The following is a 72,089-nucleotide window of genomic DNA, read 5'->3' as shown; positions in this document are numbered from 1 at the left end:
AAGGACTGCCCCAATAGCATAGTTAGAGGCATCTGTCTCGACCTCAAATGGTTGTTGCAAGTCTGATAATGCGAGCATAGGTGCTGTGCAAAGACAATCTTTCAACTCTATGAATGCCCTCTGTTGAGATTCATACCAAAAGAATTTTGCTTTTGCTCTTCCCTTGGTGACTTGACTCAAGGGCCAAGTGATATGAGAAAATCCCAACACGAACCTGCGGTAGAAGTTGGCAAGACCTAGAAAGTTGTGAAGCTCTGTCAGAGTGGTTGGAGATGGCCAATCTCGAATGAATTGGATCTTGGATGGATCCACATGAACCCCCTATTCATCAATAATGTATCTTAGATATTGAACCTGTGTCATGCCAAAAGTGCATTTCTCCAAATTGGCACATAACTTGTGTTGCTGCAATGTTTGGAGAACCTGTCGGATATGGTGGAGGTTCTCTTCCCAACTCTGGCTGAATATCAGGATGTCATCCAAGTATACCACTACAAATGAGTTGGTGAATGGCCACAAGATGTCATCCATTAGCCTCATGAAGGTTGCAGGAGCATTCGTCAATTTGAAAGGCATCACTAGCCATTCGAACAGGCCCTCCTTGGCTTTGAAGGCAGTCTTCCACACATCGAAGGGTTCGATTGGTACCTGGTGATATCCTGACTTCAAATCGATCTTCCTGAAATATTTTTCCCCATTCAATTGGTCCAAGAGGTCATCAATCCGTGGGATTGGGTACCTATTACAGACAGTGATCTTGTTCAGCACCCGATAGTCAATACAAAGTCTCCAAGTCCCATCCTTCTTCTGTACCAACATGATCGGGCTCCCACAGGGCGATGAACTTGGACAGATGTGACCCTTCTGCAACAACTCCTAAATCTGCCTCTTGATTTCATCATTTTCTAGAACGGAGTGCCAATAGATTTTTCCATTGGGTAGCAACGCACCTAGGGTCAGATCGATGGAGTGCTTGACTTGACAGTGCAGAGGAACCTCTGCGGGGGAGGTGAAGATGTCCTCGTACTCCTCCACAACATTGTCCATCAGTAGTTGTCGTGCAGAGGGGCCCTGTTTGCAGGTCGTGGCTACCGTCTTCTTCTTTACTTGAGGGTGTATCATCAGGAAAACAAATTTCTCGGTTTTGGAAATGAGCTTACTACATTGTTTTGCAGTAATCAAAGAGATGGCGGTAGGTGGTGCTACCTCTGGTATCCTATACAACTTAGTTCCCAAAGTAACAATAACAGCACGGGGCCTTGATTCATACACATCATGTCGCTTCCACAAGTATGGTTGTCCTAGTAATACATCACAAACTTCAAGGGGAGTAATGTCACATAATACCTCATCCATGAAGGGCTTGATGTTGTATGGAAGGTGACACTGCTGGCTCATGCGAAGATCCCGTCCTTGGTGAAGCCACCCGATGGTGTATGGTTGTGGATGTGCTGTGGTCAGAAAGTCCAGCTGCTTCACGAACTTTGCCGAAATGAGGTTCTTTTGGCTCCCGCTGTCGACAATGAACTGTAGCGGGGAGCCCTTTACCCACATCTGGGAGTGGAAGAGATGCTCCTCCTCTTTTGGATCTTTGGGTTCCCCCTTCTAGATCTTCGTGGTGGCAACGGTGGCATTGGGCTCTGCATTGATAATCGGCTTCCCTTTGTCATTCCCCTTGTCAGGTTCTGACTCAGAGTCGAAACCTGCATCCGATTTTGAAACCTTTAGCTTAGCCACCAGTGATTGCTTGGCCTAACACTCACTTGTGTTGTGAGTGGAGCTCTTATGGAACTCACAGCACTTTCCCGTGTCCTTTTTCAGCTTTGCGGCACTGTTCTTTGCTTGCAGCTTTGGCAGGTTGTCTTGGGCCACCCTCCCTTGGCTTTGTCCTTTGTTCTGCGGTTTGGGGGCACCTTTCCATTGCTTCGGATTCACAGATCCAAAGTCTCGCTTCTTCTGTTTAAAATTTTGCTCAACCTTGATGGCATATTGGTATGCAGTGCCGAGCGAGGAGATGTTCAGGAATTCTATTTCTTCCTAGATGTACATGTGTAGGTAGCCGCAGTATTTGAGTACAAAATGCTGCTCCGAATCCTTGATACCGACCTTTGTGCGAAGGGTATGGAAAATATTGGTGAACTCTGGCACGTCTTGATCCCTTCCCTACCGCAGTGTGGTCCACTTTATGTATTGATCCTCATAGCTTCCGACAGGGTAGTACTACTCCTTGATGGCATCCCGGAATGAAATCCAAGTGGGTGCGGCCAAAAATAGTGATCCTGTACTTTCATCCTTATGCTCGCAGTAGGTTTCCCACTAGTCCTTGACGTGGGGGGCTACTTTGAGAAGAGCGAAAATAATCTTTTCTCGACTGGAAAAATAATGAACAGAAAAATCACCCTCTAGCAGATTTAACCATATTAATGTCATTTGCGTCTATTTGACCCTTGAATATGGGGATTTCAAAATTAACTTGTACCTTAAATGGTGTGGCATTTCCAGAGTAGCTATTGGAAGCCGATGCGTTGCCCCTGGGTAGCCGCTAAAGGATCTGGGCAAAGTTGTCCATCATCGCACGCCTTTGCCGCTTGAGGGCTTCTTCAAGCAAGATTTTGATAGGATCTACCATCCCCTCGTCTTTCTTTTCATCCGCCATGGGAGGCTCTCAGGATTTGTGAGGCTGGTCTTGCAAACGTTCAACCAGTTCAAGCCCTAACTCCTTATATCCTGACCTCGTTGGGGACATGAAAAGAAAAACAGAGAAAAAAGCAGACCGCTCTGATACCACTGATCTAGATTTAAACAGGAATGCAACAAAATATAGAGATAACCATATAAACAAAGATGCAGTAGAAATAATACTTTATTTCATTAATGTAAAATACTGAAATATGCTTACAAACAGAAATGGAAATAAACCAGCTAGGGCGATGGTAGCTTATCTCTGAGAAGAGATGTGGCGGCTACATGCCTTTGAACTTTGTTACAATGAGGCTCAAAGGCCTATTTATTGTTGAGAAGCAATGGAAAACCCTAAACATCCAAAAACCTAACCCTGGAAGATGAAACGCCAAACTATGGGCCCCATTTGGGTAAATTGGTACATCAACTTCCCGAGGTCGTAACTTTGGCATACGATCTCTGTTTGACACACATAGTATCTCGTTAGAAAGACCTATCCGAGAACTACAACTTTGGGAAGAGAAAAATTAGTTCTTGGACCCATTTTGCTCCCATTTTTACCAAAAAACGTTGTTTAGGGCCTCGAAATGGCTCTCGAAGTTCAAGACCTGAAAAACTGCTAAAAATAGTAAATTGTGCTACAATTAAGGAAACTGAAAAGCTGAAAGAAACAATGGTGGGGGTCCAAGTGGACTTGGCAGGTGGCCACCAATATCCACCTAGATCATAGATGCTCACATCAGGCAGGTTTTTGAACCAACTCTTGACTTTTCCTTGCAAAGAAAGAGCGAATAGCCTGATACTGACATCCTCTTCATCGACTTCAAAAAGGTTGAGGAAAGTCTCAAAATTCTGCATATGTCTCTCAGTAGTGATATTATCATATTCACCATCAAACCTTTGCAGGTATAGGTAATTATTTTCAGGGAAAGCATGGAGTATAGGAGGTAAGATGAGTGGTTTGTATTGATCTGGAATTTTACAAGGTGTAGGAGTATGTACAGAAGTTGTAGAATTAGTCTTGGTCTCTTTAGGCTCATCAGTTTGAAGATGGTCATCATAAGATTCAGAATAAGGGTCTTGATCAAGATCAAAGGTGTACGAAGAATTTGTTTTCACAATATTTAAAGGGAAGGAATTAGATGCGGTTCTAGGATATTTTCTCAAATATAGTATACTTTGTGAAACATTTTTGACATTCTCGGGAAAAGAGAAAAAATAATTGATGACAAAGAACATAATGTCTTGGATGAAATTCCAACTTGAATACTTGATCTTTCCATATTTTCCTTTCATGTTTCTGTTGGTCGGGTTCATCCTCTAGTGGAGTCTTTGGATATGATCTCGAAACTGATTTGGAGTCACTAGGTGAATGATTTCAACCTTCCTATGTCTGATCGTTTTCCACCATCAACAATCACATCTAGATCTGAACTTTGATGATATTTCCCAGGGAATACAAAACCTTTCACTCGTTCCCCAATATGGTCGCCACTATATTAGCATCTGGATTGAACCTCGGGCTAAAAGAAGGCAATGCCAGGGTAACCAAAAACCATGCTTAGCCAAGTAGCTAGCCCTACTAGGCCAAGAGAGGGCTCTCTCTGTAATGATCTCAGCCGAGACGACTGGATCAAGAAAATGATATTAGGCTAGGTATAGTAGCACAAGGTTTGATTTTGTTTTTGAATGGTTTTACTGCATTAGGAGGAGCCAAACAATTAAGGCAAGGAAATTAGGTCAAAATTGCAAGGTGTTCGATGGGGCAAGGTAGGCACAAGGTTTAGCACTCTAGGGTTTTGATGGGTGAGGTGATTCAAGATAGGTAAGAAGCTAGAAAGAGCATGTGAGCAACATGGATCCTTCCTAAACTAAAGAAAACATAGACTGTGAATATTTTCCCAAAACAAAGCATAAATATTATGGGTTCTGCCTATCAACTTGAAAACATCCACTTAAAAGAAATGAAATGATTGATGAAGTACAAAAAACATTTTAACATATGATCAAAATAGAGAAAACTGAACTGAACATCATACCACATGGATCCCAAAGAAATAGCTGCAATTTTTCATTAATCTCCTGCTAAAATTGATACAAAATGATGTCTACTCAAAGCATAAGCATCCAACTGAGTCCAACCCTTTACAATGAGAATGAAAAGGAGGATATAGACATTGATTCAATCTCCTCCCATCCTTAGGGGTCGAATTCCTAAGATGAGGAACTAATCCATCAAAATCTGAACAAGAAACTGGAATCTAGGCAACCTAACAACTTGCCTCTAAAAGGGATGAAACTGATTCATTTGTCCTCAAGATAACTTTTGATCTAATGAATCTACCCTCCAGTAACTACTATCCATCCTATTTACATTCCTAGTCACCATTTATATCAGTAAAACATCACCTATGAGAGAAAACCCAAAATTACAGTCATGGCACTGTGAAGTGAAAATTCAGCACAAAATTGTCCTATGGGTAGTGCTCAAGCTCTATGCGCAACACGTTTTGCAAGGCCATTTTGGAGCTGTTACCGGTGTCAAAATTGAGCTCATGATAGCTCATTGGAAAGCTTGTCCTATCTACTTTCCAAATTTTTCTTTAGTTTCCAATTTGGAGTTGATTTGACCCCTCAAAAACGGATTCTCCCAAGACTGCTTGTGTGCACAGCGCCATTGTCAAAAATGTCATTTTTGGGGTGTTTTTTGACCTTTTGGTTGACCATTTTTAATCCAAAATCTTAGAAAATGCATCGGGTGCATGTACTCGTCATTGTGAATCCAAAAATTCTGACCTTTTCCTATTTGTATGCCCCTAGGAAAAGTGCAGTGTCACTGCCAATTTTTCTGAGTCAAAATTTTCAAAATTCTTCAAAAAGGAAAAAATTCTCAAAACTTACTCAAAATTTGTGGAGAACACCACCATCAAGTGTTTGGATTAGCTAAGGAAGCTTCAGCAAGAAATCTAAGCCTATCACCCTCCTTTTTTCCTTTAAGTTCTTGTTTTAGTCTTGTCTTCATTTGGTTGACTCTTATGTTACAAATCTTGTTCCGGGTCTTGTAATGGCGAGCCATGTGCCTAATGATTTGATTGTCCCTATTAGACCTTTGTAGCAGCTTCTCCAAATGAAATTGACCATGTCAAGCCATGTTTCTCTATCCTCCTCAATCTCCCTTTCAAGCCTCTGTTCTGTAGTCAAGGTGGCTGGGGTCTTTTCCTCTTGCATTACTGATTTGCCTTTGTCATCTTGCCTCTCTGCCTTGAGAAGTTCTAGCTCCATGACGACCTGTTTGTCACTTAGTTGCTTGTTCTCTTGCTCAAGGTATGAAATGAAATACTTATCTCTCATCCAAGCTGTCCATCAGTGCTTGGATCTATGCATCTTTTTCCTTTATGATTATATTTTCATTTGTCACCTTATATTGAGCCTCTAATTCGACTATCTCAATGCCATGATGAATGTGTGGTTGTTTTGGTTCATCATGTTCCATGAAATCAAATTCTCCTTCCTCTTCATTATTAAGTCTTTCCTCCAGCATCTTTTCCTTCCCTTTTTGCACCTTTGGCACCTGTTTTACCTGTTGTGTTGATGAAGAAGGCAAAGCCGCTTCCAAAGTTTGTGGAGCAAGCATTTGCCTATGAGTTGGTGAAGAAGGCAAGGTCCCTTCCACATCAGGTGGAGTAAACACTTGCCTATCCACTGTAAACAACTTTCTAGCCCCTCTCTGATAATTATACCTCCATTATGTGGTTTTCTCTGATGCTGAGGTTCATCTATGATCCAAAATGGATCTAACATAGACTTCTAAGTCTAAAAATCTTCCTCACAGAGGAAAATGAAAGTCAAAGGATGCTCATGGAAATAGTCTCATTGTGTAGATCTCTTCATTTTGAACCTAATGCAATTTGAATGTGCTAAAATGGACTTCAGATGAAGGAGATAATGTAAAAAGAAAATTTCCCATTGTCCTTTGAAAAGGAGGCATTTTCTTGTTAAATGGGACTTAATGGAGAATATGCATCTCTTAAAGATTATCGCATCGGCAACTTTCATCGGATTGTAAATATGTATTATAGCGGAGCAATGGATATATCGCATCGCAATTATCCAAAGCGGAAGACTTAGTCGAGGCATAAAGGTTTTGTGATAAGCGATCAACGATTGCACGTGGACCTCGAGTGTGCAGATCAATGATCAGAATATGATCAATGATTGACAATCAGAGGAGGTTGAGGACCATGACCCTTGGCATTGCAACTTGCGATTGCGATAAAACAGGTTCGGTGATCGGCATTAGTAATATATAGCATATTGGCGATATATATATTGGCCGGCATAGTCCATTGGGCCGTTGCGATTGCGATATGCGATGCGACAATATCAACGATCAATGATCGGCGATTGGAAATTGCAATCACATAAAGGGCCGTTGACACATGCCTGCAATGATTGTGATTTGCGATCAAAGCACAGACTCGATGGGTTTATAAACGCGATTGAATATAATTTGAAATCTGAAATTACAGATTTTCTATGTATTTCTTGTGTACTGATGTTTTGGCCATTTCGCCATTCGACTTGCAAATGAGATAGGATGACACACTTGATAGGTTTATAGGGGAAATTCTATATCATTTCAGTTCTAGCTAAACACTCCATAATATGTTTTTCATCAGTTTCACCTGTGTATTTCCATTATATGCCTAATTCAGTATTTCTGCACAGGAAGGAAAAACAAGTGGGTTAACCATGCCCGCTGGTTCATTTTCCATTGGAAACAACCATCACACCTGTGCCATGCTATTAGTGGGCATTTCTGTAACAAGGATGTGTTTTGAAGCACGAAAATGCAGAGCCGGGAAAAAGAATGATTCCTCATGATCGAAGGGACAGAGGAATGGCTGTGGAAGTCGTAGAGTTAGAGGATTCCTAAAAATACCAAAGATCCAAGAAAAGAAGCAAGTCTCCCTTCAGGAATCTCCCATTAGAAGTCTCCCTTGAGAATTTTTCCATTCAGGGAGCTCACTGCAAGAGACGAGAGCTAGAAAGCCTAAGAGCTTCAGAGCCAGACAGTCGAGTAGCGGCAGAGCCACCAAAGGTTGGAGGTAGAGCCAGATGAACAGAGCCAGATAACTAAGAGAGCCAGAGCCAGATGAGCCAGAGAGCTGAGAGCTAGAGCCAGTTAGCTAAGAGAGCTAGAGCCGCAGAGCTAGAGAGCTCAAAGTAGGCTTCTAAGAGCCATGGAGGTAATGAAGCTGCAAAACAACAAAGAGATCAAATGATCAAGCTATTGTTGATGTCAAAAATGTGCTGAAGATAGAAGAAGGAATTCAAGAGATAGTAAAAGAATTTTGAGGGAGTTGGTGCAAGCTAGAGCTCAAGATAGCTCAGAGCACTGATTGAAAGAGTCTGGTCCAGAGAAGCCTAGATCTGTCTCCAGTGTATGGACAGCCAGGGATAAGATGGTATTCTAAACCCATAGGTTCAGTTGTAAACCAATGGAGTTGAGTGTGGAACTTGTAAAAGAAAGATTACCATAATCCCAGAGAGCCTAGTTGAGTTGACTAGAGCTCACAGAGACATAGAGCAAGAGGTTTGGGTGAACTCCTAATTATATTGTTGTCTTATGTGTTTGTTGATTCGCTGCTTTATTTACTGTTATGTGTGTTTTACATCAACATAAGCAAATGTACATAAGCATTTGAAAAGTCTAAAAATAAACACAAGCATACACCTATTTCAAGTTCTTTTGATTCCACACATTATCAAGCATAAGCATAGATCTTGGGAATATATAAGCTTTGGAGTGGGAGAGGTTCTTGTAAGCATGACAAGAAGCCTTTAGTGCCCCATTTTAGATAAGGTGGTATCAAAGCTCTAGGATAATTAACCCCACCTTCAAAGAAGGTGATATCAGAGTTAAGTTATACCAGAGCAGGTAGTATCATGGTGTAGGTGATATCAGATCAGGATGCTTGATTGACAAGGCAATCTATTCACTTGCTTGACTTGAAAGGTGTTTGATTGTTTGTAAAATGAATTTTGTTTGAGTTTGCAAAGGTGAAAGGAAAGCTGCTATTAGCTAAGTCCAGGAGATGACAAGAAGGAAGAAGGGCTGGAGGCATTCTTCTTATCCCAAAGGACCTCAAGGAAATCCTTGAAGCACAAGAGGTTTGTTGCAAAAGGTTGCTTGAATAAGCTCTTATTATTCTTATTTGAAGTTCTTTTGTTCATTTTCTTAATGAAAACTTATATAAGTAAGTCCACAAATTCTTCCTTCATCACAAGATTCTATGATACGAACATGAAGCAAGACTTGTTCATCATGATGGATATGGTGAGAGAAATTAGTGTTGGACTTCGAGTGTAGTTGAATTCCATGAAGGAAGAGCAACATTTGCTTTCTGACAAATTGCAGGAAATGGAGAGACAACTTCATATTGCAAATATGAACCTGGAAAGGATGCATGAGTTAGAGACATATCTCTTTGTTGCTAAAGAAGCCTTAGTCAAGTATCAACTTGAAGAATAGGTAAAAAATTCCAGTTTGTCTTCAATTTCCTCCAAGAATGTTTATGTTGGTTCTTTTGAAAAGCATAACAGAGGCATAGGTTCCAAGTTAATGTCCAAGATGGGCTATGAAGGAAAAGGCTTGGGCAAACATGCACAAGGTATTGTTGACCCAATAATGGTTGAGGAAAGGCCTAAGTATTTGGGTCATGGCTATGGATAGTCTTATGGAGAAGGTTCTAAAGCTGCCATGAAGACAATTGAAACAATTCCAAGAAGGAGTTTCATTTTAGGTCTTCTACCTCAAGAGTGTAAAGATTATATTCATGGAGAATGCAATAGATTGAAACATCATTTGCAGGATGCAGGTGTTCATAAGCATGCACTTGAACCAGAGTGTTGTGGAAACTCTGACAGCCTTGAAGAGATTGATGGTGTTCCAGAGGGAGCTACTTCTTCATTCAATTCACCTGCTCATAAAGGCAATAAAGGTGAAAAAGAAAGGTATAAATCTGGTTCTAATCATATTCCTTTTGATTGTGTTAAGCATGATAAATTTCCATATAACCATGGGAAAAGAATTGCTTGTTCCTTTTGTGGTTTGGGTAACCATATTGTTTCTAGATGTTGGAAGAGAATGGCCACATGCAGGAAACTTTTGAAGGAAGAGAAGAAAGAAGCCAAAGGTCCATTGGACAAGGCAAATCATGTTGTCAAGAAGATGCACATGTGTTGCAGTTACTGCCATAGGTAAGGACATATTGCTGCAAAATTTTGGACTCTGAATCCAACAATGCTTCCACGAAACTTGAAGAAGGTGGAAAGAGAAAATGGCAGGAATGGAAAGGAAGTTTCCATAAATGATGTGTATCAAGATGATTCACATGTTTATGCTAATGTGTAGACAAAGGAAGGACCTTTGAAATGGATTGGTAAGAAATGGTCAGATTTCTTATCCAATTAAGGTTGCATGTCTTTTGAAAATGCATCAAATCAATAGAATGAATTTCTTTGTTAATAGAATGCAAGTTGCAGGCTTTTACCAAGAAGGTGAATGGAAACGTTGAGTAGGAGACTCACTTTATTGTTACAACATTATATTCATTTCAGCTTCAAAAGTATAGTGTGCTTAAGTGAAAGTTGAAAGATGAAATGCATGCATAAGCATGATATGCATGAACACAAGGATGTTGATGATTTCCTTGTATTTGAACATGTATGTGTCATTAACTTGAAGGGTTGATTACTTTGTTGTAAACATGCATGTAATGTTAATGTTGACTTGGAAAAAGTTGATTTGGTCTCCAAGAAAGAGATAATGATGAAGTGTTTCATCTTTGAAAAAGAATCCTAAAGTTCTTTTTCTACATGTTTTATTTGAAGGGTCAATTGTTTTAAAGGCATGTTTTGTTGGCTTGTTATCTAGTCAATCATTTGTATGCATATGTAAAGACATGGAGGTGTTCACAAGATGTGAAATCTGTTTCTTTTGTTGAAGCAAGAGTTTAGTCCATCCAGTTGTTGTTTGTAATCTTGTTGTTGTTAATAGTTGTTGTTGACAGTATGTCAAACAGGTACAAATAAAAATTTTGTGAAGCAAATGTAACTTCACATTGGTTTGAGCTACCTTGGATCAATAATCAAGGCAAATAATTTCGAACTACCTTTTGTGACCTTCTCAGTAGGAGTTTTGCAGGAAGTCAAGGAGGAAGACAGTTCTTCCCAAGACGACAAGCACATCCAGGAAGGGAGTGTTCAAAGGCTTTGGTTCAGAGGTACCATGCAAGGCAAGTGTATGGAGGCTAAAAGAAGAGGGTGAGGTACTCTCATTTACTGTTCAAATTAGTATATCAGTCTTTTGGAGTCCAAAAGATTTTTAGTGGGAAGGCGTGATCCAAAATGGATCTAACATAGACTTCTAAGTCTAAAAATCTTCCTCACAGAGGAAAAATGAAAGTCAAAGGATGCTCTTGGAAATAGTCTCATTCTGAATCTAACACAATTTGAATGGGCTAAAATGGACTTCAGATGAAGGAGATAATGTAGAAAGAAAATTTCCCATTGTCCTTTGAAAAGGAGGCATTTTCTTGTTAAATGGGACTTAATGGAGAATATGCATCTCTTAAAGATTATCGCATTGGAAACCTTTCATTGGATCACAGATATGTATTATAGTGGAGCAATGGATATATCGCATTGCAATTATCCAAAGGGGAAGACTTAGTCGAGGCATAAAGGTGTTGCGATAAGAGATCAGCGATTGCACATGAACCGTTGGATCAGGTGCACAGATCAATGGTCAGGATATGATCGCTGATCAGCGATCGGAGGAGGTTGATGACCATGACCCATGGCATTGCAACTTGCGATTGTGATAAAGAGGGGTTGGCGATCGCATCGGCAATATATATCGGATCGATGATATATATCGGTGGCACAGTCCATTGGGTCGTTGCGATTACGATATGCAATGCATCGATATCGGCAATCGACGATTGGAGATCACAACCACATAAAGGGCCATTGACACACGCCTGCAGCGATTGTGATTTTTGATCAAAGCACGGACCCGATGGGTTTATAAATGCGATTAAATATAATTTCAAATCTAGAATTACAGATTTCTATGTATTTCTTGTGTATTGATGTTTTGGCCATTTCGCCATGTGACTTGCAAATGAAATAGGATGACTCACCCAATAGGTTTATAGGGGTGATTCTATATTATTTGAGTTCCGGCTAAATGCTCCATGATGTGTTTTTCGTCAATTTCGCCTATGTATTTCTGTTATATGCCTAATTCGGGATTTCTACACAGGAAGGAAAAATGACCACATTACTTGTGCCTGCCAATTCATTTTCCATTGGAAATAGCCATCACACCTGTGTCATGCTATCAGCAAGCGTTTCTCTAACAGGGATGCATTTTGAAGCGCGAAGAGGCAGAGCTGGGAAGAAGAATGATTCCTCATGATCGATGGGATAGAGGAACGGTTGTGGAAGCCACAAAGTCAGAGGATTCCTTAAAAGACCAAAGATCCAAGCAAAGAAGCAAGTCTCCCTTCAAAAGTCTCCCTTGAGAAGTTTTCCCTTCAGGGAGCTCACTACAAGAGCTGAGAGCCAGAAAGCTATAGAGATTTAGAGCCAGAGGGCTGAACAGAGGCAGAGCCACCAGAGGTTGGAGGCAGAGCCAGATAGCTAAGGGAGGTAGAGCCAGATGAGCTAGAGAGCTAAGAGCCAGAGCCAGTTAGCTAAGAGAGCCAGATCCGCCGAGCTAAAGAGCTCAAGGAAGACTTCTAAGAGCCATAGAGGTAATGAAGCTGAAAAACAGCAAAGAGATCAAATGATCAAGCTATTGTTGATGTCCAAAATGTGCTGAAGATAGAAGAAGGAATTCCAAAGTCAGTAAACGAATTCTAAGGGATTTGGTGCAAGCTAGAGCTTAAGATAGCTTAGAGCGTTGATTGAAGGAGTCTATTCCAAAGAAGCCTAGATCTATCTACAAAGTATGGACAACCAAGGATAAGATGGTATTCTAAACCCATAGGTTCAGTTGTAAACCAATGGAGTTGAGTGTGGAACTTGTAAAAGAAAGATTACCATAATCCCAGAGAGCCTAGTTGAGTTTACTAGAGCTCACGGAGACGTAGCCCAAGAGGTATGGGTGAACTCCTAATTATATTGTTGTCTTATGTGTTTGATGATTTGCTGCTTTATTTACTGTTATGTGTCTTTTACATCAGCATAAGAAAATGTACATACGCACTTAAACAGTCTAAAAACAAACACAAGCATACACCTATTTCAAGTTATTTTAATTCCACAAATTATCAAGCATAAGCATAGTTCTTGGGAATATATAAGCTTTGGATTGGGAGAGGTTCTTGTAAGCATGACAAGAAGCCTTTAGTGCACTATTTCAGATCAATCTCCCATGCTTTCACTGCCACTATTTTCCTCCTCCTCATAATCTCTATCCTCTTTATCGATGTCCTTTGAAACCCTAGAGAAGGTAATCAATAAGTGAGTTATGGTGAATAGGGACAGGGAAAGGGGAGAGGAGTTTGTGTGATGTAGGATGAGATACATACGATGTGAGAGTGAGAAGGAGGATATTTTTTGGTAGGGACTATTTAGTAAATAGGGTTTTAAGGTTTTTGTTTTGGGGATTAGGGTAAAGGGAATAGGTGTAAGGATTTTGTTTAGGGGGATTAGGGTACAGGGGATAGGTGTAAGGAGGGTTTTTAAGAAAACCTAGGGTTTGAAAATTAAAATAGAAAACAAACTTAAAAATTGTGAAACGAGTGCCGGGAGGATGGTTCAAGGAGTGTACTTACTTACTTAGAGGTTCTAGGTAGCAAAAGATCAATTTAGATGTTTGATAGGGTGGTCTTGGTGTTTGTTGGCCCTATGTGCAGCGCCTTGTACAAGTGCGTAGCACTCGAGTTGTATGCATAGTGTCGTGCAAAAATTCATTGGAAAATAGGCTCTATGCATAGGGCTCTGTCTGTATGCACAACGCTCCCTCCTCTATGCACAGCGCACCCTGCTATATGCGTAGCACTCCCTGCTCTATGCACACCGCGTTTTGAAGGACACTTTTGGAGGTTTTCTCAGTGTCCAAATTGATCCCATGATAGCTCGTTGGAAAGGAATCTCTCTTGGATACACAATGGATGTATCAAGAACTGTAAATGATCAATTATAGCCCATGAATTGTCAATTCTCCCAAGACTTGTGAAAAAGTGTAGAATGAGGGTGAAAAAATGAAGAGTTCTCTTGCAGGAATTTTTTGGAGGTCTTCCTCAACCCAAAATCGATATCTTGATAGCTCATTGGAAATATATTTCTCTCGAGCTATCAGTTGACTCATCAAGTAAGTCATTTGGACAATCCAGCTAGAAGAAAAAAATATTTTCCCAAAGTCATTGTAGAAGTGCAACAACTCTCTTGTAGCTAATGTATTTTTGAGATTTCTCTAAAACCATGACACCTGTGTAAAAAGTGAAGGAGTTTTTTCATCATTGGCCTATCATGGACAAAAAAATCTCTCTCTTTTGCCAAATTCATCCCCATTTGGTCTAAAACATAGTTTGAAGAAAAACCGGCCCTATGTGTGGCAAATGATTTATCCCTTGGAATGACTTATTGAAAAATGATGGAGACATGATGTGTATGAGTTGGAATGGCCTCATACTTGCTGAAATGAACTTCCTTATGCCTCATATACTCATATGTCTCTGATTCCATAGCCAACCCTAGCTCAATGGGTGAGGAAATTAGGGTTTAGTGCTTGTGGAAAATGATAATTTGGACACCCTTGGGAAAAGACAACTCCCTTTGGCATGCACTTAAACCCTTGAAAATTTACCCTTTCACTTGACTATTTCCTTTGACAAATTGATCTTTTGATGGTCTGGCATCTTTGGAACATTGAGTTAACAACTTGGAATGGTGAAATTATTACATTTGAAACACATAAAATTACATAATGAAAGAAGCATTTCTCTTTACAAATCATCTTCACATGGTGAAGGGATGTTATTTGATCACCCTTTACGTGTTGGTCTTATGCAATGGAATGGAACCTTGGTAACCCTAATGACCTAATGAAACCTTGAAAACCATAAAAGACCTAATGAGACCTTAAAGGACTGAAATTCAAGATGAAATAATGACCTCATGACTGATACAAATGGCAGGATAAAAATAACTTTATGGATGATGTACACTCAACGAGATATGAAACTATGCCAGCAAGTAATCATATTTAGGGAAGAGTGATGTTTTCGGACTAGGACTACCATCATTGACCAATTTTTTTGCATGACCTAGTGGAATGATAAAAAAATTCTGTGTGGGACACCTAAAATGAATATGAAAAGAGCAATTTTGATCACTAATGGTAGTATGAAAATACTAACTCTAACACCATGGATATCAGTGAGATGACGACTGAAGAGGCCTCACAGGCCATGACAATAGGAGATGCCCCTGAGAGCACCAGGATAGTCTTGGAAATCCCTAAATCACCGTGCACGCTGAGACCTAAGAAAGATAAGCAGCCCATGGTTCTGGTGCGCTTGTCCCCTAGAAACTTGCTACGAACCAAACTGACCATGGAAGAAAAGGGGAAAGCGATTAATGTGGAAATCGATGAGGAGGAGGAAGACCTTGAGGAAATCCTAGTCAAAGAGCGGGAGGACAAAGAAATGGAGGAAGAAATCCAGGGTGCGGACCCTCTAACCAGGCTACCAACATATGTTCCTCTGCGAAAAAGGAAAACAAGGGTACCTAAGGACCTAGATAAGAGCAAGAGCTCTCTACAGACTCCACTACTACCTAACGATATCATTTTTGAAGGAGCGCACTTGGTACAGGTGCAGGGTCTAAAGTTTGAAGACTAGGATCTCGCGGACCATGACAAATTCCCACACTTGGAAACCTCACAGCTCATGAGGCCAAAGAAAAACACTGCAGCGTGAGTCATAGAGTTGGAGCCACACAAGTGATTGCACAGAGTAGAGAAAGAAGGGCTGTTAAACCTGCTCTAGGTGCCGCATTACCATCGCGCCCCATTACCTATTTTTGTCATCAAACAACTGATTTGCCTAGTGCATGATAGGTGCTTGTGGCTAGAGGAGCCCATCCCCATCACGGACAACCTGATTCATAGAATTACCCGACTCCCTTGTAAGGGGGAGGACCCCATAGATATTTCAGAGGGTAAGAGCAACAACTTGGCCATTGTGGAGACCAGGAAGGAAAATTTCAAGCTAAAGAGAAAAAAGAGAGGGTACACAATATCTAGTATCAACAATAAGGTAATAAGAGTTGCCACCCAGATATTGGCTTGCAAGGTTATGCAGAAGTGTCGCACGGATGAGGTGCGGATGCCGGTGATAGCTCTTGGCACGCAATACGTGGAGGGGGTTTAGTTTAACTGGTCTGGGTACTCGTGCAAGGAGTTCCTGGAGAATTGACATGTGGCACAGGAACATGAGAAGGCATTCCACTATATATGGCTTCTGTTGTCCATAGTGTTGGTGACTTGGGAATTACCAGAGGACAGCTAGTTCCCCACAATTACACAGGATCTTCTGGAGGCAGCAAAGTACGCCTCGTTGTGGGCCACTAAAGACACACAAAGGATTCATGACAGTAAGATATTCTAGGTGTTCATGGAGATGAACATCAGAATTGGGATTAACCGAAAGCCGCGGTTATCGCACACTGTCTATAATAGTCTACAAATATTCACAGAGTTCAAGGCATATTTCCATCACGTGTATGTTAGAGCGCGCAAGGACCCCGCAAAGAAGTGGAATGAGATCCTGTACCTAGCCACGGACGATGTCATATTCGTCGTACCTGAGTCGTGGCTACCGGAGTGGTGCGCACCAACCATCTCCGCATTTGAAACAGAGAAGTTGGCTACACAAAAGAAGAAGGAGGAGGTGAAACTGTGGATGGCACAGTTGGAAAAGAAAAGAAGAAAAGAGGTAACAGTAGCAAAGGCGCAGGAGGTTCGAGATGCTACGAAAGCAGTAGCAAAATAGTAGAAGGCAGTCATAGAACATCAACAGGTAGTAGAGAAGGAGTGTGAAGGCCATAAGTCATCATTGACTAAGGAAGAGTCCAAGAGAAAGGAAGGTGGTGCAGACCCATAGACAGCGTCTACACAGTTGAAGCGCCAGCGCCCAAGAGAGCAGGTGGGGTCGCAAAAGAAGTCAAAAGCCTCCAAGAATTCTTTCGACCCGATCACCCTCACTCAGGTGGATCTGCATGGCATAGGGGAGATGGTGCGTGATGTTACTGTGGAGGCCCTCTAGTAGTTCGCGAAGGAAAATCAAATGGCATTCTGGGCCCTCCGGGCATAGATACAGGAGTTGCAGGTGCGCACTCCTCAGGTTGGTACTCTGTCGACCAACTTTGCAGTAGTAATGGCCATAGCTGAGGAAACATTGCGCGCTCACATGACCAATACTATATTATGGACGAAGGGGGCATTGCTTACAGAAAACAAGGCCGACAGGCCTACAGTCAGTGCACTAAAAGGAGTGGGGATCAACATGGCTGCACTCCCTTGGGAGACGCTCTATGCTCTATAGGATGAAGTAACTACAGAACTGTGGGCTAGGGAGGGCCACGCACTCTAGGTAATAAGTAAGCAATGGATTAACATGGAGCAACTGAGCCTGTAGTGCAATGAGTTCATGGCACAAAATTGACAGATTGTATAGGTGGTTGAAGAAGTCTGCCAGATGGTCCTTGAGTTGGCCATCCCATCAGAGGCACCAGCAGAGGTGTGCATCTGGAGGTTAACAGCCAGGGTGCGCAAGGTGTGAGAAGAACGGCTAAGGTTTAGCTGCAGCTGAACCTTCAGATAGCTGAGCTGCAGTTGAAGGCACAACCTTCAAATCCACCAGAGGTGAGGGAATAGTGCGCAAGTGCCATCGCAATGGGAAAAGAGGAGATCAACAGTGCAATGAAGGACTGCACCAAATTTTTGGAAGTGTCATTTGAGGTCCTCACCACTTTATAGGAGCACCCGAACATACAACTCTTGGAAATAGAGGCACATGAGCCAAAGAAAATATATGATGATATAAAAGGGACCTCACACACAGTGGCCCTTACACAGAGGCTTGCGTGGATGCAATAGGCAAAAGTGCTTAAGGAGCAAGTAGATGTGGCACAACATAAGGAAGAGGTTTTGAAGGCGCGTGTCCAACTATGGATCGATGAGGCCTTCATCATTACAACCTCAATCGAAGCCAAGCTCATGCAAATGCAGGGAACACAGGATCAGATGCAAGGAAGTAGTTCAGATACTGCGGTCTCTAAACAACACATGCAGGAGGTACACCAGGCAGTTGCTCAGTGCATTGTCGATCTTGCAGCAGTGCAGGCAAAGTTGGGAGGTCTCCGTGTGAAGATATTCGCACCGACAGAGTGACTCGAGGGCAAGTCACGATGTTTGTGTTGGGGGCGTGTTGGGCGCAGGATCCCCCAAGGGAAGTTTTGGGGCTTAAATCCTAGATTTTGACTAAATCCGATGTAAAGGCTCTGCATTTTGTGGGTGCCGAGTGCGAACTTGTAAATGAGTCATAGGGTTATCCGCCCTCATTTTTGTAAATTTAATGTCGGTTTTAGAGATCTATAGCGAGGCTTTAAGTTGTAAAGGAGGAGAATCAATTGATGGATGGATGAAAAAGAATTAAGTCTTATCTAAGTGTAGAGTCGAGTCTTGGGTCATAGAGTAGGATAAGGCTCTGCAGCTGAGTGCACAGAGGCCTAGTAGTCCGCAACTGAGTGTGCGGACCCCTGCAGCTGAGTGCGCAGGGTGAGTCGAGTCTATAACCTTTGGAGAAGTAATAAAGAGAAGTTTCATATCATTTCTGTGTATCTTTTCCTATTTTATGCATTGAGTATATTGGGTATGAATTGCAATTTTACTGTTTATATGCGTGAACTTATATGATGATGTTAACTAAGAGAATATAAGACAAATTATCTGTTTACATGAATTTAACTAACAGTTATAATAAGATAAGTAAGACCTGTGGTGTAACTTGGGGAATTAGCATAGATCGCTACCTTAGTAGCTCGAAAGCAGCTCAACCCCTGGTTAGGGCTACGCGAAGGCAATTATAACAGATCGCAAAGGCATCGCGGGCCAGGGCAGTGCATGAACTAACCTACACGAAGGTATTCACAGTTGGACTAAATTGACCCCTTAGACATCTCAAGGGTGCGGAAACTTGGTTCCAGCATCCCCCCATACTGCTTCGGGTGAGACCTCGGTCCGCGCTCCACGGGTTGTTGCCGAAAGGGCCAGTGCTGTAGGTATTTGTTTGGATAATTAACTCTGAACCTGGGTCAGGCCCCCTCAAACCAACAAAGTTGAAAGGAGTTATTTTATGTGAACAACCAATTTCCACTTGACTTTTCCATCTGATATCAATCACCAAAGGATTTTCACCCCCACTGCATGATTCATTATCTATGAGTCCTTTATTTCTAGTTCTTTGGGCTCCCCATTTTCTTGATGGTGGTCCAATTCATGGGATAACATTTCTTGATATTGATTTTTCCTTCTTACCAAGGAATTTACAGATGAATTATATTATTTTATTCATTACTCCAATAGAAGTTGGTTGAGCCAATCCTTGAAATAGATAGGATGTTGAGATGAGAGACTTGATTAAATTGGATCTCGCCCGTTGAATTGAACCAATAAAACCCCTATTGCTTCATTCTTTTTTAGATATTCGGGATTGTTTGTTTCCAATCCACTAACATTGCATAGCTGGTGACACGAGCAATTGTAAAATTTAGAATATTCCAAAATTTTGACACATAAGAGCGAAGTAAAATAGTAAGCCCAAATCAAAAGCCAGAATGGTCTGCTAGTTATTGCACAATTTCCCTTTTATTGGTGGATGGATCATTGTATTATTTCCCTTGACACAATACTTTAAGAGGGAAAACCTTGGATCTATATTCATCAGGTCTTTCTTATTACCTCCTTTCTTCCTTACTCTACATCCAAAGACGATTAAACCTGATGAGGGGACCATAGTTCTGAGTTTTTAGGAGAGAGATATACGATTTTGTGTAAACTACTCCAAATGGGGCCATTTTTGATGTGATCTCCAGATTTTCCAACAACAACTCTTTGTTTATATGGAACCAGTCTAATCTTAGTACGAGATGCCCTAATCCTATCCTTTTATTTGTCCAGAAGTATTCTTTTTTTGGGGTTTAACACCCATGGATACCACTTTTGCATCAAATCTTCCAATGTCTCTACAAAATGGCCCCTAACTTCACTTGCCCGCTTTATCCACATCTGCACCTAACACTAGATTGAAGTACCCTGTCAAGACACAACCCTCAAATATGACTGCATCCTTAATGGATTGCCAACAATCCATCTTTTTCCTATGGTTCATTGGCACATATATATTGGATAGTTTGAAATGGTTCCCCCTATCTATATTCTCCATACTTGTATAGATCCAAAGCTGCGAGGTTTTTGATCAACTTAGTTTGTGGGCATATTCCTCAAAAATAGTTACCGATCAAACGAGAACTATTACCTCAAAACGGGTACTCAAGCCCAAAACCCCGAAAAACACATGAAAAAACGACCCAAAAATAAAAAAGTGTTGATTCTGCATCACGATTTTCGTTTTCAGAGTAAATTTTGAATATTTTTAAAAAATAACAGTAAAAAGCAATAAAAGTCATTTTGTTTGGTGCAAAAAACGCCTTGAAATCAAAAAGTGTTGATTTTGGAATAATGCCTTTTTTTTCAGGGTACATTTTCAACATTTTTAAATAATGACCTTAAAAATAAATATCATGACTCTGAAAAACTTTAAATTTCCAACGATTTTCAAGCATGACATGAAAGATAAAATATCATGTCTCTAAAAAGCCTTAAAATTGCAACGATTTTTAAGCATGATATTAAATTTAAAATATCACTTCTTTGAAAAACCTTAAAATTCCAACAATTTTCAGGCATGGTGCTAAGAAAAAATACTTATTACTATTTTCAACCATAACATTAAAGGTCAAATATCATGACTTAGAAAACCATTAAAATCTTGACAATTTTTCAACCATGGAATGAAAACCAAAGATTATGACTACAAAACAATCTTAAGTTTTCAAAATATTTCAAGCATGACATTATAGAAAAAATTTATGACTAAAAAACTTTAAAAATGAACACCTAAATGAAAGAGTTATTATACCAAGAGTAATTTTTTTAAATGCTAAATGTATAGCGATTTTAAAATCTTAGCCTAATATAACTTGATACATTGCAAAAAAAAAAATCAACTATCAAATTGCACATAATGGGGTCGAGTTGCTAGACAAGCATCGACACGAACCTTATATATATATATATATATATATATATATATATATATATAAAGAATTAAAAAATAATAAGTAATAAAACATAAAAAAAAACATGACAAAAAAAAAATCAAATATAAAAAAATATATCAAAATGACATTAAAAAAAAAAATAAAAAAATTAGCCATACCATGTAAAATTAAAAACGAAAAGAAAGAAAAGAGTAAAATAACATAAAAACCGAAGAAAAAAAATACAAAAATAAAAAATAAAAATAAAAAAAGTTACAAAAATAAAATAAAACATTAATTTTTTTTTTAAAACTTAGAAAAAAAATTTCCCCTGGCCACCCCAAGGCCCAACCTGCCAGAGGTGACAAGAGGATGATTCATTTGTTGAATTGAGGCTTCAATGATCCATATCAATTTTATGAGGAATTTTTCGGCGTAAATCACATGAAATTTCATTTCTTGACGCATTTCGAACCAACAAGTGTGGCTCATCGTCAGGACAAGTTGAAGAATCAGATCCAGCCTTGCATATTAAATAGTTAGAGCAGAACATCCAAGTCAAAAAAAAATCAAAATCAATTTGTGAAAATGAAAAATTTAAATAAAAAAATAAATAAGAAAAAAATTAAGTATATATATATATATATATATATATATATATAGATATAATTTAAGAAAAAAGAAACCATTTTTTTAAGTTAAAAATAAAAATAAAAAATAAAAACCTCATTAAAAAAGTTAAATAATAACCAAAAACAAAAATTTTAAATAATAAAAAAAATAACAAGTTAAAAAAAATTTAAAATTCAAACAAAAAAATAAAAATAAAAATTCAAAACAATAAAATTAATAAAAAAAAATGAAATTAAAAAGAAAAAATTAAAAAATATATAAATTAAAAAGTTAAAAAAAAATTTAAATTATAAAAATAAAAAATAAATAAATTAAAAGGCATTAAAAAAATATTAAAAAAAATAAAAACTTAAATTAAATTTTGTTTTATTTTTATTTTTATTTTTCTTTATTTAAATTATTTAATTTAAATATTTTATTTTAATTGATTTTTTTAACTTTAATTTTTTTTTCTAAACTTTTTTTGCTTGTTTAATTTTTTTGGTATTTTTTTTATTGAGGTTTTTTTTAATTTGTTTTTTAAACCTAAGAAATGCTTTTTAGATTTTTTTTTGGGGTTTAATTTGTGTTTGTTTAATTTTTTTTTTTTTGAAAATTTTTCTTTTTTTAATGTATTTTTTATTCATTTTTTTATTTTTACAAGTTAATTTTAGTTGTTTTTTTTTATTTTTTTATAGGTTATATATATATATATATATGTGTTTTATTAACAACATGAAAATCACCAACATTTAAAAAAAAATCCACACTTAATATATTAGAAAATTTAAAGTGTAAAAAATAATCCCTCTAAACAAAAAGGGTTGATACTCATCGCACTTTTCAAAATCAAGATGAAAATCACTAACTAAAGAAAAATGTTCACACTTGATACATAAAAAAATTTAAAATGTCAAAATTAAGCCCTCTAAAAAAATGTGTTGATGTTGTATCAACACTTTTCAAAATCAGCATGAAAATCACTAACATTTAAAAAACTGGTTCACACTTGATACATAAAAAAATTTAAAGTGCCAAAAATATACTCCAAAAAAATGTGTATTCTAAATCACCATTTTTCAAAATCGAGTGATTCTTTGCTACCTCAAAAAAATGGGTACTAGGTAATTTTTTCGTTTGATCGGTAACTATGTTTAGATGCTCCTCTAGAGCTGACCACTTATCCTATAATTTCTTTCTGATTTGTGTTTCCTGGTTTAAGAGCTTCTCACTTAGCTAATTTAATCTCCTAGATTAGTAGTATGGTTGTCTTATCTTCTTTGATTTAATATTTCATTACATCATGTTTGAGTTTTCCACATATATCTCCCTTTTAAGCATTGTTCTTTGCATCTTTTTCTTTTTTCGTGGTTAGCCCTCTTGTCTACATTGATTGCAAGGAATATAGGCATGAAATAGTGCATAGATTCATGGTATAGAGATGCAGTGATAAATGTGAAATCTTATAGTCAATGTGAAGAGTTTTATCTCGGGTAATTTAGTTACTGCAACTCACATAGGGATTTTTTTCCAAAAATTTTGGTAATGAAAAATTTTCAACATTATTTACAATAGGTACCATAAAATTTTTACCAGAAGTGTATGAGAAATTATATCGAACATTCATCCAACTTAAATATTAGCCACTTTGTGACCTATGCCAAAACAATGAATGTAAATTATAAAACAAAAATTGGAAAATGATCCACTCTGTTAACACAAAATCATTTTCTTAATTTCAATTTCACAATTTGGCTTTCAAATCATTAGCCATTAAGTGAAATCCATTGATATTTGTTTCTTAGAACACCATTCCACCTTTTTCTTATAAATGGAAAAACGAGAAAAAAACATGGATTGAAAATTATTGCAGGTATGGAAATCCGTTGCGAGCAGCGATTCATGGTACAAAGATGTAGTGATAAATGTGAAAACTTGCCATCAATGTGAAGAGTTTTATCTAGGGTATTCCAATTACAGCAACTCACACAACAATTTTTTTCCAATAAATTTAGGAAATGAATTGGAAAATGATTCACTATGAGAGAAAAAATATCGAGTTAGAAATGTCATATGGATTGAAAATTATTCAAGGTATCAAAATCCATTGCTTAAGTGCTGCAATAGTTCAACATTGTCCAATATTTAATATATTCAATTCAATGTAATGGATAAGAAGAATACATTTAAACAGAGAACATATGCTACAAAATGTCATGGGTTTTATGACATGATTAAATGTTAAAAATAATCAATGAATAATAAATTAAGGACTAGAGTAAGGGGACAATTCACATCTCATTGTATTCCTTGTAGAAGGAGAATAAGAAATTGCAGCCTAAACAACGATACAAAGATATCAAACGCAACATTGACGCGAGATGCAAGAAGTTTACAAGTGCGACATGTAGCCATCAGTCCTTCTCCAGAGGAAGCACCTTCTTCCTCATTTTTAGGCTTACAAGTGTTATTACTGGACATTGGATGATAATACATGAGTGATTTCTAAGGGAAGTGAGATTGAAACTTGGTAACAATCCTTATAACCACATCCACTTTTTCCATGTATTTCGCCATATGAGACAACAAATTGAGTGTGCTCCTCCAAACCCTTCTCAACGACTTGCGTTGGCCACCGCTCCAGGGTCTCATGATTTGTTGTGAAATTGTAGACAGAGACCTGGAACCCTTTCTCTATGACGTTGGGGGCTAGGTTTCGTCCCATCACTGCCACAACCGCCAACCAAATTCTTGATAGCATCCTCACCTCCATTGATGGAAAAAAAACCACATAACTCGAATTGAAAACCATAAAACCCCAAAATATCTTCCACCGAGTGTAGGAAGCTCTCATAATCAATGTTTTAGTGTGGTGGAAGGAAGGCAGTGGAAAGAAAGGGATTGGCTCACAATTCATGCGATTGAAGGTGGTTGACCGGTGATGCGATCCAATGGCCGAAAATCTTTCAATCGTCTAACAATTGATCAAATGGTGCTCAACATTATAGAGTGGCAGGCTAGAGGATTTTTCCCAAAGAACGCCCTAGGACGTAATCATTAAAATAATAAATAAATAAAAATAATTATATTACAAATATTGAGTTGTTAAGTATGTAACTTAAAATGGAGGATTTGATTCCTCTCGATGCTTGGTACATCTGGAGTTAAGATGGATCTAACTTGATTTTTATTTTGTTTTTATTATTTTATTTTCACCAATTTTATTTTTTTTGTTTTGTTAAGCTTGGAAGGTCCATCCATTTTCTATTATATATTAGGTAAATTTACACTACATAGGTTGACCAAGTGGCCTCAACTTGCCCCAAGGGGAAACCAAGTCTGTTGGCCACCGGTCAGCATTATAAGCCATCCAAAAACAGAATTGTTTTAGTCTTTCTATCCAAGCTAGATAAGTCTCGATCTCATGTCCAGATACTACATAGCTGTAAAAACTAGCATATGCAATAGGAAAATTAAAAGCTAATCGCATAAACAAAAAATATGCATGGGGAGTCTAGTCTTTTGGCTCTTTCTGCTCATCTGAGACAGAAGAAATAGGAGAAAGATCTTCAGCAGTCACCCCTAACATTCCATACAGCTCTAGAATGCAAGGGATGTGGTGGTCAATTCGATCCATCTTGATGTCCTGTTTGTGCAATTGGAAGAGGATTTTCTCCATATCTTTTTTATAGTTTGGCAGGCCCTGCACTGTAACCACCATCCCCACAGAGATTTGTTCCATCGCTTTTCCAAGAAGAATTTTCATTAGGAAATACAGATAAAGGGTGTGTTTAAACTAAGTAATTCTCCCATGGGTATTTCGTGGATCTCAGAACAGTAACCTCCAATTATCTATCTATTCCTTTGATTCACTTTCCTGCTTAATCTCGAATTCCTAATCATCGATTAGCTTCCAAATTCCCGCGTCCGTCCCGTCTTGGTATGTCGTTGCTGCCTTTGATATGAGTTTCTCAACAGGCTTATGACCCCTGCAAGCTTCGGATGCGCTCTGTCCCTTGACTATCTGAGGGGCTGAGCCTCTCTTACCCCACCCATGTCCTCTCGCTACTTGATCCATAAAATGTGTAGTGGAGCCCTGCCAACATTGAAATGAAGTTAGGTTCATCAAACCTTTCTCAGCATCCCATCTTTGCCATTCATACAATGCCCCTCTTCCATACTTCTCTGCCTGAGAGTTAAGGTAGCCTAGAGCCCGCAATTGACCAAGGGAAGTGAGTTTCAGACTCTTCTCCTAGAGCTCCTCATAGTACCTTTCCCCCTTGCTATGGTTGAAATTTCAGTCATCTTGCTACATCTGGAACTAAGCCCATAGGGTAGTCCAGAGCCTAGCAAGACGCTTGTAGTTATACTCGCTTTGTGCACCCTCAGCTAGCAAATGCAAACCATGGCTTTGCTCGCCCCTCTGCCCAGATTACAGCCCAGGATCCCTAGCTTTGCCCTCAATTCCACGCGGGTGCACGATTTCCCAAGGGTTTCTCTACATCCTACTGCCATGGATGAATTCCCATCCCCCTCCGCTCAGCTCTTTCGTGCCTCTCTCTTCATCACCCAGCCCCCTAGGAATGGCAAGCCCACTATCCCTTATTCCCCTGGCCTGAGAAACTAAATATAGGCCCGCGTATCTTCTTGGCCCACATTTTCCAATTCTGCAACCAAGGTTCTGGTTCAAATGGGATAGAATAAAAAAGCATAACTAAGCTATGGCATACCCTTTCCACCCCCAATGCACCCCATACAAATCTACTCCCCATTCCGCCGGCTGCTTGCCCCTCCCTTTCACCCAGCAGAACCCCATCCAGATCATGGAATCAATACAGGAGCAGGGCCAAATTACATACCAGGAATTTGTTTCTTTTCCACAGCCAAGTTTCCTTGCTTGCCTTCGCCCCTCCCCAGCTCTGAGTCACCTCCTGTCTCCATAGATGTTGTCTCCTACTGTGCACGTCGAATGTCTAAACCTTCTCCACCACCCTTCCTTATTCATTCCTCCGCCACCTTGCCCGATCACCATCCATGCATTCATACCGAAGGACACCATACCCCCTGGCTTGAGCGTGTGGGGGGCGGTGGTCATTATGGCCTTCATACTACCCATATCCCATCCCAACCTAGCCTCTCTGACATCAACCTGCATCCCAATCAGGAGATTTTCACCAAATTATTTTATTTTATGATTTGATATTTATTAAACTTATTATTATGATATTTTTAATTTTTAAACGTTATTTATTTTTATGAGTAAAAATATCAATATAAATGATATTTTAATTTAATTGAATATATCTTTATTTTAATTTCATATTTTGAGAGGTATCAATTTTTTTAAAGTGGAAATGTAATTTTAGAATGTAAAGCTTGAAAAAATGTTTACAGATTAAGAAAGTTGTTTTATTTTAATAAATAGTAAATCCATCTAAATTGATTCCAATCATTTCAATCATCTACCATAACATGAAAATTGTAGATGATCCTTAATCTATATTTGAAATTAATTTAATTGATTGAAAATTTTCAAGTATAATTTATAATATAAAAAGCGACCATTCATATATATATATATAAATCTAATAATTCAATCTTTTCTATATATCATTTACAATAATTTACTCACGCTTCTTCCCATCTTTTCATATTATTCAAATGGAAAACATAATTGATTTCTAAAATCATCTAACATTTAAATATATCTTCTACTTTGAAACACTATTAAATTCTTTTATTTTAATGTTTTATGTTCTTAATAACTTTACATTTTATTATATGTTTTGGTTTTAATGCATTCTATATATCTTAACATTCCATATATATTAATATTATAATAGTTTTAATCTGCATATACAAACACAAGAATCACATCCAATTAAATAAAGGATGGACACCAAGTTACTATTGAGAATTTTTTTCATGACATTTTAATATGTATTTTGAAATATGTGTATTTCGTTATTTTTTATTCCATATCATTTGATAAATGGATTATGTATTTTGAAATATGTGTATTTCGTTATTTTTTATTCCATATCATTTGATAAATGGATTATATTAATGTGCATGTTTTTTCAATTAATATATTGAATAATTAATCACTATAATATTGACATTGTTTAATTTATAAATAAATTATTTTTTCACTAAAATTTAACTATATAATTTCAATCAAGATTGTGATTTTTTGTTGTTTAAAATACATTTTTGAATAAATAAATGGATTCAACACCCTAAAACCCTTGGGACACTCAATTTCTACATATTAAACAACTTAAACTCTAGTTTTTAAAAATTTCTACCATATTTTGGTTTAAATTAAGAAGAAAAAATGCATTGAAAAAGTCTATTTATTTTATTAATTAGACTACGAGTATAATATTATCACTAAAATTTTATGCCTTATTACTTTTGAATTATTGCATTATTTGTTTTTTGTAAGTTGGTATTGGATCCTTCTATCTCTTTTCGAAAGGAAGATTGTACATGCAAGTTCAAGAAAGGAAAATATGGACTCAACTTGGCTAGGGGAAACCAGGTCTGTTGACCATCTGGTAGAGTCATATCCTTACCAAAATTTAAAAGTTATGATCATGTCTAATAATGTTAAAAACATGACAATGTCCTGTTGATCTCTAACACTAACTAGACAATGCAGAGAGGCTGCAAACTAAAAATAAAGAGTGATAATCATTAGATGATCCTACTGGGGATGGATCCTTTGTAGTGGATCCCCGCTGGGCCAATAGAGGAATACATGGAATGTGAGTCTCAATTATTTCCAATCACCCTACCACTTAATTCAGGTCAAATTTCATCTGCTACATGTCTTGTGGAAGCAAAGTTATTTCTCCTTGAGACGACCTTGGATCTTCTAGTTCTGTTGTCATTACTTTTACCATCAGGGTCTTCATTTGCTAGTATAGAAACAAACTCTGTGTAAAAATATTTATTCACCCTCTAGTGTGTCCCGAGTCAATAACAATGTCTCCCCAATCTTGAACTAGCTCTTCCTTGCTTGGTTTTGAGACCGAATTCATCATGTCCTCCCATTCTTCCATTCTAACCCATTTTGTCGACGAGGACAAGGCTTTGTATGTTATTTTTGTCTCCACCTTAGAATGAGACCCACTTCTGCATCCCCTCCCTCTATCAGCACGAAGATGACCTCTATCTCCACTTCTTTTGTTTGGTTCACGACTTCGACCTGACGTAGTGGAGACCCAATGTTAAATTCCCACACGACCTATCCATTTCTTTAACTTGTAGCTCCTATGAAACTCATGGTTCTATCTAGAGTAATGGTAGTTAGGTTCCTTGGAATATTCTTCAGCTAAAGCTAGTCTTGTAAACAACACGTTAGTAGGACGACACACAACAGGTTGAGTTAGCATTGAAAATCTATAATGTCATATCCCATGTGCCACAAAATTCCTTCAAATTACTCCACAAATGGTGGGATTTCCAACATGCATGTCACAAACACCATAATTAACAAAAAAACCAAAAGTAATTTTCCAGGTATCATCCCTACAACCACTGTGAGGAATGCAAGGAAGGGTTTCCTCTCCTAGTGGTTCCTAGCCCCTAGTTGAGTGCATTGAGCTAACCATCTAGCCCAAATGCTAACCTTTGCAGGATAATTCCTAGGATGATATGACAAGGGCCTCTAAAACTACACCTCCCTATTGTGGGTGTGTTAGGAACTACACATCAACAATGGCATGGAGCCATAATTCCCATTTAAGGTCTTTCTCCAGACACAACCATTCAACACAAATTGATTTAAATGTAGAGCCATAGGACGATAAAAACAATATCTATGAAACCATTTCTAGACATGCCACAAAGACACCTATTGGTGTACTAGCTAAGAAATTAACCATTATTTTAGCTCACCATCCTGCTTGATACCCATGAGAATCAAGGGGAGGGGAAGAGGAATTATTGCATACCCATGAGCGCTCATTCCTTGGTGCCTAAATCTGATCTTCTAGATCAGGATGGATGTCCAAATTCTACTCGTACCAGTAATATCTTGGCTTCTCTACTCGCAGCAAGGGTTGGTGTTATGCTCAAACTACCCCTAGAGTAGTGCTCAATAGCCTCCTCTTGCCATCTTACCATATTTCACCTTGCAGAAGATCTTCCCTAATTCAAATCAACGTACTTGTCTATATATTTACACATGCGAATGCATGTGATGGGATGGCCATGCTGCCCCCATTCTTTATTATCTTTGAACAGGTTACCATGGCGACGAGAATCCCACAGTCCAACCTAACCTAGCTGATCAGGGTGAATTATTGCATTATTGAAATCAATGCAATTATAATTTTCTTTTAAAGAATTTTTAATTGTGTCATCACTAAAACCCATCGATGAACACTAAAATGGATTTATTTAATTTTACAACATCCATTTTCTTATTATCATTGTGACAAGTCTCAACCTTAACCTGTCTATTGCACCTTTTAAACACCCTTTTTGGCATATTACCTTACGTTTCACTTTCCATTTTCTTATACTTTGCTAATATTCTTATCAATATCATGCATTTATCAATTACGATTTACTAAGGTAATTATTCATCATTTCACACATTTTCTCATTATTTTAGTTTGTATTTTGGTGTATTTGTGTTGAAAATGCAACAAGAAAATCCTAATTTAATTTTGTCATTGAATTAAATTAAGGATTAAATTGTAATTCCACATCTGATGACAACTTGTAATAAATAACTAAGTTAATTTGACTTAGTTGGATCACTTAATTCGATTTGAGGGTCTAACTTGAGTCATGTAGAGTGTCTATTACTTTTTAGGAGCTCTGGTTGAGTTTATTTTGAGTTGTGATTATTTAATTTAGTCTAAATAAGTTAAAGTCAGTTAAACTACTTCCAACTAATTGAGGAATTAGTGGGAGATCCAGTAATGGGGTGTAACATGTTGTAGTGGGGTGTAACTAGCATTTATCAACCAGTGAACTAAAAATTCACTCATAATTAACTCATGCATGTCAAATAAGAGAAAGACCGAGTTGAAATTTGAGTTTAGGAACAATGTACTATGAGTCGTATAATCATTCGAATTGTACAGGTGGTGCATGCAATCAGAGGAAGGTCTATGATGATTGTGCAATTCATAATTGTGGAATTTCCCAATTAAATATGGGCTAATTTCCAAGGAAACCACGCAAGTAAATAGGAGCTCGACAGGCAGTAGAATTGGTTAAGTAGCTTGAGCTTGTCTGGGAGGCGGTGAGATAGATAGAGATAGTGTAGAGGTTTCTTGGGTTTAAGAAAAGCATTGTAATCTTCTCATATTTTCTGATATATATATATATATATATATATAGCAGGTATTTCTAGTTGTGGCTTTCCCTAGAAATTATTATGCTATGTGTGATTCAATTCTTTCTCTTTTATGCTTGTGATTTCATCGATTCTTTATTGTTTCCAATGATGAGTACAATAGATACAAGTAAATTATTTTAGCATATTACAATATATGGTTTGAATCTATAAGGAATTTCTACATGGTATAGGAGTAAAAATCAATATAGAAGAGGAGAATACGAGTTTTCCTTTTGTAGGAGAAATCGAATTTGCAGTATCATACTTTCGAGCTAGTGGGATGTCGTTCTATGGATTGAGACTCGAATATGCCCTTGACCATAGTTTGAACTATATTTCTTGGAAGGATAGGATGGAGGTAGTGTTGGAAGACAATGGCCTTAAGGAATTCTTAGACAAAGATATTCCTAAGCCAACTGATGCTCAGGATCTGGCAGAGTGGAGAAAATGTGTGGAAAAGATAAGAAGGATTATCCTAGAAGGAGCTCGATATCATATTGTCTCAAATATCTATAGTAAGGAAACTCCATTTGCAATGTGAAAGGCGTTGAAAAACTTGTTTAAAAACAACAATGACTAAAGGAAGCTACCACTCAAGGAAAATCTCAGAAAGATCAAGATGGAGAAGGCAACACAATATTGAAGCACTTGACCCAGTTCACCCAATGTCACGATGAGCTTGGAAGTGTCAGTGTTATAGTTGTTGAAGAAGATCTAGTGAGCCTAACACTTATAGGACTTCCCAAGAGCTTGCACAACTACCAGGAATGGGATGGAGAAGATACCAATCGCACCAGAGATGGATCCCCATCCAAACATTATGATGAGGAGAACTATGCCTTAGATGGAAAGGAAAACAAAGGGAAGGGGAAGTGATCCCATTCTAAATTAGATTCTAGTCAGGGCAGAAAGGAGAAGGAAATGTCAAAGATAAAAATGTTTTCATTTTCACAAGTTGAGACACTATGCCACAAAGTGTCCACACAAGAAGGACAATAAAAAGCCCTTAGGAGGAGACCCAGGTGAAGCTCTTGCTTCACAATTTGAACTAGATTTTACCCTTATCTCTTGCATGGTGAAATCGGTGATGGGTAGTGTGTGGTACCTGGATAGTGGAGTTGTTAATCTAGGTTGTCAGTAATGTCAATAGTTGATGTCAATCATTGATGTTAGTGGCCGAGATGGCAAAAATTCTTGAAGATGTTAGAGGATGATTACAACTCTAGTTTAAGATGTCAAGACACAAATGAAGTGTCAATCATGTATCTCTATGATCATAATGGAAGACTTCCATATCAATGACCTTGATGATAACACTACATGATGACATGTCCTACCTCCGATAATTTGATGATGACATGAAAAATCTCTAATGATGTGAAGCTTGATGTCCTTATGATGAAGACTACATAATGATGTTGCATTTGATTGATGAAATATCTCTATACTAGTGGCCCTATGTTGAAGAGGGCAAATATATGATGATGGTAATCCCATGTTGAAGAAGGCTAGGAAATGATTATGAAGACAATCAATGAAGAAATCAAATCATGAAGAAGCCCTACACTCAAAGGAATTATGCCCTGCCTCCATTTCTGCACTCATAAATAATCAGTCACATTAAAAGATATTTTTTGCTACCCTAGAGGCAAAATTCATTAATGACACCTACACCATCTTGAAGAGCATAATTTTTCCTTTTCAACGAGCTATTATTCAAAGTGCTTGGAGTTTCAGGTTGAGGAATAGCTCGTTGGAAATGAAAATTTATACTCTTCAAGATGATGTAGGTGTCATTAAGGAATTTTTCCTCTAAGGTAGCAAAAAATATTTTTTAATGTGACTAATTATTTATGAGTGCATAAATGGAGGCAGGGCATAATGACTTTGAGTGTAGGGCTTCTTCATGATTTTATTTCTTCATTGATTGTCTTCATAATCATGTCCTAGCCTTCTTCAACATAGGATCACCATCATCATATCCTTGCCTTCTTCAACATAGGGTCACTAGTGCAGAGATATTTCATCAATCAAATGCAACATCATTATGTAGTCTGCCTCCATTTCTACACTCATAAATAACCAATCACATTAAAAAATACTTTTTGCTACCTTATATGAAAAATTCCTTAATGACACCTACACCATCTTGAAGAGAATAATTTTTCCTTTCCAATGAGCTATTATTCAAACCGCTTGGAGTTTTAGGGTGAGTAATAGCTCGTTGGAAAGGAAAAATTATGCTCTTCAAGATGGTGTAGGTATCATTAAGTAATTTTTCCTCTAAGGTAGCAATTTTTTTTTTTTTTAATGTGATTGATTATTTATGAGTGCAGAAATGGAGGTAGGGTGTAATGCCTTTGAGTGTAGGGCTTCTTCATAGTTAGATTTCTTCGTTGATTGTCTTCATATTCATGTCCTATCCTTCTTAAACATAGGATCACCATCATCATATCCTTGCCTTCTTCAACATAGCGTCACTAGTGCTCTAAAACCAAGTTAAGGATATTTGTGGGCTAAAGTATCTGTGGTTGGGCTAAATAAACTTCCTCTGTTGCAGCTCAGAAAGGAAAGTCTTCTGTGATCAATACTAAACTTTAGACCAGTGATAAAACATTAAAGAGCTATCTCATATATTTTCTCAGACCTGTGAATAAGAGGTCCAGACTGAGAAGCCCATATCACTATTTAAGTCACTTTTGTTTGGGGTCTCAACATAAATACCTTGGACCTGTAGCATTGTAGAGGGTCGGAATTTTTTCCTCAGATCAGTAGACTAGTGCAGAGGCTCAAAAATCAATAGTAAAGACTTTGTTACATTGTTGTGAAGCTCAGCTTGCATCGGTTTACACTTGTAGGCAGTCTTTTGTGAAGGGTGAACATGACTCAAACCTATTGTCAAAAAACAGTGAACAATCACCTCTCAAGCCTCGGACCTGTGGACCTGTGGAGGCACATTTATCCTTGAAAGGCTCAGACAACCACCTATGGAGAGGCTCATCTTCTTCTGTGTAAGGAAATTTATTTGTGGATAGTCTTTTGTGATTGAAGGCTTGGATAATATTATTCAAGCTCAGAGTTAACATATGGAGGAAATTGCATCTTTGGTGAAAATTTGAGGGAAAATATTTTTGGCACAACTAGAGCAAATTTCAAGTAAACTAGTGGGTATCTATTGAAATATACAGTGAAAAAATTGTAAAGTAGAGACCTAAAAGACTACAAATCTTAGGAACTATTTATGGTTTAATATTGGTGTTTGAAAGCTCCTTGAGACTACCTCCTTGGACCTGAAACATTTGAAGTATGAAAAACTTGTGAAGACTTGTGAAGAGGTCCTGTTGACCTGTGAAGACTAGTAAAGGCTTGTTGACTTGTGAAGTATTCTTGAAGATTTGGAATATACCTTGGAGAAGCCTTCATCATCGTGGAGAATTCTTGGGAAAAATGATTGAAGAAAACTCATTGAGAAGATTTAGCTGATTGGAGACCATAATGCATCATTGAAGCCATAATGAGGTAACCTTCGAAATTTTGTTTGGGTGACATGAAGTGTAGTGGTGATATCTTCTAAGAAAACAAGGTTGCCATTGATGACATAACGTGGAGACTACAGTGAAGACAAAGATAGGCAGGGCTCATTGAGAAGACATTGGGATCCATGAAGTACAACCAAACACACCTTGACAAAGTGAAGCTATAGGGTTGGAGCCCTCGGGGTTGGTGCCTCAAAATTGACAAGGTTGGTGCCTTGGAAAGTCCAAGTTGGTGCTTGGAAAATATAAGATTGGTGTCCTTGGAGTGGTGCACCTAAACTCAAGTTTGGTCCCTTGGATAAGATAGGGTTGGAACCCTAGAGGATCAGAGTCCTCAAGGAACCAAATCGAAGTCTGTACCAAAGAAGGGTTGGTTCCCTAGGGGTTGGAGCCTCTAAACATAAGGTTGGTGCCTTGAGAAGATAGAGTCGATGTCCTAGAGGTTGGAGCCTCACAAAAGTCCAAGTTGGTGCTTGGAAACATGTTGGAGACTGGGAGATTGAAGATCAGTTTATTCATCTAGGGTTGGAGCCCTATATACATTTGATTTATTGTGAAAAAGAAATTAACAAAGGAATTTATTATTATTGTTCATTTTATGTTCTAAAAACAAATGATCTAACTGGTAAAAGTAACAATTGAAAAGGAATATTGATTCACCACCCCTCAGTATTTCCAGCAATTGGTATCAGATCCAATACCTTCACTCAAAGCCTAATAGCTTGAAGGTTGATCATTAGAACAAGAATGGTGAAGCCAAGAAAGTCTCCAATCCTCCTAAAGATGTGTCTCCCTCAACCAATGAAATTGAACTCAATCAATTTGTGAAGGCGCCATTGTTCAATGGAAATTTTGATATATGGGAGACAAGAATGAGGAATTTCTTAAATACTCGAGGCATTGAAGTTTGGAAATCAGTGATTGCTGATAGCATGATGGATGGTGAATCCAAGGAACATAATACAAGAGAAATGAAATCAATATTGAATGGGCTACCTGATTTTATGAAGGCCAATTTTGAAAAATGTTCGTCAAAAAAAGGCATATGGGATAAACTTCATGATCTTCACTCAAAAGGAGTGTTGACAATGATCTCTAGTCAAGAAAATAATGGAAAACAAGAAGCAAATCCAAAGTCCATCAAGGAAGCTAAAGATAAGAGTGATAACATCAAGGCTAAAGAATACCTAGAAGATGAAGAGAATGAAGAATATTTTGCAGAAGATCTCCTCACTAAACGTATGGCCGCCATAGAAGAGATTAACAATTTGAAAAACGAAAATGAAGAACTTAAGAAGAAAGTGCAAGTTGGTGATCAGGACAAGACAAGGAAGGAAGTTGACCTTGTCAATATTCAAGTACAAGAAAGAGATGAGGAGCTCTCCAAGATTAAGTAAGAATTTAATCAAACAAGAGAAAGCATCATGAAGAAGTCATATCCATGACAAATCAATTGGATAAGGCAAAGAAATGGGAAGATACCTTGTCAAGCCACCTTGAACAAAGTCACAAGAGATTGAACAAACTTGAAGCAGAGATTAGTCAATACAAGGAAGAGGTCTCCTCCCTTAGATCTCAACTAGAAGAAGCAAGGAAATAGGCACAAGGAGCTGAGAAGGTGATGTAAGCATTGGAATTCATAGAAAGACAAGTTGACGAAGCAGAAATGGAGATCATTCTATCAAAGAAGGATGAAGAATGCAAGAGAATGAAGGAAGAAATTGTTTTTCTTAAAAAGGAAGTTGACTTTCTGAATAAGAACTTGAAAAATTATCAAACCCTAGATGACATACTAATTCATCAAAGGTATCCCCTCAATAAATCAGGTATTGGCTATGTAGGTGAATCCTCAACCAGGAAAAATAATGCTTCAAACAACAAGGATGTGAGAAAGACAAAAAGAAATGTTGATGCTACAAGCAAAGGCAAGAGCAAGTTGACATTGCAAGAAATCCTACTCCAAGAATAAATGTAGATGGTGTCAAGGATGCAAGAAGAAATGATTATCATCAAAAGATCCCAAGGCAAAATACTTCAAAAGTACATCAAGGAAACCTTCTTCTCCGAGGTACCAAAGTATATTTCTTGGTTATTGTTATTCTTGTAAAAACTTTGGGTACATGGCAAAAGATTGTAGGGCATATCACAAAGACATATTTAATGGTCCCCATCAATCTTCGAGAAGAAATTTTGCAAGAAGTCATGAATTATTATTCATGAACAACATAGAGTGCTGCAAGTGTCATAAAGTTGGACATATGGCACATGATTGTAACTTGACTTGGGTCTTGACACAGGCTAGAATCTTGCCAGAGAATAAAGTTACACAAGTATGGAGAAGAAAGAAAATTGAATCCAGAAGTCTCTTGAACACTCCAGCCAACAACACATGTTGTTGACCTAATGAAGTTATCCTTGATATTCCAAGTATTTGATGGGGAGACTCTGCCAAAAGGAAGACCATGCATACAATTAGTGGGAGCTTATGATGATTAAGCATTCTTGTAGAATCCATCTGTGCATGGGCCTTATGAAATCCTTGATGAGCTATATTGATAATCATTCTTTTATAGATCATTTCTCAAGAGAAACTCCATTGAAGAGCATGATTCCTTACTCATCCAATGGACTATTGTTGACGATATCTTCCATTTTATCACAAATGAAGCAATATTTATTGAGCTAAATGAGTTTATAAAGGTAGGGGGAGTTGGTTCATCACATGAAGAAATTCAAACACGTTTACCATGGACCACATTGTCAGAAAGAAAAGGAGTAGATTGACAAGGGGAGTACTTGGGCACCCCATTTGCCATTGATGTCAAAGGGGGAGAGAATGTTGAAAGGGAAAGAATATTTCCATCAATGACAAAGGGGGAGATTTTTAATCTAGGTTGTCACTAATGTCAATAGTTGATGTCAGTGGTCGGGATGGAAAATATTCTTGAAGATGCGAGAGGATGATTACAACTCTTGTTTAAGATGTCAAGACAGAAATGAAGTGTCAATCATGTATCTTGATTATCATAATGGAAGACTACCATATCAGTGATCTTGATGATAACACTACATGATGACATGTCCTACCTCCAATAATTTGATGATGATATGACACATCTCCAATGATGTGAAGCTTGATGTCCTTATGATGAAGACTACATAATGATGTTGCATTTGATTGATGAAATATCTCTGCACTAGTGACCCTATGTTGAATAAGGCAAGGATATGATGATGGTGATCCTATTTTGAAGAAGGCTAGAACATGATTGTGAAGACAATCAATGAAGAAATCAAACCATGAAGAAGCCCTACACTCAAAGGCATTATGCCCTGCCTCCATTTCTGCACCTATAAATAATTAGTCACATTAAACAAAAAAATTTCCATCTTAGAGGAAAAATTACTTAACGACACCTATCCCATCTTGAACATCATAAGTTTTCTTTTCCAACGAGATATTACTCAACCCGAACCTCCAAGCGGTTTGAAAATTATTGATTTTACACGTTAATGGTGTAATTCTGGTCAGTAAGCGATGTGAGCTTCTCTTCCATGTCAGCCTCCTTCAAATAAACGTGCCCCTTCAGATATTAAGCGAAATCACTATATATATATATATATATATATATATATATATACATACAATTAGGACTCCTCATTCTAGCATCCATTTTTGGTGGAGATTTCAGAGACAAGGCAGAGAAACAAGACAGAAAGCTGAGGAGGATAGTTAAGGATATTTGTGGGCTAAAATATCTGTGGTTGGGATAAATAAACTTCCTCCATTGCAGCTCAAAAATGAAAGTCTTCTATGATCAATAGTAAACTTCAGACCAGTGATAAAACATTAAGGAATTGTCTCATACATTTTCTCGGACCTGTGAAGAAGAGGTCCAGATTAAGAAGCCCGGATCACTATTTAAGTCACATTTGTTTGGGGGCTCAACATAAATACCTTAGACTTGTAGCATTGCAGAGGGTCGGAATTTTTGCCTCAGATCAGTAGACTAGTGCAGAGGCTCGGACAGTCAACAGTAAAGACTTTATTACATTGTTGTGAAGCTTAGATTGCAACAGTTTACACTTATAGGTAGTCTTGTGTGAAGATTGAACATTAACTCAAACCTATTATCAGAAAAAAAATGAACAATCACCTCTCAAGCCTCGGACTTGTGGACCTGTGGAGGAACATTTATCCTTGAAAGGCTCAAACAACCACCTGTGGAGAGGCTCATCTTCTTCTGTGTAAGGACAATTATCTGTGGGTAGTCTTCTATGATTGAAGGCTTGGACAATACTATTCAAGATCGGAGTTAAAATCTAGAGAATTTTGCATCTTTGTTGAAAATTTGAGGGGCAAAGTTGTTTGGCACAACTATAGCAAATTTCAAGTAAACTATTGGGCATCTATTGAAATCTACAAGGACAAAATTTTGTAGTAGAGACATAAAAGAATACAAATCTCGGGAACTATTTATGGTTTAATATTGGTGTTTAAAATATCCTTGAGACTACCTCCTTGGAGCTGAAACATTTGAAGTATGAAAAACTTGTGAAGAATTGTGAAGACCAGTTGACCTGTGAAGATTAGTAAAGGCTTGTTGACTTGTGAAGTATTCTTGAAGATTTGGAATATACCTTGGAGAAGCCTTCATTGTTATGGAAAATTCTTGGGAAAACTTATTTAAGACATCTTATTGAGAAGATTTAGTTGATTGGAGACCATAATGCATCATTGAAGCCATAATGAGGTAACCTTGGAGATTTTGTTTGGGTGACATGAAGAGCAATAGTGATACCTTCTAAGAAAACTAGGTTTTCATTGATGACATAACGTGGAGACTATAGTGAAGAAGAAGATAGGTAGGGCTCATTGAATAAGACATTGGGAGTCATGAAGTACAACCAAACATACCTTGATAAAGTGAAGCTATAGGGTTGGAGCCCTTGGAGTTGGTGCCTCAGAATTGACTAGGTTGGTGCCTTGGAAAGTTTAAGTTGGTGCTTGGAAAATATACGATTGGTGTCCTTGGAGTTGGTGCACCTAAACTCAAGGTTGGTGACTTGGATAAGATAGGGTTGGAGCCCTAAACGATCAGAGTCCTCAAGAAACCAGATCGAAGTTTTTACCAGAGAAAGGTTGGTGCCCTAGGGGTTGGAGCCTCTAAATGCAAGATTGGTTCCTTGAGAATATAGGGTTGATGCCCTAGAGGTCGAAGCATCACAAATGTCCAAGTTGGTGCTTAGCAACATATTGGAGCCTAGGAGATTGAAGATCGGTGTCTTCATCTAGGGTTGGAGCCCTATATACATTGTACTTGATTTATTGTGAAAAAGAAATTAATAAAAGCATTTATTCTTATTGCTCATTTTGTGTTCTAAATATAAATGATCTAATTGGTAAAAGTAAAAATTGAAAAGGAACACTGATTCACCCCCACTCTGAGTATTTCCAACAGGAGCCTCATTCCATATGATGAGAAACAAAGAGTTCTTTAGTGAATTGGAGGAGAAGGACCTCAAGATACACATCAAGATGGGAGATGATGGGAGATGATGGGAGGTATAGGGTGACTAACATCGGTGTTGTTACCTTTCAGAGTGAGTTTGGTTCTCCTCTCACATTAAAAGATGTCATGTATGTTCCGGGTTTGAATAATAAAGTGGTTTCAGTTTCCATGTTGGAGGACCATGGCTACAATGTGATATTTAGAAAGGGAAAGGATTTCCTTCATGACATAACCTCAGGAAAGGTGAAGAAAATTAGGGTTCGGGTGAAGAACCTTTACAAATTGGATGTAGAAGACTGCATTGATCTGGGCATAAAATCATAGAAGGTGTAGAGCCGAGACATCGGTGACTTGTGGCATAGAATATTGGGTTACTTGCACCATGGAGCTTTGAATACCATGTAGCAAATTTCTACAGGACTTCCCAAGGGTAAACTAGAGTAGAGAGACACATGCAAATGGTGTACATTGGGGAAGTACACCAAAGTTTCCTTTCATGACAAAGACAATCAAGCGTAATTGATCCTTGATAGAGTTCACTCAGATGTGTGTGGAACATTCTCGATAGCAACCACAACCAAGCACAGGTATTATGTAATATTTTTTTATGATTTTTCTTATAAGTGCTTGATTTTCTTCATGCAAAAGAAAGATTAAGTGTTCGCTAAATTTTGTGAATTTAAAGCACTTATTGAGAAATATACTGGAAGGAAAGTTAAAGCTCTCGGAAGCGATAACAATGAAGACTATAGGTAAAATTAATTCAAGAAATTTTGTGCATCAAAAGGCACTCAAAGGGAGTTAATAACACCTCATAACCCATGAAGGAATGGGGTGGATGAAAGGAATAATTTTATGTAACCAGATAAAAATGGAGATAGATCAACGACTTCAAAATTATCCTCTTCGAGGAGGAAGCCTCCTTTAAATTACATAAATGAACAATTCTTGGATGATTCAAATGATAATACCTTCTTTCTATATATAGTATTCTATTGGGTCACAATATAATCAGAGTCAACATAACAATAATATTGTAAGGGCACAACAATAAAAATAGTGGGCTTGTATGGGGTACAATAATAAAAATATGGGGACTACATGGGCACAACAATAACAATAAGGGGCTACACTAGTAGTATAGGGACCTAACAAAGAACATAAGAATTGTGGCAAATGCACGAGTGATGTTACATGATCAGGGCCTACCATTGCACTTGTGAGATGAAGCATGCAACATCACTATTTATTTCCAAAAAAGAATCCCTCGTTGAATTCTTGGGATGTGTACACAAAAATAATGGTTTTCAGGTAATAAATCAGATGTGGAACACTTCAGGATCTTTGGTTCATCATTCTACTGTCATATTACCAAGGATGCGTAGAAAAAGCTAGAGCCAACAACTAAGTTGGGAATATTTTTGGGGTACATCGATACACCTCACAACTATTGGGTGTACCTGCCATCCAACAAAATGAGAGTGGTTCGTAGAGATGTGAAGTTCGATGAAGAGAAGGCCATGATATGTTCCATTGTGAGGGAGCTTCAGTTACATGAAGATGAGGAGATTTTATCTCTAAAGGAGGAACCTAAGGATGATGTGGAGCAACCACACGCATAGGAGAAGAGAATGGAAGAACCCACTCATGCAGAGACTTCGAGAGATGTAATGAAGTGCACCAAAGAGGCTAACAGATTGATGCATGATGCTCGAGAGAATGCTGGAAAACCCACATCACAACGCAGGTAGAAAAGGTCACCTAATTCGTACACTAGCTACATGGCTCTGATGAGCGAGAGTGATCCAGGTGGATATTGGTGGCCACCTGCCAAGTCCACCTGGACCCCCACCATTATCTTTCTCAGCATTTTCAGTTTCCTTAATTGTAGCACAACTTACTATTTTTAGCAGTTTTTCGGGTCCTAAACTTCCGGAGCCGTTTTGAGGCCCTAAACGACGTTTTTTGGGGAATCCGGGGGCAACACGAGTCCATGGAATGGATTGGTGTTGCACGTTCCAACAATGATAGTGCTCGGATAGATCTTTCTAATGAGCTATTGTACGCGTCAAACGGAGATCATATGCCAAAGTTACGACCCCGGGAAGTTGATGTACCAACTTACCCCCAAACGGGGCCCACAGTTTGGCGTTTCATCTCCTAGGGTTAGGTTTTGGAATGTTAAGGGTTTTTCCATTGTTTCTCAACAATAAATAGGCCTTCGAGCCTCATTGTAACACAGTTCAGAGGCATGTAGCCATCACATCTCTTCTCAGAGATAAGCTACCATCGCCCTAGCTAGTTCATTTCCATTTCTGTTTGTAAGCATATTTCAGTATTTTCCATTAATGAAATGAAGTATTATTCCCGCTGCATCTTTGTGTATATGGTTATCTTTGTAATTTGTTGCGTTCCTGTTTAACTCCGGATCAGTGTTATCAGAGCGGTCTGCTTTTTCTCTGTTTTTCTTTGCATGTCCCCAACAAGGTCGGGATATAAGGAGTTAGGGCTTGAACTGGTTGAACCTTTGCAAGACCAGCCTCGCAAATCCCGACGGCCTCCCATGGCGGACGAGAAGAAAGACGAGGGGGCAGGAGATCCCATCAAAATCTTGCTCGAAGAAGCGCTAGAGCGACAACGGAATGCGATGATGGACAGCTTTGCGCAGATCCTTCAACGGCTACCCAGAAGCGGCGCATCGGCTTCCAGCAGCTCCTCTGGAAACGCCACACCCTTTAAGGTACAAGTTAATTTTGAAATCCCCATATTCGAGGGTCAGATAGACGCCGATGCCGTAGATAAATGGTTAAATCTGCTAGAGGGTTATTTTTCTGTTCATGAATTTTCGAGTCGGGAAAAGATTGTTTTTGCTCTTCTCAAAGCAGCCCCCCACGTCAAGGACTGGTGGGAAACCTACTGCGAGCAGAAGGATGAAAGTATTGGCTCACTATTTTCAGCTGCACCCACCTGGGATTCGTTCCGGGATGCCATCAAGGAGCAGTACTACCCTGTCGGAAGCTATGAGGATGAATACATAAAGTGGACCACGCTGCGGCAGGGAAGGGACCAAGACGTGCCGGAGTTCACCAATCTTTTCCATACCCTTCGCACAAAGTTGGGTATCAAGGATTCGGAGCAACATTTGATACTCAAATACCGTGGCTGCCTGCACAAGTACATCCAGGAAGAAATACAGTTCCTAAACATCCCCTCGCTCGGCGCAGCATACCGGTATGCCGTCAAGGTCGAGCAGAAGTTTAAACAAAAGAAGCGAGACTTTGGATCTGCGAATCCAAAGCAGGGGAAAGGTGCCCCTAAACCACAGAACAAAGGACAAAGCCAAGGCGGGACAGCCCAAGACAACCAGCCGAAGCTGCAAGCAAAGAGCAATGCCGCGAAGCCGAGAAAGGACACTGGAAAATGGTGCGAGTTCCATAAGAGCTCCACTCACAACACAAGTGAGTGTCGGGCCAAGCAGTCACTGGTGGCTGAGCTAAAGGTTTCAGAATCAGATGCATGTTCCGACTCTGAGTCAGAACCCGATAAGGGGTATGAAAAAGGGAAGCAGATCATTGATGCGGATCCCAGCGCCACTGTTGCTACCGCAAAGATCCAGAAAAATGAACCCGAAGATCCAGAGGAGGAGGAGCGTCTCTTCCACTCCCAGATGTGGGTAAAGGGCTCCCCGATACAGTTCATTGTTGATAGCGGGAGTCAAAAGAACCTCATTTCGGCAGAGGTCGTGAAGCGGTTGGGCTTACCGACCACAGCACATCCACAACCATACACCATTGGGTGGCTTCACCAAGGGCGAGATCTTCGCGTGAGCCAGCAGTGTCGCCTTCCATACAACATCAAGCCCTTCACGGATGAGGTATTGTGTGACATTGCTCCCCTTGAAGTTTGTGATGTATTACTAGGACAACCATACTTGTGGAAGCGACATGCTGTGTATGAATCAAGGCCCCGTGCTGTTATTATTACATTGGGAAATAAGTTGTTCAGGATACCAGAGGTAGCACCACCTGCCGCCATCTCTTTGATTACTGCAAAACAATGCAGTAAGATCATTTCCAAAACCAGGAAATTTGTTTTCCTGATGATACGCCCTCAAGGGAAGAAGAAGACAGTGGCCGCGGCCTCCAAACAGGGTCCCTCTGCACGGCAGCTACAGATGGACAAGATTGTGGAGGAGTACGAAGACATCTTCACCTCCCCGGCAGGGGTTCCTCTGCACTGTCAAGTCAAGCACTCCATCGATCTGACCCCAGGTGCGCCGCTACCCAATGGACCAATTTATCGGCGCTCCGTTCTGGAGAACAATGAAATCAAGAGGCAGATTCAGGAGCTCCTGCAGAAAGGTCACATCCGTCCGAGTTCTTCGCCCTGTGGGAGCCCGATAGTGTTGGTACAGAAGAAGGATGGGACGTGGAGACTCTGTATTGACTATCGGGCGCTGAACAAGATCACTGTCCGTAATAGGTACCCGATCCCGCGGATTGATGACCTCCTAGACCAACTAAAGGGGGCGAAATATTTCAGCAAGATCGATCTGAAGTCAGGATATCACCAGGTACCAATTGAACCCTCAGATGTGTGGAAGACTGCCTTCAAATCCAAGGAGGGCCTCTTCGAATGGTTGGTCATGCCTTTCGGATTGACGAATGCTCCTGCAACCTTTATGAGGCTAATGGATGACATCTTGCGGCCATTCACCAACTCCTTTGTAGTAGTATACTTGGATGACATTCTGATCTTCAGCCAGAGTTGGGAAGAGCACCTCCACCACATCCGACAGGTTCTCCAAACACTGCGGCAACACAAGCTATGTGCCAATTTGGAGAAATGCACTTTTGGCATGACCGAGGTTCAGTATCTGGGATACATCATTGATGAACAGGGGGTGCATGTCGATCCAGCCAAGGTCCAAGTCATTCGGGATTGGCCCTCTCCAACCACTCTAACAGAGCTCCGCAGCTTTCTAGGTCTTGCCAACTTCTACCGCAGGTTTGTGTTGGGATTTTCTCATATTTCTTGGCCCTTGAGTCAAGTCACCAAGGGCGGGGCGAAAGCAAAATTCTTTTGGTCTGAATCTCAACAGAAGGCATTCAGGGAGTTGAAGGATCGCCTCTGCACGGCACCAGTGCTCGCGTTACCAGATTTACAACAACCATTTGAGGTCGAGACAGATGCCTCTGACTATGCTATTGGGGCAGTCCTTACTCAACATGGACATCCAGTGGCATATCACAGTGAAACACTTTCAGACACAGTCCGGAAGTACCCCACTTATGATAAAGAGATGTATTCCATTGTACAGGCCTGCCGACAATGGAAGCATTACATTTTGGGGAAGGAAACGGTCATCCACACAGACCACCGACCTCTGCAGTTCATACAGACCCAAGGGAAATTGCAGAATGATCGCCATCAGAAGTGGTCTACATACCTGCAACAGTTTCACTTGAATATCAAGTATAAAAAGGGCAGCACCAATAATGTTGCAGATTGCCTCAGTCGACCACCGATCATGGCGCTAACCACCGTGCTCAACTCTTGCGGGCACGAGACTTCTGATTGGCCACTTCTCTACAAAAGCGACCCAGAATTCGGCCACACATACCAGACACTCTTGGAGGGTCGGCAGGTTGCAGATTTTCACCTCCAGGATGCCCTATTATGCCACCTCGGTCACCTTTGTGTTCCTTCAAGCGAGCGTGCCAAGATGATTTGGGAAGCACACTACAGTCGGGCTGCTGGGCATTTCGGGGTCGAGAAAACAGTGGCAGTACTGCAAAACTATTTCTATTGGCCGAATCTTCGACAGGATGTTGGGAAGTACATCCGATCATGTACTGCCTGTGCCATTGCCAAACCGACCATTAAGAAGCAAGGCCTCTATACCCCGTTGCCTACCCCTAGTCGACCTTGGGAATCCATCTCCATGGATTACATGTCAGGCCTTCCTTCCACTAAGCATGGAAATGACTGTGTTTTTGTGGTCGTCGACAGGTTCTCAAAGATGGCCATTATGATGGCCTGCAAGAAGAATATCACAGCAGAAGCCACTGCTAAACTCTTCTTTGAACGAGTGTGGGTGCACTTTGGGATCCCACAGTCTATCATCTCAGATCGAGACAGTCGGTTTCTCAGCACCTTTTGGTCCAGTCTCTGGTCAATGCTGGACACCAAACTCACGAAGTCCACAGCCTTCCATCCTCAAACTGATGGCCAGACAGAGGTTGTCAATAGGATGATTGTGCACATTCTGCGCATGTATAACTCAAAGCATCCACGCACATGGGACGAGAGCCTTCCCTACGTTCAGCACAGCTACAACCGAGCTCTTCACAGCTCCACTGGCCATAGCCCTTTTCAGGTGGGTTTAGGATTCCAGCCACTATGCCCCATTGATGTGGCCATGCCACTTGCAGCTACTCACATGAATTCAGCTCATGTCCAGTCCGAAACAGATAAGGCCACCAGCTTCATTGAGCACATCCAACATATTCGCCAGCAGGTCCATGACATTCTTGAGAAATCAAATGCCAAGTACAAGCAGCGACATGATCAACATCGGGTGCCACACAAGTTTCAGGTGGGCGACAAAGTCTGGTTGCATTTGCAAAAGGAACGCCTTACTGGAGCCTATCGGAAATTGAGACCACTCCGATATGGTCCTTACACCATTACTAAGGCTATGGGAGACAATGCATTTGAGCTCAGCATTCCCCCATTCCTTGGCCTGCACCCAGTATTCAATGTGGACCGCCTTCAGCCATACTTTCCACCATTGCTAGACACATCTGACATTGCAGAACAGCTCAAACCCACATAATTAAATCCAGATTGCATGGAACAAGCTGCAACTGATCGGATCATGGACACACAGATCAAGAACACTTGCCAACAGAATATCCAACTGTATCGAGTTTTCAAAGCGGGCCAACTCCTTCAGCAGGGCAAGTGGCTCACCAGGGAACAAGTTTAGCAGAAGTTTCCTCATCTCATGGAGGAGCTCAACGCAATGGGGACCATTGCTTCCTGGGGGGGGGGAATGATCCAGGTGGATATTGGTGGCCACCTTCCAAGTCCACCTAAACCCCCACCATTATCTTTCTCAGCATTTTCAGTTTCCTTAATTGTAGCACAACTTACTATTTTTAGCAGTTTTTCGGGTCCTGAAATAAATGTGATCAAAAGGAAATTAGCAAACTCATTTGCAATGAAGGATTTGGGTGCTGCAAAAAAAATCCTTGGTATGAGAATAACTAAAGACAAGAAGAATCACAAGTTAACATTGTCTCAAAGTGAGTACATAGAAAAGGTGTTGAAAAGGTTTAATATGCAGAATGAAAAAACAGTTAGTATACCTTTGGCTAGCCATTTCAAATTAAGTAAGGAGGCGTGTCCCAAGACTCAGGAACAAATGGCTCATATGTCTAAAGTTCCATATGCATCAGCAGTTGGAAGCTTAATGTATGCAATGGTATGCACAAGGCCTGATATTGTACATGCAGTGGGAGTTGTAAGCAGGTACATGAACAATACAGGAAAAGAACATTGGATGGCGGTGAAGTGGATTCTCAGGTATTTGAGAGGTACCACTAATGAAGCATTATGCTTTGGTGGTTCAAGCATTGCTCTACAGGGATATGTTGATGCATATATGGCAGGTTACAAAGATAACAGGAGGAACACTACAGGATATGTATTTACTATAGGTGGAACAGCTGTTAGTTGGGTTTCAAAAATCCAAAGTGTTGTTGCACTTTCAACAACAGAAGTAGAGTATGTTGCTGCTACAGGGGCTCGTAAAGAAATGATTTAGTTACAAAGGTTTCTGGATGAATTGGGTAAGAAGCAGGAGTTGGGCAGGTTATACAGTGACAGCCAGAGTGCTATACATCTTGCAAAGAACTCTGCATTTCATTCCAAGACTAAGCATATACAACTCAAGTACCATTTCATACGGTCAGCATTGGAAGATGGATAGTTGAAGCTGGAAAATATACACACTAGCCAGAATCCTACAGATATGCTAAAAAAAGTTGTAACTAGGGAGAAACTGAGAATCTTCTCAGTTTCAATTCATCTTCAAGTACGATGAAGAAGATGAGAAACAACCAGGTCCAAAGTAGAGCCATTGTCTAGCAAATGAAGCAGCGGTGGAGTTGTTATAATCAGTCTCCAAGTGGGAGATTGTTGGGTGTGGAGCCTGATTATCTTCTGTATTCAAAGGTTTCAGCTGGATGTATGCCCCGGAAAGATTATACACACCTCCACATGGGGGGTTGTGGGGGGGACTTGTCCCCCTCGCGGGGATCCAGGGGGGGCTAATCCCCCCCGGTTGGGGGGTTCGGGGGCAGCACCCCCGAAGCTAAAAACAGATGTAAAATTGGCTTGTAAAAGTGTAGTAATTTCTAGTCAATCTGGCTCGTTCATTAGGCGGATGATCTGACGGTAGAAGTTATGTTTAGTTTAGGGTTTTTTGCCCTAGAAGCAACCCCTCACTATATATGAGGGAATTGTATTGCGTCTATGTAGATCAGTATTCTGAGTGAGGAAGAGAGAGGAGATTGAGAGCGAAGAGGGAATTATAGTGGATTTGTTGTAGGTTGTATTTCTTCGGTTTGCTGGATATTATAAAAAGAAGGATTAGCTGTTTCTCGTGGACGTAGCCCAAACTGGGTGAACCATGTATATCTGTGTCTCTCTTGTTTTTTGCATTTTCTGTGTTTATATTTCTGTAGTATTTTATGCATTCCATTGCTCTGTAATATATAATTTTCTAACAACTGTTATGTCACCAAGTGAGGGAACTTCTTAGTGTCAGCTAAGTCCCGGTCTTCCAATTTCAACAGCAGAACCCACCCCAAGTGCGGTCCTTCAAAGACAATCTCATCCCACATCATAGGTATGTGCAAGACGACCTTGCTTTCATCAATGTCCTTCGGTACCTTGGTCTTGCCCTTGCGTGGAGGTACGTATTCGAGAAACTTAGTAATAGGTCAGAACCCTCGACTTCAACATCCTCCACTTCCACCCCCATATCTTCATCATCCATTAGGATGTCCTCAATATCTTCCTCCTCTGTTTCCAAGTTAATAGTTTTCCCCTTTTCCTGTGTGGTGGGCTTTTCCTTCTATGGGTTTCTTTTAGGCGACACACACACCGGTGTCGCAACCTGCTTGCCTTTCTTATCCTTCACACTCTACTTGGTCGAGGTAGGCTTTGGTATAGGCATCCGTGGTGACTTTGGGACTTCAACTAGTACCTCTGCAACCTCCGGAGCAGCTCCCTCTACCTCCGTAAAAACTTTCGGCACAACCCCCTCAGATGTCACTGCTTCAACGTCCATAGCTTCTAATCCTAGGATAATTTCATGGATGAAATTGTGGTCGGACTCTGGAAATTAATCAAACATTGGGCAGTCAATAAATTCTTTGAAAAATGCACGGTTCATGCACGTCTGAGAGCTCACCAACTCAATGCTCAAAATTCCAAGTGTTTTTTGTTGGGAAGCCACATGTAATTTATAGGCCATTTTGAATTCAAATACAACCGTTCCTCCCAAATTCGGTTCATTAATGCTAGATTGGGGGCATATTTTCAAGGATCTTACCCATATATTTCATCTTAAATGTCACCCGTCTGCTCCATTTGGCCATGTTCTGATCGTCAAATCATCAACATTGACTTTAATGGTCACTTTCCAGCTATCCTGTGTGGTTTTTCCCTGGGTAGGGTAGCTCTCTTCGCGTTGTTGCAAACCCCGTGACATCTCCTCGTTCCACGAAATCCCCCAATCACGTAGTGTCCCAACTCGGGCTGTTAGAAAATTATATATTACAGAGCAATGGAACACATAGAATATTGCATAAATATAAACACAGAAAACACATAAAACCAGAGAGACACAGATATACGTGGTTCACCCAGTTTGGGCTACGTCCAACCTGAACAGCCAGTCCTTCCTATCCATTATCCAGCAAAATAAACAGACACAACCTATAGTAGATCCACTGTAATATCCTCTGTTTTCTCTCACAGTCTCACCTCTTTGTTTCTCGCTTAGAGAATACACATCTATCACACAACCTCAATACAATGCCCTCATAAAAAGAGAGGGGTTGCCTTCTACGGAAAAAAACCATAAACTAAACATAAGTTCTATCGTCAGATCATCCGCCTAATGAACGACCTAGATTGACTAGAAATTACTATACTTTTACAAGGCAATTTTACATCTTTTTTTAGCTTCGGGGGTGTTAGGTTCATATACCAATATGTGTCATATTTCATCATTGACTATGGAAATGCCAAATATGATCATCCTTTCCATGCTGCAAAGATTCCATATTTTCAAAAAACCAAAAAATTTAAAAAATGTAAAGAGGGTATGCCCTAAAAGAAAAATCAAAGGGCAAAAGAATGAATTGGTCAAGAAAGAAAAAAAATGAACCCCAAAGAAAAGACTAGGAAAGTGTGCTAGTCAAAATGCCTCTACTGTCCTATTTTTTGCAAACAAGTTCAAATTATGAAATCAGTGACTTCTGTCGCACTTGATGGATGGCCAAACAACTCAATCTTGGCCAGTCCATGTTTAAATTTCTTGTTTTAGCATTAGAGAATAAGGTCTATTCAAACAGTTTAAGCTTGGCAGATCAGTAGTTAGGTAGAGAAGCAAGGGTGCTCAACAACTAAATCTAAGCCCCTGGAAGAGATAAGGGCAGACTTAGATAGGAGGGCAATGAAAAGAAAACAAGAGAGAAAGGGTTTGCTAGTTCAAATGCACCTTGGAAAAGGAAGAAAAAATGATAGGATTAATAAGCTGGGTAGGCAGTTTTGGTGTTGCAGAAGTAGGTTTGTGAGAAATTTTGTACTTTGAAAATGATTTGTCTCATGGATATCTGAAAGTGCCATGACAAGGTGGCTGCAAAACACTTGAAGATTCACTAATTTCCCCCCTTCATTTCTCTAAGAACATTCACTAATTTCCCCTCAAGGACATTGAGATCTGCTCAGTGCTCCTAGTTCACTTCATTTCATGAAAAAGATTAAGTAAAACTGTGTTTTTACTTAAGCAAAGAAAGCCACATTTCTTGTGTAAAAATATTTTTCTTCCTCTATGCTAAGTCTCTATAAATTCATGACTTGGATTCCTTTCTTATTTTCCTTAAGCCTAAGTCTTCAAACTTAGTGCTTTGTGTAAACATATTTTTCATATTAACACACTGACTTTATTATATAAACCCTTACATTTTCCCCCATTCCCGTATTACATAAAATATATAAAAAAACCCAAAAACACTCTAATATCTTGCCCCGGTTGTAATATCAACATATAGTCTGTTGGAAATTATAGGTTCACCCTGCACCTATAAGAATCCTCCACGCACTCCATCGGGATTTTTTCAACATTTGGTTAAACAAATAACCAAATTTCTCCCGCATAAACAATAAAGAAACCCCCCCAAGCCTTTGAAAAAGCAGTTAATTTAACATGGGACCCACGCCATTCTCCCCCGTAGCTCTGACATGCGTCAACCATTGGATCTGATCCCCCAGATCGGATGGCCCGCATGAATATCGCAACCCCGTATGTGCCAAACGATAGCGTCTGGGGGATGGGCGGTATTTCTGTCGTACAGAAGACACGTGGCAGGCGCCCGGGGTGATCGCTACCCCCCCTCCAATACCACTATGGCTTAAAGGCGGTGCAGGGGCCAAACTGCTTACCGCCTATGCCCTAGCCCCGCTGACGTCACCCGCTCGTCATCCTCTCATCAGTCAACATGTCATCCGCCACCCTGCCTCTGTATCATCCACCTTGTCGGCCACGTCACTACCAAGTTGGCCTCCATACCCCCGCTATCCGTACCCCCGCTATATGACAAAATCATTGCGTCATGCTGACATCACCCAAACAAAGCCCGCCAAAACCAAATTTTTTGTCAAATTGGCATAAAAAGGTCGTTTTTTTCCATTTCTGTTTGTTTGTTCCGTGCGACGCGTTCATGCAATTTTCAACCAAAATACCTGTTTCACTGCACAGCCCGCCACCTAGCTAAATCCAACCTGCAAAGCAGTCTTCAAGCTCGGCCCACCACCTGCAAATCGTACAAACCACCAGATAAAGCAGGTATTTACCTACATTCCATTCCAGAACCCCGTTTTTTCTTTAAATTCTCTGAAAAATTGCCTGGTGAACCCAAATTTCGATTAAAAACCGTGCTGCCTTTGAAAAACTGCACATTTTAACCACTGTTCTGCCCTTTTTTCTGATAAATTCCTCAGAATTTGTCCCCCTCTGCAATTTCGCCCATTTAGCTAAAATTCAAGCTCATTTCGACCTGCAATTCCCGCAGAAAGCCCTCGAAACTGATATTTTACCTGTTGTTGCTGTGAAAGCCCAAATTCCAAATTAAAAAAAAAAAGTCACAAAAGATTGAAAAATGGAGGCTCCAGTGGCCCTAAATGTGGCTCCTCTTAATGCACCTCACAAGGAGTTGGAATGGTTGCCCTTAGTATATAGGGACTTCCAAATACAAGACTTAATGGGTATCAAATACCATCTGCAAACATTTTGTGAAATTAGAAATAATTACCTGAACAAAACTAATCTCTATGGGATATGGGAGTCCAATCTGCCCATATATTATCTTCCATCAGTTAATGTATTTCCAGATATAATCCGCTTATGCTGTGCTAACTATGAGCCTACTCAAAGAGTAGTCATGTCTCCAAATGGCACTATCCTGTTCTATATCACTCTTGACTCAATCAATGAGATGTTGCATTTCAAGCCTAATCAGCCTCTGGATCCTCTGTCTATGAAATATTTGCTGGACCAAGGCTCCAAACTATCCTTTGCAGAAATAGGCCGAATTGCCAAGTTATTCATGAGCCCAGACTCCCAGCCCAGAGACTCACCTCCTTTTCACCAGGTCTATTTCAATGAAGTTGGGAGAACTATTATTGATATGATATCCTATATTCTGGGTTTTAGAACAAGTGAGTATGTGGATGAGACCATTTTAGCTCTGATGTCCATATTTATTTCAGGACACCATCCTACTACCAAATTTGACTTTGCTACCTTCATTAGCAACAAAATCCATGAACAATTCATGAGTCTAAATAGAGAGGGAGTTTTCAAGTATACAACATATATATATCATCTGTTCTTATACTATCAAGCAGATAGTTTTCAGTTCCCTGTCAGGAAATTGGATGTAAAAGGAGAAAGGAGATATGTCATATTTTGGACCTCAGTCTTCCATCTAGTCCATAATTCTCCTTATACTTATTGTGAGTTCATTGATCTATTCATATATCCAGTCTCATCTCTGTTGATGAGAAGTCCCCCTTCCAGACTCACAGCTGAAATGCAGAAAATCTTGCAGCTGTCCAAAAGCTATAAAATAGGTGACTGGTACTTTTACCAAAATCACATAGAGATCATGATTTATGGCTGTGAATTGTACCCCTACAAGCTACCAAAGTATGTACCTATGAGACTGTTTTCCCTTGAATACTTTAGGCAATTTATTAGCTCAGATCTAACTCATTTTTATGCTGCCAAGAAAAAGGCTCAGTTGAAGCTAAGAAACCAATTAGGCCCCCTCATTATTAACAAAAAGGAAGGGTGGAAGGATGCTGAAAAGATATTAGGTGAGAAACTCAAACTAAAAAGGAGTTTTTGGTGGGCACCCTATGACCCAAATGGATTTATCCATGATAGAAAGACAAAAAATAGGCTATCAGGCTATGATCATTGTAGAATCCCTGATATAGAACAGTATGTTAATCAAGATGAATGGGTAGAGGGCACATTGGTAGAACAAATTATTGAGGAAGAGAAAATCGAGCAAGTAATGAAAAACCTTGAAAAAACTCTTGACCTGGACTCTTTTGGATAGGTCTCTTTCAAATTTCCTCAACACATTGGAGTGGGCACATCATCTGCTACAACTTCACAACAACCTACCCAAGAAAATACTCCACCTGCAGGGACATCCAAAGGCAAAGAAGTGTTGCATTCAGAGCAACAAGAAATGATAGATCAGTCAACATCATCACAGTAGCAAGGCCAAGGGCAAATTCCTCCTGCCTAGACCACCAGAGATACCAGCATTGAAGACTCCTCTTAATGACGAGAAGGGCAAAAAAAGGGACCGAGAAGAGGCCACACCCATAAGTGGGCCAGCAGAGCAGCCAGAAGAAAAGAGGCAGAGAGCAGATCCTCCACCTGAAGAGGAAGTTATAGAGGAGATCATTTAAAGTCCAAGAAGTGAAAGGGCAACCAGCCCACTAACTTCCCCAGTGATAGAATCACCTACCAGTTCTCATGGACAGCAGTTGGGAAAACAACCTAGTATGGAAATTTCATCAGCACGGCCACAAAGCAAACAAAGTTCTGATATTAAGAGGCCATTCATGGACATCAAAGCACAAAATGAGCCAATAAGAATGTATCTTTACGATCAGTTCCTCAAAATGACTCCTGCCAAACAATAGAGATTGATGTCTGCATATGATATCAAGGAAGGGAAAATGATCTTGAGTCACTTCAAGCCTAGAGTGCAGCAGCCACAGTCAGCTGCCGATTATATTAGAACAAATCTGGAGGCTCTTGCCAAAGACATTCACCCTTTGGACCAGATTGAGTTGCACAAGCAAACCGGTGAAATGGTCTATTCCACTTTGGCAGACAAAGCCATACAAGCTCAACAATTGCAGAATTCACTAAACAACACATCTGCCCAATTAGAGTTGGAAAAGGCATCCTCTCTGGCCAAGGACATTAGGATAAATTCCTTGGAAGAAATCATCATTGAGCTGGGACATAATCCCAAGGATCCTAAGGCAATAAAAGCACTAATAAAGAAAAATGAGGATGACATAGCTACCCTCAAGAAGCAGTTAAAACTGCCAATTACTATGCATCCGAAAACCACAGAGATAGTGAAAGAAAAAGAAGAAGAAGACATGATGGAGTTGTTAATAAAAATGAATCAAAGGCTAAGTGAAACAAAGCAGGCTTTGGAGAAAGCATTACAGGAAAAACAGGGAGATTTGGCTTCTCAACCATCTCAAACAGCCCCAATAGCTACAACTGCTCCTCCTATAGCAACAACATCAGTCCCTCCCATTGCCCCAGCATCAACAACAGGAACATCAGTCACAGATACTTTAGCAGCAACAAAAACAATAGTACCAGATACCAGCATGAGCATGGAAGAGATGAGGAAGGAAATAAAAGAATTAGAACTCCAAATGGCAGAGCTAAAGGAGGCCAAAGAAAAACTGGCCAAGTTAGAGGTAAGCTATGATAAATCTAAAATAACTGTGGCTGAAAAAACAAGAGAGGTAAAGGCCTTGGAAAATAAGGTTAAATCCTTGGAAAAGATCTTACTCTTCATAAACCTCTATCAGAAATCAAAACAATTTTGTGGACTAAAATTTGCTATTCCATCACTGACCAATGGAGATCAATACAAACTATCCATGAGGAAATTGAATTGATAGAAATGGCCCAAGTAGAGATTCAAAAGGCCAGAGCATTATTGAGAAACATGCCCGAACAGGCCAATAGACTAATTCATTTTTTGAATACTCATACCAAAGAACAACTAGCAGCTCTAGATATCAGGGACAGAATAGGTACCACTTTGACAGTTAAAAAGGTGCTGACTATGAGGAATTTTATACAAAATCTGGAGAGAAAGTGTCAAGAAATGCAGATAGAAATAAATGCTTTTATAGAAAAGTTTACAGTCTTGCACCAAAAGGGTCTACCCAGTTTGTTAACCAGTAGCCAGAGACTGTTGACACATGAATAATATGCTCACAGGGTGAATACATATGTTACCAATTAGATCATAGCATCATCAAGCACTTTAGAGGACATAGTACCTCCCTCTGGACAGAGCTTATATGAAAAATTGGAAAATATGTTCTATATTGAGCATGAAATAACACATCTTTTTGAAATCCAGCTCAATTTCTACAGGTATACTGAAGCTGATGAAATATTGATAAAACTACAAAGACAACAATTGCCAACAGACCAATGGTGGCAAAGCATGTTAGAGATTTTACCAATGTAGCTTTAGTTCTCTTTTTGATCATCTGCATTTAGTCAAATTCAATGCACATGCCACATATCATAAAAATGAAAACAATAGAGGAAGGAAGTCACGCCAAAAATGCATTAAAGCGGAATCAGGCACAGATGAAAGGGCCAGGACAACAACGCAGGAGCAAAAAATAAAGAGACAGCTACCAGATGACTTGTTGAGTTAAAAAGTCAAATATATATGACCACCTAAGGCAGCCAGCACAAAATTCTCTTACTTCTGCATTCATTTCTCCCTGTTCTTAAGAGCATTTACTCCTTCTGTAGAGTAGGTGAAAGAAGTTATGTCAAGATATTATCTCCTTTGAGATATTTTATAAAATTTTTGTACAAATACCTCCCCAATCTAAGTATTAGTGGTTGGTGAATATCAGTCTAGACCTGCGCTGTAAATTTGAGAACTCTTCTGAATAAAGATTGCTGGAATGCTTTGCTGATGAACTCTTTGGTTATGGAATTGATGGCAGAAGCCCATATTGCAGAATTCTTGGGTTATCTCATGGATCAATAAGTCTTTTAACTCTTGTTTTACTATTTCTGAGTTTTATATGTCATCTAAGTATCATGTTCTAAATTGCAGGAAAAAATAATAGCTCGGAATTTACTTTGTTGTACTCTGTGTTCAATTCCTGTTAATTTTTATGTGTTCTTCAGGACTAGCATAGGCATGAATTCTTGACTACTCCTTTCTCCTTGGTTCTTGCACCCTGGATATAATTAAGGAATTCTTAATTGCTCCTTGGTAATATTTACCCATTCTCCCTCTGTTAGCATAATGAAAGATCCTTAATTGCCTTTCATTCCCTGACTCCATTTCACCTTATGCCAGCTTGAAGATTGTTCCATGGGTAATCATCTTGCTCTGTAGTCCCTCCTTCTATCAAGGAAACCATACCCAGAAGTTTATTTTCATTAGACTCCATTAACCCAATGGTCTGAACTTCTCATACTTTTCAGCCCTGTTCTATTGAATGTCACCATCCAAAAATCAAACAAATAAACACTTGTGCTTCATAACTAACCTAACATATACCAAAACAAAGTTAAATCATAAAGAGAGAGCCCTCTCTGGTTGTAGATTACCTAGAATCTGCATCTAAAATATTGGTTAGTGGTTACCTCGGCCGTATTCCCTTTTCCCACTGTTTTTGGGGAAAAACCTGAGTGATAATAGGGGGCGCTGCCCCCGAAACCCCTGCAGAGGGACCACTAGCCCCCGAACCCCACAGCCGGGGGGATGGGCCCCCCTAAACCCCCTCAGGGGGGACAAGTCCCCCCCACAACACCCCCCCCCGCGTGGAGGGGTGTACAAACTTCTTGGGGTATACATCCGGCTGAAACAAAGAGCTCTAAATAATCATGCTCCACACCCAACAATCTCCCACTTGGAGAATGATTGTAGCAACTCCACCGCTGCTTCATTTGCTGGAAAATGACTCCTCTTTGGACCTGCCTGTTTCTCATCTTCATCTCCATCCTTGAAGACCAATTGAAACTGAGCATATTCTTAGTTTCTCCCTGGTTACAACTTCTGTTAGCATATCTGCAGGATTCTGGCCAGTGTGTATCTTTTCCAGCTTTAACTCTCCATCTTCCAACACTGATCATATGAAATGGTACTTGAGTTGTATGTGTTTAGTCCTGGAATGAAATGCTGAGTTCTTTGCAAGACGAATGGAACTTTGCTATCACTGTATAACATGCCCATATCATGCTCCTTACCCAATTCACCCATAAACCTTTGTAACCAAATCATTTCTTTACTAGCCTCTGTAGCAACAACATACTCTTCTTCTGTTGTTGAAAGTGCAACAACACTTTGGATTTTTGAAACCCAACTGAAAGCTATTCCACCTATAGTAAATACATATCATGTAGTGCTCCTCCTGTTATCTCTGTCACCTACCATATCTGCATCAACATATCCCTGTAGAGAAATGTTTGAACCACCAAAGCATAATGCTTGATTTGTGGTACCTTTCAAATATCTAAGAATCCATTTCACTGCCATCCAATGTTCCTTTCCTGGATTGTTCATGTACCTGCTTACAACTCCCACTGCATGTGTAATATCAGGCCTTGTGCAGACCATTGCATATATTAAGCTTCCAACTGCTGATGCATATGGAACTTTAGACATATAATCCATGTCTTCTTGGGTCTTTGGCCACATTTCCTTACTAAGTTTGAAATGGCTAGCAAAAGGTGTACTAACTGGTTTTGCATTGTGCATATTAAATCTTATCAACACATTTTGTATGTACTCATTCTGAGACAATGTTAATTTTTTATTTTTCCTGTCTCTAGTTATTCTCATGCCAAGGATTTGTTTTGCAGCTCCCAAATCCTTCATTGCAAATGAATTTAACAATTTGCTTTTGAGCACATTTATTTCCTACATGTTAGACCCTGCAACAAGCATGTCATCTACATACAATAACAATATAATATAGCTTCCATCATTTTGATTTTTCAGATAAACACAATGATCAGAGTGACATCTAGTATAACCTTGTTCAGACATAAACTTGTCAAATTTTAGATACCACTACCTTGGAGCCTGTTTTAAGCCATACAAGGTCTTCTTCAACCTGCACACTAGTTTCTCCTTCCATTTTACCTCATATCCTTGTGGTTGCTGCATATATATCTCTTCCTCCAAATCCCCATGGAGAAAGGTTGTCTTTACATCTAATTGCTCAAGATGCAAATCTTCAACTGCTACTGGACTTAAAATAGTTCTGATTGAAGTCATTTTAACAACAAGAGAAAATATTTCGTCAAAATCAATACCTTTCTTCTGTGCAAACCCCTTCACCACAAGTCTAGCTTTGTACCTTTGTTTTCCTCCTCCTTCTTCCTTCAGCCTATAAACCCATTTATTCTTCAATGTAATTTTTCCTGCAGGCAAACTGACTAAGTCCCAAGTCTGGTTATGCATTAAGGAGTCCATCTCTTCTTCCATGGCTACCTCCCACTTCTTCCTGCATTGCTTCTTCATAACATCGGGTTCACCAAAATCAGTCCACAATAAATACTATAATGAAGGAGGGTATTGTTCAGGGGGTATACTTATCCTGGTAGATCTTCTAACACCACTTTCAGGTGTTTGGAGTGCCTGTTGTTGTTGTGGTGGTTGCTGTTGTTGTGGTTGTTGATTATTATTATTTTCAGGCACCTTTACTTTTTCAGTGATCTCATCAAGAATTGTGTATTCCTTATTTTCTTTTTCCTGTTTCTTTTCCTGCAACTGATTCTTATACAAGACCTTTTCATTGAATATTACATCTCTGCTCCTAATGATTTTGTGATTTTCATAATCATATAAGCGATAACCAAAATCATTAACACCATATCCAATAAAGGTATATTTCTTTGATTTTGCCTCAAGCTTGTTTTGTTTTCTTTATTAATATGGACAAAGGCCTCACAACCAAAAGGCTTTAAAAAAGAGTAGTTTACCTTTCTACCTGTCCATGCTTTCTCTGGAACACCACCATCCAAGGAACTTGAAGGCCCTCTGTTTACTAGATAAACAACAGTATCTACAACATCTGCCCAAAATTGTAAAGGTAATCCTGCATGTAATATCATGCACCTTGCACGTTCCATGATTGTTCTGTTCATCCTTTCTGACACACCATTTTCTTGTGGTGTTCTTGGAAATGTCTTCTCTCTCCGAATTCCATGCTCTGAACAGTACCTATCAAACTCTTTGCTGCAATATTTACCTCCATTGTTTGATCTGAGATGCTTCAATTTCTTTCTTGTCTCAATCTCAACCAAAGATTTCCATTTCTTAAAAATATCAAATACATCATATTTATTCTTAATACAATAAATCCAAGTTTTTCTAGTTGCATCATCAATAACAGTAACATAATAACGAGAGCCACCGAGGGATGATACCTGAGCAGGTTCCCACACATCTGTATGCACAAGCTCTAATTGTTTGCTCTTCTTTTCTTTCCCAACTCTGAGAAATCTAACTCTCTTTTGTTTTCCATAAATGCAATTCTCACAGAAGTCCAAATCAACATTCTTCAAACCCGGCAACAAATTCCTTGAGTGAAGAATCTTCATCCCCTTCTCACTCATGTGTCCGAACCTATGATGCCATAATGCTGCATCTGCTCCTTTGGAAGTTAAAGCATTAACAGAGTTAGAAATACCATTGCATAAATACAATGTACCAACCTTTTCGCCTTTTTCTATTACCAGGGCTCCTTTGGTGACCTTCCAAGCTTTATCTATGAAAGTTGTCACACAAACTTCACTGCCTAACTGCCCTGTTGAAATTAGATTTTTCTTCAGATCTGGAACATGCCTTACCTCCTTTAGTAGCCATTGGTTTCCATTCTGCTGTTTTACAATAACATTACCCATTCCAACAATTTTACAAGGTTTATCATCACCCAAACAGACTTGTCCAAAATCTCCTTGAACATAGTCATGAAAATATTTCTTATCAGGTGTGGCATGGAATGAGGCCCCTGAATCTACCACCTAGGAATCAATAATATTTTCGAAAGAAAGAATCAAAGCATCTTATAACACCTCACCTGTCACATTTGCTTCATGATTGTTTTCTTGTTGTGCATCTCCTTCTTTTCCCTTCCAAGATCTACAGTCTTTATTTAGGTGTCCTTTCCTTGATTCACTGTGATATCCTGAGCTCTTTCCTCTTTCCATTTTTCTTCCCCTAAACTCTGCACTTAAAGCATTACCCGATGTCTCACTGGAGCTTTTCCATCGCATTTCCTCACTAAGGATAGCATTGAAAATATCATCAAACTTTAAAGTACTAGATCCAGAAACAAAGTTACTAATGGCCATTACTAAACCATTCCAACTTTCTAGCAATAAGCACAAGAATAACAGAGCTCTAACTTCATCATCAAAGTTTACCCCTACAGAACTTAGCTGACTTGTAATAATATTAAAATCATTTAAATGGTCTGCAACAAATCCACCTTCTGACATCTTCATATTAAATAACCGTTTCATAAGAAATACCTTGTTTGAGGCCGAGGGTTTTTCATATAGTTTCGCCAATGCCTTAATCAAACCCTCTGTCGTTGTTTCCTTCGAAATGTTGAAGGTGACTGACACTGTGAGGCACAACCGTACTGTTCCGAGTGCCTTTCTATCGAGAAGGTTCCATTCTTCATCTGTCATATCCATTGGCGTCTTTGTTTTTCTACCCAATGGTAGGTACAAATCTTTCTGATACAGATAATCTTCCATCTGCATCTTCCACAGCGAGAAGTTTTGGCCGTTAAATTTCTCGACCCTAAACTTATCATCTTCCGCCATTGCTCCCACTCGAACAAGGAATCCTTCTTGCCTGTGAGTTTATCAGCCAAATAGACCTTCGGCTCTGATACCAGTTGTTAGAAATTATATATTACAGAGCAATGGAACACATAGAATATTGCATAAATATAAACACAAAATGTATAAAACTAGAGAGACACAGATATACGTGGTTCACCCAATTTGGGCTATGTCCACCCTGAACAACCAGTCCTTCCTTTCTATTATCCAGCAAAATGAAGAGATGCAACCTATAGTAGATTTGCTGTAATATCCTCTGTTTTCTCTCACAGTCTCACCTCTTTATTTCTCGCTCAGAGAATACACATCTATTACACAGCCTCAATACAATGCCCTCATACAAAGAGAGGGGTTTCCTTCTAGGGAAAAAAACCCTAAACTAAACATAAGTTCTACCGTCAGATCATATGCTTAATGAACGGCCCAGATTGACTAGAAATTACTATACTTTTACAAGGCAATTTTTACATCTGTTTTTAGCTTTGGGGACACTGCCCCCGAAACCCCCATTGGGGGACTGCTGGCCCTCGGACCCCCCAGCTGGGGGGGATGGGCCCCCCTAAACCCCTGCGGGAGGGACAAGTCCCCCCCACACCCCCCGCATGTGGAGGGGTATACAAATTTCCTAAGGTATACATCTGGCTGAAACAAATACCTCTAAATAATCATGCTCCACACCCAACACAGGCAGTGTAGTTTATAGTCTAGTTACTCCCTTTAGCTGCCTGGAGTGCTAAGACTATGTTACTTTCATATAATCACCTGGTCAGATCACCGGTGTATGGCTTCAATCGGTTGCCACTCACATTTCTTGGGATGGGATCTCCATTCAATTTAACCAACTAAACTACTCCACCATCGGTAATCTCCTTAATGACATAGGGCCCAAGCCAGTGCATCCTGAATTTCCCTGGAAATTTATCAAACTTCCTGTCATATAACAAAACTAGATCGTTTACCTTAAAGGTGCGCAGTTTAATGTCCCGATCATTCCATGATTTTTCGCGTTGCTTTTGGACCTGGTTGTGAAATCCAGCCAGAAACCTTTCTTCCTCAAGCTCAGCAATCTACATGAGCCTCTCTTCTACAGCTATGGGATCCATCATAGTGCCACGATGTGTAGACTAGGCACAATGTATTCCATGGGCATCACTACTTCAACACCATATACAAGCCTAAAGGGTGTCTGTCCAGTCAACTTTTTGCACGTTGTTCAATAAGCCCATAGTACTGCGGGTATCCGCGGGTCCCAATCATTTCTGTTGAGTGTTTCAAACCTTGTCAGTGTGTTCGCCAGTACCTTATTGAATTCTTCCATCGTCCCATTAGCCTGCGGGTGATAAGGCATGATTTTCTGGTGATATACCTGAAAATTCCTTTATGAGTGCGCTGATAGTTTCGTTTAGAAAGTGTGTATCGTGATCACTCATCAAAATCTTTGGACACCCAAATCACATCAGTACATACTCATAGAGAAACTTCACAGCGATCGCGCCTATGCAGTCCTTCATATGCTGTGCCTCTGCCCATCAAGTCAAATACTTAGTCCCAGTGATAATGTACCACACACCTATCTTCTTCCCTTGAGGATGAATGGGTCCCACAAAATCTATTGCCCATTTCTCAAAAGGTTGTAATGCCATATATGGGTTCAGAGATAGCTCATCTCTCCGCGATGGCCTATCAATCCTTTGACAGACATCACACGCCTTGCAGTAGGCTTTTGAATCCTTATGGAGGGTTGGCCACCACAACCCTATGCGTAGAATCTTCTGTGCGGCCGCCCTTCCTATGTAATTCCCTCCCGTGGCAACCCCATGAGCATCCACGAGGATACTACTTCTTTCAAACTCCGGTACATACCATCGCAATGCTTCATCAGACCCCATTTTGTACATATGTTCGACAATGACAGAAAACTCTGCCACGTGCACCACTAACTCCTTCTTCTGTGGGGTGTAGTCTTCCAGGGTAGTTCCTATCGTTAGGAAGTGTATGATGTCTTCAAAGTGACCATCCATGATGCGCACTGCAAATATTTGGGCGTGAGGCAATCCTTCCTCCAAAGTAGTGGGTCCTTCTCCTATTTCGATACACGATAGATGGTCTGGTCTTGCATTTAGTCGTCCAGGCTTCACAATAACTTCAAAATCATACTCCTAGAATAATAAAAACGACCTGCATATTCTCCCCCCAAAAATAGGCTTATTGACCAGTTATTTCAACGCAGAATGATCTGTATACATATTAAAATGTCCACCCAACAAATAGTGTCTAAACTTCTGGAGAGCATATACCACGGCTAGTCCTTCACCCTCGGTGGTGGAATAGTTCTTCTCAGCCTTGGATAACCTCCTACTTGCAAATGCTAAAGGATGGTCCAATTCTCCTTCGCCATCCTGTGTCAGTACTATTCCCAGTGCTATACATAATGCGTCTACATGTACATGAAACTCCTTCTTCCAATTTGAGAAGACTAAAATCGGTGTGGGTGACCATTTTTTCTTTCAGCACATCCAAGCTTTTCTGATAGTCCTCATCCCAACAGAATGTGACATCCATTTTCAACAAATTCTCCATAGGCGTGGTGATCTAGGCATAGCCCTTGATAAACTTCCTATAGTACCTAGTATTTCCCAATGTTGTGCATAGCTATTTCCCACTCCTTGGCACCTCTAGGTTAATTATCATTGCGATCTTCATGGGGTCTACCATCAATCCCTGTCTCCATACCACATGACCTAGCAGAGTCTCAAAAGGGGCACAAAACAAACATTTCTTCATATTGAGTGCAATCTGGTACCTTCGACAAGTATCTAGCATTAAGCACAAACTTTCCACATGGTGTTTTACCAACCCGGACACATTCTAGTCATCAAAGTACACCTCCATAAACTTATGAATTAAGTCTTTGAATGTAGCAATGACTACACATGAAAAATTTGTAGGCACATTCTTTAATTTAAAAGGCATTACAGTGTACTGAAAACATCCCCATTGAATTGCGAAGGTCGTCTTGCTTCTATCTTCAGGCACGATTTTGATCTAATGGTACCTAGAGAACCTATCAGTGAAGGAGTACGCTTCCTGGTCACCTACATTATCCAATACCTCATCAGTGAATGGAGTCAGGAAAGGATCATGCACGCAAGCATCATTCAACTTCTTGAGATCTACGCATATCCTTATTTCATCCTTCTGCTTCTTTTCCTATACCACCATCAGGCTCACCCAATCAAATTATTCTACGGGCTCAATGATGCCTGCCGCGAGCATCTCATCTAACTCTAAGCAGACCTTCTCCTTATACTTCGGGTTGAGACAGTAAGCTCTTTGCTTGACTGCTTCGTGTCGAGTTTTAATGTGATCTTCATAATGCCCTGGTCTCCTATTATCCCCTTTAACTCCATAAACTTGGTAGGGAACAAATCCTGGTATTCACGAAGCAATTCGGCGACCTTATCTACCATCATGTCATCCCAGTAATCTCCTATCTTTGCGAATTTGGGCTCTGCCTCCGTGCCAATATTTATCTGTTTAGTTTTCAATGGTGCGGTTATATCAGGATTCTCGATCGGCGGTCCCTTGACCTCACAGTGACCCTTGGTTTCAGGGATATTAATATTTTGGGGGTCCTCATCTTCTTCTTAAATAGTCACGTTATATCATTCCAGCGCATGGCTCAGTTCAGTAATCCAATCGAGTTGAATCAGATCCAAAGGATCCTGCAGTGTCTTAAAGATCACTACTTTAACTTCTTGTAGCGCTTCGTTAATATAGGCAAACCCATTTTTGAAGCTGAACATCATTATGAACCCTTCGTGCAAAATATCCCATTCTCCTATGCCATGGCAGAGCTCTGTCTCCAAGTACCAGTTCATCAGGATGACATCTAGGGTGTGACAAAACAAGTGCACCCATTCAAGTTGGGGCTTCGCTCCATAGGCCTTAGCCAATTTGGCCAAGTGTTCATTTGAATCATCCTTCTCATCGTACTAGTCCATCTCTCATACCTTCGGCTTCCCAAAGTGTGTTCTCATCATCCTCCTATACTCGCGCCAATCATCAAAACTACCCTTGTTCGTACCCCATCATCTAGCTGGCGTAACGTGCAGTACCCAGTCCAAAGCCTAGAAGTGCTAATTATTTGGTACTTCCCTCTCAAATGCATCCAAAAACACATCCACATCATTCAAGCCACCATAAGTGGGCAGATTTCTTACCTCTGACGACACACAAGGCAGCGACCGGATCATCATGTTACAGCTCAGCTTAGTTACTTCATGTAGCTAATTCTGCTAGTGCTCTAATTCTTCATCCAAGTCTGAGGTGTAGGAATTCTTGCAATCCCATGTAATTCGTCCATCCGCTGTCTGATTCACCCAATTTTGGTCTCGCACTGTTATCTTATATATGTAGTCCAAATCGTCATGGCTTTCGTAATCGCAAACTGGTTCAATATAGCGCAATCCTTTTGTAGGATCTAGGGGTACTATTACGCGAAGCGATTTATTTTAAAATGTCATATTTTTCTTCTTTAGGTTGATTACCCCATTCATCTTAGTAACCTAATCAATGCCAAGGAGCGCAGGGTAGGGGTTGTTGTCATCCACAATTTATATTACTTCAAAATCAGCCAATGTGCTCATGCCTTCAATATCTATAGTTACTCCCTCCAACCATCCCATGGGAATGATCTTTGCTAATTTGCCATCCTTAGCTGAATTGGAGACCACTGCAGTGCGGGTCTCCCCATCCTCTCCCAAGTCTGCTTTGACAAAACGTTTGCGTTTGACCCCAGATCCAGAATAGCTTGATCCATTTCATATTCTCCTATATGTGTGGTGAGTCTCATCTCATGTCTTGTCCTTGCCTTATGCTTACCAATCTTCTGTACCACGCGCGGTTCACCCGGAGTGTTCCGGCGCATCTATTTATAAGTTCCTGTAACCCCTTCACAACCTTGCTATCGTGCAGCAGCTTCATGTAGATCTTTGGAAAGGTCGTAAGCATAGAAGGGCCCATTTCCTGAATAGGATTATCCTGGCTCCCTGAGGTAGAGGCCTCAGCGAAGCTCTCCTTTACTTCTGTAAACATCTCGCATGCGTGCTCCAAATCAAATTCATCTGCCTTCTCTGGAGCTTTGTGAACCCACACGTTGTCTTCAGGTTGTTTCCCCTTATTCTCACCAATTGCAATTCCACTTCAGAGCACTATATTCACATTCAGATCTTCTCCGCGAGGCTCAACCCTTATCATTTGCAAGTTCTGAGTCGGCTGTGGAGGTAGCACCCCTTTGTCGTGTATCCTTGTTATCAGTGTAGAATAGTCCTTAGTCTCATGATCAAACTGAGTGCAATATTTCCATGACGGATGCATTGGGTTAGTGCATTCGCGGGCATAGTGTCCTGGTCCTCCACAATTGTAATAGATCAGTTGTCTCCAACCTCTGCCAGTTCCTCCTCTACCTCAACCTCATCCGCACCCTTGAATCCCAGCGCCCACATCAAGAGGCCGCGTTTCTTCCTGAACTCTATAGGTGGGTGTTCTATTCATCATCAATTCATAACTTCGGCAAGTGCACTCATCATGCCCTACTGACCTACAAAAGTTACAGAATAGTTGTTACGGTGTTTGTACAAACTTCTGCAACAAATGACAATTATCAGTCGTATGTTTCCCTACTACCTGACATATAGCGCACCACAACGCAGGCCCCGTGCTCTGCCTTTCTTGGGCTTCCGACCTCAAAGGAATTGGTCCTTCTGCTACAATATAGTTGGCAAAGACTGAACAGTGGTCTTTGTCATGCCCCTGACCTTTACATTTTAGACACCATATCTCTTCATGCGCCTCTAGCTAAACTATTCTGTCCTGCTTTAGACTTTACATTTCTAGGCAAATATTTTGCAACTGTGCATGGATCTGTTGAACCCCCAGACTCAGATCTTGCATCAGAGTTTCATGCAATATTATTGCAATCTCCAAGGCCTTTGCCTGAGTTGTAATCTTCTGTTGTGACAGCGCAAACCTTAGGTGAGGCAAGAGCGAAGCCACAAACCATTCATGGTGCTGCCCATCCGTTAAATTCATGTTAGCTTCACAGATTGTACAATTTATCCTCTGATCCAACTCCCAAGGTGTCTCACCTGGTTTCATCGCAATTTCCTTGAACCCCACAATTGACTGTGCTTTGGATTTAGGCCTAATAAAATATTTATTCAGCACGGTCTGGATCTCTGCCAACACAGCGTTTGGGTTATCATTAGAGTACTTGATGTACCAAGTTAGTGCGTGATCCTGCAAAGCACTAACCAACGTTGCCTTCTTCATGTGATTGTTTGTGATGCCCTAAGATTCCCATATAGCTATTACAATGAACTAGAACTGGTCCGGGTCCTCATTTTCCAAGCCCTTTAACAATGGCAGCTTCACTGAATTCACCTTGTTGAACTGTGGTGGAGGTGATGGTGGTGTGGGCGAAATTGTAGGTGACAGTGATGAAGGTGGAGGTGGTGTAGGTAGAGGTGGTAGTCACAGGAACCCTTGTTTTATCAACTGAACTGCACTTTGTGGAGAAGCATGTGCTACTCCCTCGTCGTCACTCAAATGAGGTGAAATCAGTGGGCTATATTCATGACCTTTTATTCCTTCGTTCATGTAAGTCTTTCCACTTCGCATAGCTCCAAACATCAAGGTAGATGCATAACCTTCTTTTCACATAATAACACCTTAATCCAAGTATTTAAAGACTTCAAGTACTTACCTCATGGACCTTTGAAAAGCGCAACTCCACCTCACTATAACTGACTGAGGTATCGACTGCGAATTCAGTCACAAACCCTCCTATGATATGATTAAGCCAATGATAATAGTGTGGATGATCTTATCCTCAAAGACTTTTATCCTCTGCACTAACTCCAAGGTCCAGACAATAGGACCGTCAAGCCTCCACCTTCCTTGGCTATCCACTAGCTTCACTATCCACTCGTATAACTCAACTGGAAAGGAACATAAAAATATCTCGTGGATTTCAGTATACAGGTACCTGTCTAGCCATTGTTCCTTCATCAGCCGTGGATTTATGTTCTCCTACACTGTGAATTCATTGATATTCCTATCCAACCAGCCTTCGATCTCTTTCTTAGTTGGATTCCAATGATACGCCATCACATATCTCTCATGCAGATTCCTGGTCTCGGCAATGGAACCATTTGTTACCTTTGTGGGCCCTGACCCAGGTTTAGCGTTAGTCAGCCAAACAAATCCCTACACTACTAGCCCTTTCGGCATTAGCCCACAGAGCGCGAACTGAAGTCTCCCCTACAACAGTATGGGGGGATGGTGGAACCAAGTTTCCACACCCTGAGATGGTTGTGATGTCGGTTTATACCCCTGCCCCTACTTTCGCATAGGTCGCTACGCCCTAGGGCTTATCGATCTACCTTCTATCCTACCCTTCAGTGCCTTCACAAAGGTGTACAATTGATCTTCACGTAGCCCTAACCAGTGGTTCAGGTACTTTCGCGCTCCTATAATGATGTATTGTGTAGGTTCCCAAGTTATCTCAAGTGTTTTACTTATTCTACCAATCAATTATAGTTAGTCATGTAAACTGATATTATTACTTGCGTTCAATTAACAAATATAATCACATACATTCGTGCATCAAATAAACATTGTAATATAAATCCAGATCATAATGTGATATAATCAGATGCATTAACATAGACTAAATACACAGTAATTGCATAATACTTCTCTTTATTGATATCTCCAGTTTAATACAGACTCTATCCACACTGTGCACACAACTGCAGGGGTCCATGCACTCAACTATAGACTTCTACCCTAGGCCTCTGTGCACTCAGCTGCAGAGCCTCTACCTACACTAAGAACTGAAATCACTTAGACTTCTCCACTCTACTTCGCTACTAACTCTTAACTTCTTAGAGCTTACTTACTTAGCTCCTTTTTATACAATCCCATGGTCTGCGGACCATGGATAGATCTTGTTAAACACACACATGGCAGAAAGCATATGAAAGATAAAACATGAGAGTACATTTTTTATTAACAAATGATATACATTTATAGTACATTGTGTGACTGTTGGGTTCCACATCCCAAGGTCTCTTGGACTTCCTTAGTCTATTCGGCTTCCACACTAACCCATAGAGGATTAGGTGTCCAACATTCCTCCCCTAAATCCGAAGGGTTATGTATGAGTCCAAGAAGAGAGCTATAATAAAAAACGTGCAAAAGATGCATGGAAGCACTAGGCTGAATGTGCTCTCTGAAATGTTGGTATAAAGGGCGGTGGTTTAAGGATGACCATCAACACTGGAATTCTTAGTGCATTTCCTAGAACTCTTCCAAAACTGGCAAGAAGATGAAGTCTTCTACTAGAGGAAGTGCTCCTATTGTTTTGAAGAGGGAAACCTTCAACCATGAAAGGGAGGTCTCACCCTACATTAAAGGGAGAACTTCAACCTAAAAAGGGAAGTCTCAACATGTGATGGTTTAAGGATGACCAACAACTCTGGAATGCTTAATGCAATTCCTGGAACTCTTCCAAAACTGGCAAGAAGCTGAAGTCTTCTGCTAGAGGAAGTGTCCCCAATTCTATTTCTGGAACTCTTTCGAAACTGGCAAGAAGCTGAAGTCTTCTGCTAGATGAAGTGTTCCAAATTACCAACTAAAGGCATGCTCAGGGGAATCTTTGTCTCTGGCTACAACTCTGAAATTGGTGTGATAGGTTGTGGTTCAGCCTCGCTTGATGTGGCTTTGAAGATTGTAGATGACCATCATTTCCCCCTCTGTCAGATACAAGGTGAGATGATGGAGAAAACTCAACTGCAAGACTGTTCAATACTGTTGAACAAGTTCTGACATGTGACTAAAATATCTTCTTGGTTGTTAATGCCCATTGCCAAGAAGTGATCCATCCAAGATGAATCTTTGTTCTTGCAGGAGATTTGTTTTTGAAGCATCTGTTTTAAGAATGACTGGTTTTATGACAGTGCTTACATGAATGAAGATTAAAACAGTGATCTTTCAGATGGCCAACTTGGTCACAGTGTTGGCATTTCACAATCTGTTGTGGTTGCTGTGGAAGAGAACCAGAATCTGAAACAGCTGAAGGTGAATTGTCATGAGGAGCATGTGAAGATGAACCGTCGTGAAAAAATCCATCACTTTGAAATTGAATGGGCTTTGAGTAGTCTGGAATGTGAAAGGACACATCCTTGTCGTATCCAAGACCAGTTATGTGTTTGTTGTGGACAAGATCTTCCCAAGGTCTTATGATGGGCTTTGGAAGTGCAAACTGAATTTCTGCATCTGTATGTACAACTGCTACTTTATTTTGCACTAGATCTGAATGAACTTCAACAATATTGACTTGTTGTTTATGGGAGTCTATTTCATTGTTCTGAACAGAAACAGGTTCAGAATGACGACTCCATTGTTGTAATTCTACTTGCTATAGCTAAGATTCAAGATGCAAAAACTCAATCTTCTATTGTGCATTTTGTAGACAAGTTCGAATATTAGAGAGACCATTTTTAATAATTTTTACCATATCATGAACAGTGGAATGAATGAGGTTATTCAACAACTCTAATGCATCATCAATTTTAGCCATTTTTCTCAACAAATCAAACTTACACTTCAAACACTGATCACAACTATGAACCAAGAATCAACACCCACTCACAATACAATGTCATTACAATTGGATTATACAACAGCTTGCAGTTGTCTTCTTAAACATACATATCTTTGTGAAGAACAATATGCAACAACAACCCCTACTAATATATAAATTATAGAAACCTCAATTAATATATTGGTGACCCCGTGTTTCTTCTTCAAAGTGCTCCTCTTTATGTGCTAAGGGGACCCCTTTAACTAGCTGTTATAAATTAGGGACAACTACAGCCTGTAAGTGCCCCCTTCCTTTGTAAAACCTCTGCAATGAATTGTGGATATTTCTTAGAGAATTGCACCCTCTAAGCCAAGGAGAATCTACACACACTTAATTATTCTTCTCAAGCTTTCATTCAACAATTGTTGTGGACTATACACCCTCAATTTAGCCTCCAATAGCCCTTTCCACAATGCAATTCAACCCTTATTTCATAGCAGGAATTTCAGACACCAATAGAAGGAGAAGTGTGCCCCAATATCTCTGGAACTTCACTCTTCAAATCTGCAATTACAAATTTATCTCATGGCACAATTATTTATGGAAAATTCAAGAGATTAGTACCTCAGTGAGTTGCAAATTCTCACAAATCTGCATCTATGTCATCTTTTTTTCTTCCATGACAATGCACCCAATGGCTGAACCTAGATGATCCCGCTCTAATCCAGCTAATCAATTTCAAGGATGCATTTGCGTTCTGGATCGAATATCAACACCTTCCTCATCAAAATCTAGATTTTATTGCATTGATGACTTAACTCACAGCGGTCTACTGGTTGTGCATGCCTCAGAA

The sequence above is a fragment of the Pinus tabuliformis genome, chromosome 2_2 (assembly GCF_031772625.1).
Source record: "Pinus tabuliformis cultivar Carrire ecotype Pingquan chromosome 2_2, CPIR1, whole genome shotgun sequence".
Lineage (NCBI taxonomy): Eukaryota > Viridiplantae > Streptophyta > Pinopsida > Pinales > Pinaceae > Pinus > Pinus tabuliformis.
This window is presented reverse-complemented; position numbering follows the sequence as displayed.